This window comes from Rhinichthys klamathensis, unplaced genomic scaffold, assembly GCF_029890125.1.
Source record: "Rhinichthys klamathensis goyatoka isolate OS25496 unplaced genomic scaffold, OSU_Roscu_1.1 h1tg000647l_1, whole genome shotgun sequence".
NCBI classification, from domain to species: Eukaryota; Metazoa; Chordata; class Actinopteri; order Cypriniformes; family Leuciscidae; genus Rhinichthys; species Rhinichthys klamathensis.
In genome coordinates this window covers 69,501-141,589 of record NW_026607093.1, presented here as the reverse complement: position 1 = coordinate 141,589, position 72,089 = coordinate 69,501, and the positions used below count along the sequence as shown (strand labels likewise).

General features: G+C 40.2%; 1 pseudogene; it reads left to right on the top strand.

The window, feature by feature from the left end:
* Positions 1-26,524: 26,524 nt before the first annotated feature.
* LOC130076416 (trichohyalin-like) lies at positions 26,525-62,525 on the top strand (annotated as a pseudogene).
* The last annotated feature ends 9,564 nt before the right edge of the window (positions 62,526-72,089 follow it).

Here is a 72,089-nt window from a genome sequence, read left to right as displayed (position 1 = left end):
GGGTGGGCGCAGTCTGGCTTGGCCCCCCCGACCTGTGACACTAGTGCTTTCTAAATGACCACGTGGTGTAGGCAATGAGAAATGAAGGGATTTGTGTGTAGAGTTTTGCTGTAATAGTTCAACAAATCTGACTAATGTGTCAAAACAGGGAATAGTGTTCATAGTTCAGTGAAATGGGTGTGCTTTTTGATAAATGGCATTATGGTTTTGAAATTTTAGTTCAAAAGCCTGGTTATAGTGTTTAAGCAATCGAGAAAAACTGTAATCACACTCATTGGTGTCAGAAATTAACTTTATTTTCAGGAGCATTTTTGCACATTTATGAGGGCTAACACGCATCAAAAACACAGCATGCTGATTAATTATGTTAAACACTTCCAACCCATACTAACATTTATATATTAAATGCTTAGACAACAGATAAAATAACTTTGGGTGCATTTTAGGCATTTTTGTTACTTTAAAACTGTGAATCTCTAGAGATCATGGGCTTCCAGTGATATTTTAGTATTTATAGTATACAGTATTTAGCAATGTTTTGAATGACCTTTTATTATTATTTTCAGAATTGTGTGCTTTTGTCATTTTTCCCCCTGTTTTTTTTTATTTTATTTCTTTTGAGTTTTATTTTATATTTACTTCAGTTTTAGTAATTTTAGTACTTCAACTTACAAAGTGAAATGTTATTTCAATTAGTTGCCAAGGCAACATTTCTAAGTTCAAGGTTAAAGTTTCTCATCTAATATTTTTATTTTTAGCTTCCTAACACTGTAAACCCTAACACTCAAAATAATCCATTGTTTTGAGTAGGGCCAACTCACATTATACAAATTAGTTCCATCAAATTAACATACGATACTTAATTTTATGAATACGATAATTTTATGAATATTTTAACATTTATTTTTTCTTTTGAGTTCACAAAACTGACACATTTTAAGTAAGTTGAATTGTTTCGTTGTTTTGAGTTCTATGAACTTGTTTCTTTTAATTTTGACAAACTTAAATTTAACTGAAACTGGGCTGGGATTTTTATTTCCCAGCATGCTTTGCAATGACACTCAAAAGGGAGAGTAAATGCTAAAATTAAGTGTCATATAATGGTTTTTGTGCCAGATTAATGTTAAGTGGGAGATTTAGTAGTGTTTAATGTTTTGTTATGCTAGTTTAGAAGAGTTTCTGTTATGTTGGGTTTTTTGGGGAGTTACCATCATGGCCGGTGACGAGTTTGGTTTGAGAACAGTGTGTGTTAAATGTTTTAAGTTGATGTACTCATTCCGCAAGGGCTATGATATGCTGATACTATAGGTAGCACTTATTGAATTAGCTGGTTAAATCCAGCCAAGTTTCCACTACTAAAAATATTGAAGTTGAGATTACATGAGAATTTTAAGTTGTGTATGAATTATCTTACTCAAATATTTCAAGTTAAAAGCAATTAAAATATATTATTACAAAACAAAAATCTGCAAGCTCTGCTTACTTACACATTCAATTTCTTAACTTAAACAATTTGATGTAACTGATTACCTCAAATTATTTGAGTTTTGCTAACTTAGTTATTCGGGTGTATTTAATCAACTAGAAACTGCTCTAAGTGTTTGTTTCAAATTCAAACGTGCTTGCAAACCAGTTCCAATCTTTAATTTGTCTGTGAAAGGTATTTTGGGAACATTGACATATCATTTGACATCCACATTCTTACAACTTGCTCATTCATGAATCACATCTAACTGGGAAGGTTATTGAATTAATGGAAGTTCACTGAGTGGGAAGCCTGGAGAAAGTATAATTCTTTCCACTGTCTCAGAACTGGGCTTGTATTTGTCTTTATTTTTGCCTTAGAGAGCGTCAAAGACATAGAGAGACTGTTATACAGCAGTTAGCCGTGCAGAAGCAGGAAAAAATCAGCAATGAGGAAGATATCATCGCAAAAGCAGTCGCTGAACGTGAGGCCAGACGGGCCCGAGTGCAGCGCGAGAAAGAAGAAAAACATGAAGCCATGTTGAAATCTATCTCTGCACACAGAGAATCCAGGGTAAATTACCTATTCCTAATGTTTTTATACATCGTTAGTCTCATAGCATAATAGCTATGAGGCTAACGACATGTAAACATTTTTAAATCTCCGCTCCGCGTCATGCCTAACAACGGCCCTCAGCTGTTCCACTGTAAAACACGGCTTCGCGGGGCTTATTGCTTAATTTTACCGCAGTGATGCTGGGTTTATGAGCATCACACGGTTTATATATAGAATTTGAAATGCATTTATTGAAATAAACATTTTTCTCAACTCTATATCAGAGGCAAGAGCTGGAACAGAAAGCTCTGGAGATGCTGAATGCAAAGAAGGAAGCAGATCAAATCTTCATGGAGAAGCAAAAACTTCAAGCTCAAAAAGCTAAAGAAGAAGGAAAAGCACTCCAATACACATACATACAAAAAATGAAAGAAAGTGCTTCCAGCTTTTAAAAAAAAATACTATTAAGCATCCACCCTAGACAACGCATCTGCGATAATATTGTCTATTCCCCGGACATGCACAATTTGGAGGTTAAAAGGTTGAAGCAATCAGCGCATTAACCTACGATTTGAATTGTACATGCGACTGAGGAATTTGAGTGGCTCATGGTCAGTCGTGTTGCTTTCGTCAACGAAAATTATGACTAAATTTCGTCGTCAACGAACCTTTATCACGTGACGAAAACGAGACGAGACGCAACGTAAATGCTGGTCATGTGACGATGACTATAACTAAATGTATAATGCAATATCGTTGACGAATAAAAACGAGACTAAATGTGGTTTACAAAATAAAAACTATGCTAAAATGTCTCTTCATTTTCGTTGACCAAAACGAGACGAGACGAAATGTTATTTAACGTTATTTCGTCTCGTTTACTTGCATTATTATTATGCAGCATTTCTGTTTCGTGTGTCACTTCAGGGGCTGCATGAGATCGCAGACGCAGGCGACTTCACATCCTCAAGCCCCACTCGCGGCATTATTTAGAAGATGCAGCTGCGCGAGTGTTTGACACATAGGCTACTCCGTGTGTAGTGCGTATGCGGTGCGTGTTGCGGTGTGTATGCAGGAGCTGCACGAGCTATTTTGCTTTCACATGTGCTCCGTTTGCAGTGCGCAACTGATCTACGGCTGTACCACAATCACAACATTCATTCTCTATTTTTTATTTCAAATCAATATTTTTAGCCAACATCCATTATGTCGCGTTGTTGAGGTAGATAGCCTACTGTGTGTAGATCTCTGCTCTGCTGTTATGCACGCACGCTCCTGGAGCGCATTGACGGACCGCATCCGCGTGCGTGTGAGCGCTCTAACCATATAGGCTCTACATGGGTGCGGGAAAAAATACGGAGTTGCCTATGTGTGAAACAGGCATTAGCATAAACGACAACAAACAAAGTTAAGTCTGACACAGAGAAAGGGATTCGTCTTTGGGAGAAAAAGAAGAAATTACATTTGGAAAAACTTTCATTTCATCATGTGTGTAGGCTACTTCTAACATGTTTGGCTGGTAAAATAAATATGTTGTACATTCAAATCAGATTTTTTTCCGTGTCTGGAATGGATGTATTCTTGAGTCTATAAGGAAACAATAATATAATAAGATAACAGAAGATAAGATTGTTTGAAATGGGTTTGGCTAAAAGAAAATTTTGGTTTCGTCTATACAATAGATAGGCCTACGTATAGGCTATATTGACTGACTGGGTTAAATAGAATACTAAAAAGAGTATTGAAAAAAATACAATTTTCATTGACTAAAACTAGACTATGTTTTTCTTCGACTAAAACTAGACTAAAATGTCATCAGTTTTCGTCGACTAAAACTAGACTAGACTAAAAAGAGTATGAATGTGACTAAAACTAATAAAAACTAAAATGACAGCTTGACACAAAGACTAGACTAAAACTAAAATTAAAACAGGCAGCCAAAAACAACACTAATGGTCAGTATAGACCTTAACTGGATGTACCGTAGAACCTAAATACACTTTCGAAGTGTTGAATAGCCAGGACTAAAGCCAAAGTCTCTTGCTTGATAGTGGAGTACTTTCGCTTGGCAGAATTCCATTTCTTAGAGAAGAAACTCACGGGATGGTTTACGTTGTCTACGCCTGATTGCAATAGTACGGCACCGGCGCCTACGCTGCTGGCGTCCACAGCAAGTTGAAGGCGATCGAAGAAGAGGAGAAGAAACGTCTCGACATAGAAGAAGAGAAATACCAGGCCCAGATACGAAAGGAGGCCATTGAGAAAGCAGAAACCAAGCAGTATACCAGACCGACAGAGTGAAAGGCCTCCATGTTCATGTCTTACGTTATTAGACCACAAATCGTCGTGCGAAAAAAGAACTGAAAGACTTTGTGGCAAAGAACACCGCTCTCATTGTTGAGGAGGAAACCCATTTCCAGAAATACGCCAATCAAGTCATCGAAACAGCCGAGAAGGCAGGGAGAAACATCTACCCACTCCTAAAGAACAAGCGGTCAGTCCGTAGATACGGCAAGAGCGTGCAAGCGTTTTTATAATTAATATCCAGTTCTCCTGTTGCTCAGTTTACTATTTGACACAAGGTAAGGCTATTTCGATTCTTTGCATTGAGTGAAATTAAAGTTAAAGACCTCAAAATAAAAATGGAATTCACTTGAACAATATTTTGATGAGAACAAAAAGTGCCACATCAACTGTAGTTTCGTAGGTATAACCGGACAAAATATGAACAATAGCTAGGAAAAAAACAAGTGGCGATGAAAAACAAATTAATTTATTTTTTAACAAGCATGTAAACAGAACACCTTATCTCAAAGTTGAGAGAACTCAGCTTGGCGGAAAGATCTCTTTTTTCTCCACGAAGGCCCGACCAGCTACAAAGTAGGCAACCTTTCCTGCTTTCCGTGCCTCGTCGACTAACGGCCACAACTTCATTCTACCATCTCTGTCGGCCTTGCAAAGATCCTCTCTAAAACGCAGACCATTTTCCCGTAGATAAGCGGAGTTTTTGGCTGCCGCCCGTACTGCTGCTCTGTGTATACGCGAAGAGAACTGGATGATTACACCGCGGGCAGAATTTTCTTCACACCAACACGATGCACTGTGTCGATCACATCCGGAAGATTGTCAGCGTGCTCTGGCAGTAATTTCTGACAAATGCCAACCACTTCTCTCCTTACATTTTTTTCATCGATATTATCTGACAGGCAGTGTAATTTCAAATTCCAACGTCTGGAATACTGCTCCAATTCAGTGATGCGTGACTCCAATGCGCCGATCCGATTGTTCTCTTTCAACAGTGATGACTCGACTTGGGAAACTTTGGTCTTCACCTCATTCACATCATCACACACGGCGTTAAGCTTTTCTCTCAATCCGGCAATATGAGAGGTGTTGACCGCAACCATCGACTCCAGCTTATCAGGAATGGCTTTTATAATAACTTGGAAATTTGTTGTCTAATGCATACAGTTGTGAGTTGGGAGATAGAGAAATACGAAGCAGACCTAGTTTTGTCCAAATCTGATTGGCAGCGCATGCAGGACAGTGTGAACGGAGTGAATCGTCACAGCAGAAGTGTCATAGCAGCGGCTGAACAGCGGGAGGCGCTGCACATGCGCTCTAAAGAGCTCGTCAAACCCAACACCATAGCTGTGAGTGACAGCATCGCACTGGAGTTACTGCATTTGTAGCTCTCTTATTGTGCGGGGCTCCGTATTTCTTATGCCGGGCGTACACCAAAGGATTTTCACAGTCCCAGACTAAAGACCGGCAGTCTTTAGGAATCTTACTGGAGTCTCGGCGCGCTCCCGTCGTCTCGATCGTTAATTGTGAGGTGATAATCTGCAGTCGGCGACCCGATTTATGCCAGTCTTTCTCTAGTCTTTCATATTTAACATGTTTGATATTATCGCAAGTCCTAGCGTAGTCATAGTGACGTAAAACAATCAACAACCAATAAAATCGTTCTCAGAAAACCGGAAACAGGAAGCCATCAGTCACAACAAAGAAACACTTATATCCATAATTTCAACACAGCATTTAAAATTATACCCTTTCAAGACATTTAATTCAAACTATTGTTCTCATCATATAATGATATAGATTCATAACCCCCGGTCATGTGAAAAAGTTAGGTCATCCCATTAAATAGTCAACTCTTTATTAACTCTTTCCCCGCCAGCATTTTAAAAAAAAAAGTTGCCAGCCACCGCCAGGGTTTTTGACGATTTTCACTAAACTTTAATGGCCCGCAGAATATTTTCTTCTATGAATATTGTCAGGGTCTTGCTTTGGCAGCTTTGTCTGTGTTGTCTTTGTTTCATGTCTCTATGTTTGTGTTGTGCTTTAACATATGGTTTTGTTTGTGTTGGCCATGTGCTCCTCTGTTCCTGCCTCCTTGTTTCCCTGTACCACACCCTCTTGTCTAGTTGAGTCCTCTTTTGTCTGAGTGTTGTCACCTGTTCCTCATGTTCTCTGCTCCCTTGTTTGAGTCCTCGTTTACCTGAGTGTGGTCACCTGTTCCTTGTCTGAGTGTGCTCACCTGTTCCTCTTGTTCTTAGCTCCCTTGTAGCCACATCGAGATGTGCCTTAATTAGCTCAAATTATGCATAGGGAATTTTAATAATTAATCATGAATATGATTAATATATTGCATATTACAGTTAAATTATCAAAATTGAAAATGGATCGATTGTATATATGAATGGTAAATCATAACGAATTATAATTCCTCATTCATATATCAATGGTCTCATTACAGATCGATTATATGAGACAACTTTAAGGGAATTAATTTAGTTTATCAAACAATCGGTTTGTCCAGCAAACAGCCGTAAGATTAACTTACCAACTTCTCAACAAAGTTATCCCTTTTTATAAACTCCAAGAAATCTCAATGTTCCGGCCGTGAACATTAATTTTTCTCGTGTTTATAAAATTTACGTTACTGATATAGTAGCAACTTGTAAAGCTTTGTAGCTATGAGATATTCATTTCATTGACTTGTAAATGAGCACTTCAGGATCAATCAAGAATATGGTTTTAATAATTGAAACTACGGATACAGAATTCTACATTTGAAATGTAGAATGGTCCCAGGAGCCTTTTATAGCGCAAGTAGGCTTCGCTCAGGTGTGGCTCATCTGTAATTTGGGAAGAGACATTGCGCTCAAACACATGTATAGGAACAAAGACCAGAGCTGGGGGACGTAATACCCCCACCCCGAAATGGTGACCTGTCGCCATACCTGGAACAAGAGAACACTCATTTTTACTCACGAATTCTGTGTTTCAGCTCAATGTTTGAGCCAACCCAGACAATAGAGTTCCAGCTATAAATAATCACTACCTCGTTCAAGGCGTATCTGCATGCGAAAAGAAGTTAGAATTACACAGGAATGTATTATTTTGGCGTATATGGTTAAGTCACAGGCAAATCGCAACTATGCGCGACGCAATACCTAGTATTGCTACAGACTTACATTAGGTTAGCAAGCCCAATAAATTAAAATAAATCCCAAAACAATCTATATATATATATATATATACATATAGTGTTGTTTTATTATTATTAACTATAACCTAAATGTATAGACCATATTCAGTAAATAAGGACACATGCAAGTTCATTTTCACAATAAACAAAACGTTTTTGTTTTTTTCCAAGTAAATTTTTTTTTTTATACTATTAAGCATCCACCCTAGACAACGCATCTGCGATAATATTGTCTATTCCCCGGATATGCACAATTTGGAGGTTAAAAGGTTGAAGCAATAGACTCCAGCGCATTAACCTACGATTTGAATTGTACATGCGACTGAGGAATTTGAGTGGCTCATGGTCAGTATAGACCTTAACTGGATGTACCGTAGAGCCTAAATACACTTCGAAGTGTTGAATAGCCAGGACTAAAGCCAAAGTCTCTTGCTTGATAGTGGAGTACTTTCGCTTGGCAGAATTACATTTCTTAGAGAAGAAACTCACGGGATGGTTTACGTTGTCTACGCCTGATTGCAAAAGTACGGCACCGGCGCCTACGCTGCTGGCGTCCACAGCAAGCTGAAGGCGATCGAAGAAGAGGAGAAGAAACGTCTCGACATAGAAGAAGAGAAATACCAGGCCCAGATACGAAAGGAGGCCATTGAGAAAGCAGAAACCAAGCAGTATACCAGACCGACAGAGTGAAAGGCCTCCATGTTCGTGTCTTACGTTATTAGACCACAAATCGTCGTGCGAAAAAAGAACTGAAAGACTTTGTGGCAAAGAACACCGCTCTCATTGTTGAGGAGGTTCCAGATTGCAGTTCCAGAAATACGCCAATCAAGTCATCGAAACAGCCGAGAAGGCAGGGAGAAACATCTACCCACTCCTAAAGAACAAGCGGTCAGTCCGTAGATACGGCAAGAGCGTGCAAGCGTTTTTATAATTAATATCCAGTTCTCCTGTTGCTCAGTTTACTATTTGACACAAGGTAAGGCTATTTCGATTCTTTGCATTGAGTGAAATTAAAGTTAAAGACATCAAAATAAAAATGGAATTCACTTGAACAATATTTTGATGAGAACAAAAAGTGCCACATCAACTGTAGTTTCGTAGGTATAACCGGACAAAATATGAACAATAGCTAGGAAAAAAACAAGTGGCGATGAAAAACAAATTTATTTATTTTTTAACAAGCATGTAAACAGAACACCTTATCTCAAAGTTGAGAGAACTCAGCTTGGCGGAAAGATCTCTTTTTTTCTCCACGAAGGCCCGACCAGCTACAAAGTAGGCAACCTTTCCTGCTTTCCGTGCCTCGTCGACTAACGGCCACAACTTCATTCTACCATCTCTGTCGGCCTTGCAAAGATCCTCTCTAAAACGCAGACCATTTTCCCGTAGATAAGCGGAGTTTTTGGCTGCCGCCCGTACTGCTGCTCTGTGTATACGCGAAGAGAACTGGATGATTACACCGCGGGCAGATTTTTCTTCACACCAACACGATGCACTGTGTCGATCACATCCGGAAGATGGTCAGCGTGCTCTGGCAGTAATTTCTGACAAATGCCAACCACTTCTCTCCTTACATTTTTTTCATCGATATTATCTGACAGGCAGTGTAATTTCAAATTCCAACGTCTGGAATACCGCTCCAATTCAGTGATGCGTCACTCCAATGCGCCGATCCGATTGTTCTCTTTCAACAGTGGTGACTCGACTTGGGAAACTTTGGTCTTCACCTCATTCACATCATCACACACGGCGTTAAGCTTTTCTCTCAATCCGGCAATATGAGAGGTGTTGACCGCAACCATCGACTCCAGCTTATCAGGAATGGCTTTTATAATAACTTGGAAATTTGTTGTCTAATGCATACAGTTGTGAGTTGGGAGATAGAGAAATACGAAGCAGACCTAGTTTTGTCCAAATCTGATTGGCAGCGCATGCAGGACAGTGTGAACGGAGTGAATCGTCACAGCAGAAGTGTCATAGCAGCGGCTGAACAGCGGGAGGCGCTGCACATGCGCTCTAAAGAGCTCGTCAAACCCAACACCATAGCTGTGAGTGACAGCATCGCACTGGAGTTACTGCATTTGTAGCTCTCTTATTGTGCGGGGCTCCGTACTTCTTATGCCGGGCGTACACCAAAGGATTTTCACAGTCCCAGACTAAAGTCTTTAGGTCGGCAGTCTTTAGGAATCTTACTGGAGTCTCGGCGCGCTCCCGTCGTCTCGATCGTTAATTCTGAGGTGATAATCTGCAGTCGGCGACCCGATTTATGCCAGTCTTTCTCTAGTCTTTCATATTAAACATGTTTGATATTATCGCAAGTCCTAGCGTAGTCATAGTGACGTAAAACAATCAACAACCAATAAAATCGTTCTCAGAAAACCGGAAACAGGAAGCCATCAGTCACAACAAAGAAACACTTATATCCATAATTTCAACACAGCATTTAAAATTATACCCTTTCAAGACATTTAGTTCAAACTATTGTTCTCATCATATAATGATATAGATTCATAACCCCCGGTCATGTGAAAAAGTTAGGTCATCCCATTAAATAGTCAACTCTTTATTAACTCTTTCCCCGCCAGCATTTTTAAAAAAAAGTTGCCAGCCACCGCCAGGGTTTTTGACGATTTTCACTAAACTTTAATGGCCCGCAGAATATTTTCTTCTATGAATATTGTCAGGGTCTTGCTCTGGCAGCTTTGTCTGTGTTGTCTTTGTTTCATGTCTCAATGTTTGTGTTGTGCTTTAACATATGGTTTTGTTTGTGTTGGCCATGTGCTCCTCTGTTCCTGCCTCCTTGTTTCCCTGTACCACACCCTCTTGTCTAGTTGAGTCCTCTTTTGTCTGAGTGTTGTCACCTGTTCCTCATGTTCTCTGCTCCCTTGTTTGAGTCCTCGTTTACCTGAGTGTGGTCACCTGTTCCTTGTCTGAGTGTGCTCACCTGTTCCTCTTGTTCTTAGCTCCCTTGTAGCCACATCGAGATGTGCCTTAATTAGCTCAAATTATGCATAGGGAATTTTAATAATTAATCATGAATATGATTAATATATTGCATATTACAGTTAAATTATCGAAATTGAAAATGGATCGATTGTATATATGAATGGTAAATCATAACGAATTATAATTCCTCATTCATATATCAATGGTCTCATTACAGATCGATTATATGAGACAACTTTAAGGGAATTAATTTAGTTTATCAAACAATCGGTTTGTCCAGCAAACAGCCGTAAGATTAACTTACCAACTTCTCAACAAAGTTATCCCTTTTTATAAACTCCAAGAAATCTCAATGTTCCGGCCGTGAACATTAATTTTTCTCGTGTTTATAAAATTTACGTTACTGATATAGTAACAACTTGTAAAGCTTTGTAGCTATGAGATATTCATTTCATTGACTTGTAAATGAGCACTTCAGGATCAATCAAGAATATGGTTTTAATAATTGAAACTACGGATACAGAATTCTACATTTGAACACAGGATACATGTATGTACAGTTAAACAGTAAAACTAACGATACAGACGAGTAACAAACAGGAGTGAGAGAGAGAGAGAGATTGCGAGGGAGAAAGATGGGGAGGGAGAGAGAGAGAAAGAAGATGAGAGATCTTCTGGTTTGGCAAAATTCATCACAGACACAGAACCTCTGAGTTAGAACAAGACTCAACAGATCTTAAACCTTGAAAGAATGGTAAACGGTTACTTGCACAGGTAACGCTCTCTGGCGTGATGTGAAGAAAGCATGTGTCTGTGTCTCTGTCCTTGCGTCACGCGTTCACGTGGTCTTTCAGAGCGGGCAAAGCGCGTTAGTTTGAAGGAAGGCTTAAAGGTCTTTGGTTCTCCTGGTGTTGCTGAGGAAAACTGTGTCTTGCGTGTGTGTCCTTAGGAGCGGGTGCGTGCTTTCTCAGCCTTTCCGGGCGAGCGTGGTCACTGCAGATTCAAAGAGTCTCCTTCAGGTTGAAGTTGCCGATTACGTTCATTTCACTGAAACTAAACGTAAGAAAAGTCCGAAGACGAAAATAAAGAAAGATTAAAGAAAACGGAGAAAGCCCCCCCTAAGGGGGCCATGGATCCAGAAACCTCTCACAGGAAAAAGCTCTCGTGTTCTCCGAAAGAAACTTCTGTGTCTCTTATGGAGAGGAGGGTTCACGCCTCTGTTTGCGCGAACCACACATGACCGTCCGCGGATCTGAAGCGGACACAGTTCTCTTTGTCCTGTGGGGGATGCCCACTTCATGAGGAGATTGTATTTGAGCCGTTTGGCTCCTGAAATATGAAATGTGTAAAATAATGCACCTTACTTCATCATGCTATCGGAATTCGGCTCCGTTAGATTGAGCGAATTACAGACATATCAGACACGTCACATGAAGATTATCGGAATATAGAGTTACATTCATATGCAGAATTACAAGCATCTTTAAAGTTTGCTTAACACACAATAAAATTGTCAGTACTTCCAGTATGGCATGTGACGACATCTAAGCACAAAAATGAATACATTTAAAACATGTAGAGGTACTTTTCTCTGAAAAGTTCCATGGCTGGTGTTTGTGTGTTGGAACATTCTTTTGATGAACTCTTAGACTTCAGAGCTATACACTAGCAAACCACACTTCTATTATAAAGCAAAGCTAATAAGATATGCATGCGTACAGGAAGGTTGGATACAATTTCTGTGTTATATACATTTATAGGACATTCTTATCCTAAGTTATGCACAAAGACGTCTGTGTTCGTGCATCTGTATGTGTGGCGTGCATCTGTCCATCCGTGGTGTGTGTGTGTGTGTGGAATGGGCAATTGTCTGTCAGCACTCAGGCAGCATTGTGAATTGACTTACTCATTGCACAATGCTCTGTTGTGAGGTGGTCAAACCAAGGAGACCCTAAGGGGTCGCATGGTCTTCGGCCGGACTCGTGATCTCATCTCGAGTCACATGTCCAGAGCTGACTCAACTCGTAAGCAAAGCATTCCGTTGTTCATTCATTAGAGAAAGATGCTGCATGTGCGAGTCAGAGTCAATGATTTAATCAATTCAAAACACTATCCCCTTTGTTTCACGAATGGAAGTTAAGGGGAACTTAACTAAATTAGAATCTAGTTAATTCACTCCCCCTACCAGAGCTGGCTCGATTACCTATCTGATTATCACTACACCCTTTATATGTGTTCTCTTGCCCTCATGTGTTGCCAGTTCGTTAGATGTTGTTCTTCTGTATAGACGTTGTGCTACATTGTTTGTTTGACAGTCTAGTAATTTCTAGTCAGAGCTAACTTAAATCTCCTCGTCTAGTCTCGTCGTTTCTTGTGCTTTCTGTGTCTTTTGTCTTCCCTAGTTTGTCCTCCAAGCTGAGCTTCCCTGGCCGCTTATACCATCAGCCAAGCAGCAAGACAGTCTCTTGCTGGCCTTCTGTGTCTACCCTCCCTAGTGATGGCAAAATGAGGCTTCCTGAACCACTGAGACCTCGCAGCCCATTGCTTCACCCAAAGGTTCATTACTCGAAGCTTCATTCAGCATTGCTCACTAGTGACACCTAGCTACTGTGCAAAGAAATAGCAGGCAAATTAATTCATTCTGAACCAATGACCCGCCCCCCTCCCGCTCTGTTTTATTTATTTATCTTCTTCTCACTGTTAATTTCTCTGTAACCTTTCATTTGCAATAATAAAGAGATCTGTGCAGACATTTGTCCATTGCCTGGGTATGAAATAAAATGTGTATCTTTCTCTGTCTTTATTTACTTGTACAGAGACAACTGTCACACACACAGTTAATTAATTTATTCAAAAAAAAAATTTGGATAGTGACAGTATGAACAACAAAAGGGACTGTGTTGAGTGCAGTGCTTATGGTGGAGGGACTCGAGGGAGTGTAATAAAGTAAACTGCTGTAAACACCACAGTTTGGGGTGGATGAAGGAAGGATTGCAATAGATTTTTATTGAGAAAATGAATTTTTTTGAAGTGTGTTGGGGTTTAGACAATTCCTCTTCTTGGACAAAACCTCTCCAGCCTTGGAAAAATATCCTTTCACAAGGAACAGAGGATGCAGGGGAACATAAAATGTCAGTGCCAGCGGGTATAAATGAAGATACTGATGCTTCTGTTGAGCCCAGACAGGGGAGGATCTCCTCTTTCTTGCTGGCTCCATTACCAGGATAAAGGAAGATGTCATAAAAAGCAAACAAATCCAAAAGGGCAATCCAAATGAAAAAGCAGTCCAGATCCAAAAATCTAAGCTACCAAAAATACAAAGCAATCCAAATAATCTTATCTAATTAATATAACAAGACTATAATATAGCTACTATAATTAATAATAACAATTATTATTAATAATAACTATTCTAACCTGATATAATGTCATAATATACAGCCCTAACACATATATGACACAATAACGACAATGAGAGATCTCTGACTCTCTGACACTACAACTGCTTCTAGCTTCTACTACTCCTGACAACACCCACAAGGTGGCGCGAGTTTCGAACCCCTTTATCCGGAAGCGACACTCAGACCGAACCGATGACGTATCCACGCAAACCGAGGCCTCGTTTGTCATCAGTCACGTGATTTTCACGTTAACAACACAAGCCTCGAATCGCGGCTTCATCTGGCACGCCCATTTTTTCTCGACACAAGCTCCGATGCCTCGGTTCAAATGTCACATCACTAACCCTCCCTCCTACTATCATCCTGGGTTGGATTCAGCGCTCTCTCAGCCTGCCTGTCTTTGTGCCTCATCCCTGCCTACTGTTTGGACTATTCACCTCCTCACCCACCACCATCTCTCGTCTTGTCTACTGTCTTTCAATAAAACCAGTTAACACATTTCTGCATTTGAGTCCTCCATCATAGACTCGTGACAAATATATGAAGATGCTATATATCAAAATAAAGATCTGAGCCTCTGCTTTTAAACAAAAAAACGATTTTATTTTATCTTCATTTGTTCTTTTTTTATTGCCACTTGAACAGAGGTAGGTTTTGTCATGGGCGTCGGAACCATTGTATATGGGTGGGACAAGACCCACCCACTTTTTAAGACCAATGATATTGGACCCACTCACTTTTACATTCAGTGCATATGTCTGTTCGCTTTCTAGAGCGCTGTCAGTGAAATCCATTACACTTGAGGAATGCCCTAATGAATTAAACTCCATTTCCGCTGAATCGCTACATTATATTTCTCAACGAGCCGCAACTCACGAAAATAACCGCCCGTTGTACCCGTCCAGTCAAATATTGCGCTGCAAACATCAATAACAGCTTTAAGTTGTCAATGCTGGCAAATGACCATGGTATCAGCAGCGGGATAATCCACGGATAGCTGTGCATTTAATGCACGACGTGGAGGCGAGTTTAGTTTACTTGTTTAATTAAAAGGCATCAGAATACATGAAATGGCATTAGTACATTTTTTCTGGGGGAGGACCCACCCACTTTTTTTTTGCTTACTACGCCCATGGGTTTTGTCAAAAACACAACATTTTTGACAAAAAGCTGAGAAAAAGGCATTTTTATCAAACAAGTGCATTTTCAAGCAGAATACATTCAGATGTCGTTTCCTTCATATATAAAACCTTCCAAAATAAATTAAATTTATAAATAAATGTAAAATATATCAAATTTAGGCAGTGTAATTTGCTTTTGAGTGGTACACGGAGTAACATTTCCCAGGATGTAAGGGGACACCACAACTTTTGCAGTAGAACGAGGTCTCCTTCCGCAACCCCTTACGTACACAAACTCTGCATCCTCTGGTTGGGTGTTGCTTTTTGGGAGTGGGCAGGATTGGAACAAGTTCATGAACAGCAAAACTGACATTCAGCCGGTTGGTTGGGTCAGTGTTGTATGGTGCTCTTGGAGTGTTTTCAGTTGGGGGCTCAACACTTTCCTCCCCACCACCAGCATACTGTTGGCTGGTCCATGATTTTATAACACTCTGGATGAATGAGAGAAGAGTGTTACAATTATCCTGTGGGTTTTTCGCTTTGTAAATGACAAAAGCGTTGAACAAACTGATCTGAAACAGATACATGACAAATTTCTTCGTCCACTTGTGTGACTTCCTGATAAAAGGGTAGTACACAATGTTTTATCTGTTTGTAACCCATTAGTAGGATCTAACACCCCGGAAAAAAAAAAAAAAATAAAGAAAAGGAGGAAAAATATCTACTGGGTCTGAGCTCACCAAATACCTATAAATCTCAACCTATAGAAGTATCTGGAGTCCCGGGTTCGGGGTCTCACACCTTGCTTTAATCAAAAGAAAAGAACATATGATTAATCATTTTAAATGTGTGTCTGCACTTGTTTAAGTTAATGTCTGTAGTACTAACTGGACAAATAAATAAATGAAAATAATATTAAGTAAACCAATTAATAAAATTAAGTATGAAATAGAATGAATTAATAAATGATAATGAAATGAATTAACAGATAAACCAATCAGATCACTGAACAGTAACTGTTTACTGGAATTTCATTCCCTTCAATGTGCACGGATCACTTTTCACACATCACATGAGAATCCTCTTTGACAAATCACCATTTGAAAACAAAATCATTGACAATCAAAGAAAATAAAATATAATAAGAAAAATGAAAAAAAAAAAATCAGTTTGTGCACACTGCAGTATGAGTGCTATGCAAATGATTCAGTTCCGTTAATGTGAATGTAATGGACTCAGTTCATGTGAATATGGCTCAGTTCAATTCGTTTGAATGTGACTCAGTTCGCGTGAAAATGAAGATGACTCAGTTCAGTTCGTTTGCATGTGAATGCCTACTAAACTCTTTGCCGTGATGAAAACTGAACGTGAAGACAGTCCCCGATGACGCAACTCCTCCACAGTGGAAATCCAGCGCGCTCTCCCTCACGGCGCGACTCGACCAGGATCACAGAGCGTTTAAACAATCCCAACTAATGTAACAAAACAGTTCAAACACCCTTTTAGAAAGATATTGACAACGATGATTCAGATTATCGACAGCCACACATGTGGTTCACGATCTCTCTCTTCACTGAGCTGGCGCGCATATGACGTCAGCTCTCATCGACAATACTTTTAACATTTATAACCTTTAAACATTATTTCCATTACATAAATGTGCAAACAAGTTCTAACAAGTATACTTACACAGCATAAATGCTTTACATGTGTTATATTGCACACGCTATACTCAATTATGAACAGCATTCACCATCCACATTTTCGTATATTAACAAACACAAACTTAAACAATATTTATGAAAATACAAAACAATTGTGACTTACCTAATGTAACAAAACAGTTCAAACACCCTTTTAGAAAGATATTGACAACGATGATTCAGATTATCGACAGCCACACATGTGGTTCACGATCTCTCTCTTCACTGAGCTGGCGCGCATATGACGTCAGCTCTCATCGACGCAATACTCTTAACAATTTTGTTGCTCAGCGAATACAAAATAATTACAAAAAAAAAAAAAAAAAACATGTCTGAACATTTCATGCATTAGGAAAGAAAAAAATATATATATAATCAAGACAAAAAAAAATCATACATGAAAAATATATAACACAGCCTCAATTAATTGGGTGGGTTACATCCTCCCCTGCTGAAACTCTGATGTCCTCATCAGATACTTAACTTGGTACATGACCTACAAGACTAAATAACAATTCACTTTGAGTTTGTTGCACTCTCATCTGTTGTTGCATCATTTCAAGTACTTGACTAAAATAATTAGGTTTGGGTTCTACATGTACACTCTGCATCCCACATTGTGCTTTCCAAACAAAGTCTTTCAATTTACTTGGGGGTCTCTTCTCTCTTTGGGACCTCCTTAACTCAACATTAGAATCAAGTTTCTCTTCAGCACTCAACTCATCGGGATGTACTGACACCTCATTAACATCATCCACTAAGGATGAGGCATCCTGTTGGATAACAGTCTCATTAACATCATCCAATAAGGACGAGACATCTTGCTGGATTACAGTCTCATTAACATCATCCACATTGTCCTCAACAGATTCAGTGCCTTGCCAATCACCTTTCTGTATTTCAACTTCATGCTCATTCAACAAACTGTGAGACACAAAAGGTTCAGAGACTTCTTGCAAGGCTGTCCCCAACTGGAACTCTGGGGCATAAGGATTCAGAGACACATTGTGACCTTCAGTTTCCACATTCTCATCACAACATTCAGCCTCCATATCCCCTTCCAACTCAAGTTTACGCCTCCTGCGTGTAACCGCTCCTTCGACAGCCGGAGCCTCATCAATCTCATCATGACTAGTTGGAAGAAACCCACATGGAAGTAATAGATCTCTGTGCAGGACACGCTCAGGGCCTTCGCAATTCTCAGGCTGAATAACATACACGGGGATCTCTGCATTAGGCTGCTTTACCACCACATAGATGGTGGATTCCCAACGATCTGCAATCTTGTGCTTTCTCCGGATGTTAACATTTCTTACAAGAACACGATCACCAACTTCTACTGTAGCAGCCGTCACTTTCTTATCCCATCTAGCTTTATTCATCAATTGCCTCTTTTCCGCATTTTGAACGGCCAATTGATAAGCGTACCTCAGCCTTCGTTTCAACTCACTGACATAATGAGTATGAGTTTTGGAATTATGCCCCTTTGGGTTAATCCCGAAGCAAAGGTCGATTGGGAGACGAGGTTGGCGTCCGAACATCAGAAAGAAAGGAGTCTCACCAGTCGCATCATTCCTAGTACAATTGTACGCATGCACTACAGGACGGACATATTTTCTCCAATGTTCTTTCTTTTTATCACTCAGGGTTCCCAGTAAATCCAGTAGGGTTCGATTAAATCTTTCTACTGGGTTTCCCCGCGGGTGATAAGGTGTAGTGCGGGACTTAACTCCAGCTAGTGTGCACAACTCCTTCACAAGCTCAGACTCAAAATTGGCCCCCTGATCACTATGTATTCTCTTAGGAAAACCAAAACTGCAAATCAGATTTTCCCACAACACCGAAGCCACCGTTTTGGCTGTTTGGTCTTTAGTTGGAAACGCCCAAGAAAACTTAGTGAAAAAATCAGTAATGACTAATATGTTGCGGGTGTCATTTGAATCCGGCTCTAATGAAAGATAGTCAATACAAACTAATTCCAAGGGAGAATAAGCTTTGATGTTCACTAGTTCTGCAGCTCTTTGTACACGTGCCTTTCTCTTGACGCATCTCTCACAAGTCCTGCACTTTTTCTCCACATATTCTGCCATTTTAGGCCAATAAAATCTGCCTCTTGCGAGCTCCAGTGTCCTTTCATACCCCATGTGCCCCGTCTCGTCATGAACTCCTTCAAGAGCCCTGTCTCTGAAACTCGGGGGAACCACCAGCTGCCTGTATTTTTGCCCATACTGATCAGATACCGTACGATACAGAACGCCATCTACTAAGGTGAGTCTGGGCCTTTCCCTCAGCATCAGACTCACTTCTTTAGATTCTTTGAGTCTATCTGCATGAGCTAAAGTTTCCTCAGACACCACAAGGTCAATTACCCTTCTGATAGCTATATCCTCTCTCTGTAACTTGTACCAATCTGTTGGAGACATACTGGGTAAAGCAGTTTGTCCAGGCCAGTGCTCAGGTTCTATCAAATCATCAGGAACCACATCATCATCGCAAAGAAGCATCTCGACAGCGGGATTTGAGATGACTCTGCTTTCCAGCAGGTCTCCCTCCTCACACGGCTGTACGACATGCGTCTCGCAACACACTAAATGTCGCAAACACACAGTTTTGATTGCTTGATGCTCAATGTTTTCAAACTCAGTTGCTGCACATTCTGCTCTACTTATCAAGTTTGCTACTCGTTCATCGATCTGTATGGCCTCCTCATCATCCATAAGTGGTTCTTGAGGACGACGTGACAGCCCGTCCGCGTCGACATTAGTTTTGCCCGCTCTGTACTTAATATCAAAATCATACATAGACAGAGCCGCGAGCCACCTATGGCCAGCCGCATCCAATTTAGCCGTAGTGAGCACATACACTAATGGATTGTTGTCTGTTAACACGGTAAACTTTGTGCCATACAAGAAATCGTGAAATTTTTCACACACAGCCCATTTGAGTGCCAAGTACTCTAGCTTGTGGACTGGGTAGTTTTTCTCACTCTTAGAAAGACCACGACTGGCATAGGCGATCACTCTTGTCTTTCCATCTTGAACTTGATATAAAGCAGCGCCTATGCCAGTGACACTGGCGTCAGTGTGTAGAATGTATGGTAACTTCCAGTCCGCAAAACCTAGAACAGGCGCAGTTGTAAGCTTTTGAATGATAGTGTCAAAAGCAACTTGACACTCATTATCCCATTTCCCAGCTAGAGATTGCGCTTTACTCCTAACACGGTAAGATGATGTTGACCGCCCTCTAGTAGAGAATTCACCCTGTAATAACGCATTCAGAGGCTTAACTATCTGGGAGTAGCTTTCAACAAATCGCCGGTAATACCCAGCAAAGCCTAGGAATGACCTCAAATCTCTGACAGTCTTTGGGATGGGCCATTCTGTTAAAGCAGAAATCTTGTCTGGGTCAGGGTGTATACCTTGAGCAGAAATAACATGCCCTAGATATTTGACGGAAGTTTGAAAGAACTTACACTTGGAAGGTGCTAACTTCAGCCCAAAAGCGGAGATACGTTGGAGAACCTTCATGAGCCTAGCCTCATGTTCTTCAAGGGTGTCAGAGAAAATGATCAAGTCATCAAGAAAAGCTATAACTTCCTGCAAATTTAAACCAGCCATGACTTTCTCCATAGTTCTCTGAAAAGTTGCTGGAGAATTCGTCAGCCCTTGTGGTAAACGCCGAAATTGCCAGTTTCCAAACGGCGTAGTGAATGCAGTTTTGGGACGATCACTCTCTTCCACCTCCAACTGGTAATATCCACTTTTTAAATCTAGGACCGTGAACCACTTTGAACCTGACAGCAATGTAAAGGTCTCCTCGATCCTGGGAAGAGGATATGCATCTCCCTTTGTCAACTTATTTAGTTTGCGATAATCAACCACCATTCTCAAGTCACCGTTTTTCTTCCTCACCAGTACTACTGGTGAAGCGTAAGGACTATTCGATTCTTCTATAATCTCACTAGCAAGCAAATCTAACAAGTGTTTCCTCAAGTCTTCAAAGTCAGCTGGAGAGACACGACGAGTACGCTCTTTGAACGGAACATGCTCAATTAGCTCTATCCTATGTGCCACGCCTGACACTCGTCCCACATCTAGATCATGCTTGGCAAATGCACTTGATGCCTCACAGTTTATTCTTCCCACTATGCGAGCTTTGAGCTCCTCAGAAATGGGGGAACCATCAAAATCTAGAACCACAGGATCGTCTGCCTTTACCATAAGACTTGCTATAAGGGAAGTGGTAGTTTGAGAAGTACTTACATTATCCAAGATAGGCACAGACTTAATCCAATCCACCACTGAACACTCAGCGAGCACTCCCTTTGGCTGCAAGGTTACACTGTGGTCTGAAACATTTCGAAGGACTACTTTGACTTTATTTCGAGCTCTAGCCTCAGCTTGTATCAACTTGCATTCCACGACTAAGCCACCTGGAATGTGATGCATCAGTGGTTCATCAATGATCATCATTTTACTCTGGCCACAATCTTTAGCTCGATACACCCCGGTCACTTCACACTTTTCCCCTTTACTGATCGTTACAGATTTCTTGCCCGACAGTCTGACTGGGGCAAGGCACTGTGCCCCTTTACAAGGTGTCGAAGTAGCGTCACAAGTACTATAGGCAGCCATCCAGTTACTGCTAATGGGCATTTGCAGTAGGTGTTCCTTTCCCCGCAGCATATTACTATCTTGTACAAGATGACGGAGGACATTTGTACCCACTAACAAGGGTAAACGAGCATTGTAGGATTGATCTGGACAGACTAGCGCTAGTACGGAAACCACTGCATCGGTCCCACAAGCAGACTCAGGAAACTGCACATCTATTTCAATGTATCCAAGATAAGGGACTAATTGCCCTGCAGCCCCCTCAACCCGGAGTAGTTCTACCATGGGGGTAATACCCCTATGCTGTAAATACTGCTTGTAGAAAGATTCAGCTACACAAGTCACCTGGGACCCAGTGTCGATTAGACAACAACACTCAACGTCGTCCACCCAAGCCTTACTTTCCCAAGGTTCTCCAACTAAGCCTCTAGGAACCTGGTTTATCTTTGCTATGGAACCTTTTACAACTCCAGCCTCTGTTCGTTCCACAACAGAGGCTACTCCATGTTTAAATGAGCAGTGGGAGTTGTCACTTTGTTTTGAAAACTCCTTTGCTCATGTCTCTGCACCAACTTTTTCTGCACCAAGGCTGCATTCACTGGATTAGTACACTGCTGCAGATAATGAGAATCCTCACCACAGCGATAACAAAACCCACTCATGGGCAGTGACTTAGCTTGAGTTTGAGGCACAGGGCGTGATGGTTTCCCTTCTTTGCCCATTTTTTTGTTAGGCACATTTGACTGGTGTTGATCATATGGCAGTTTCTTCACTGAAGCTGGCTTCTGTGCCTTTGCTTTAGCCACCTCAGCTTCAAGCTCTTTAATGCGTTCTGTCAAGGCCAGATTGGCTTGTGCTTCCCCGGAGTTTACTACAAATCCCTGATCGGCAGTAACATGCACTTGGCTCTGCGCTCTTACAGGAGGCATGCATAAATGGACATTCATACGTTTCTCTTTAAGCTGCTTCTCATGCTCGAAAGACCTCAGTTTGAAGAGCAAGCTGGAATAGCTCAAGTCAGGCTGTAAAGAGTCTGATAGCAAATCTTTAAGACGCAACTGCGTTATCAGGACTTCATCCCAGCACCCTCTGATGAACTGCTTGAGAAGCAAAGTGTCAGAATGTTTGCCAACCACTCCCTTCTTTTCAACCACCTCCTGCATCAAGGAATGAAGACGCCTCAAATAATCAGAGGGCTTTTCACCTCGGTTTTGGTGCGTCTCTATAAACTGAATGTACAGCTCATCTCCCCCAGTGACACTACCATAAGCTTTATCTAGCTCCCTTGCGTACATTTCTGGTGGCGCATTTGTACCTACTCCTAGGGCAACATTAAGAGCAGGGGGAAGGAGACTATCCAAAATGTGCCTTCTCTTATGCCTCTCCATCAGAGAAGTGTCTGAAAGTAACTGCCTAGCGTACAATTGCCACGTGATGAAATCAACTTCCCCACTAGGCTTGGGGCAATGTCCGGAAAACATTCTTAACTTGGGGGGTAAGGGAACATGTCCCTGGTAATCAGAGTCATGTTTCACCACATGTTCCACCACTACACGCTGTACGTCCTGTGGTATAGTGAAAGTGATAGGAGTTTCATGAGTTGCGTTCCTCTCCACAGGAGGTGAATCAGTTCGAATTGCAAAAGACACTTTTGATGCCGAATTGGCGACTATAGTAGGCGTTGCTGCTGGCATTACATTACCAAACTTTCTTGGAGCAGGGGTTGAAGTGGAGGGGCCCCTATCAACACCATCAGCTTTGTGTGCAAGCTTAGTCGCAACCTGCTGGCTTAGTTCATTTACATTTACGCAGTGAAGTTGTGCCAAACTCTCTATTTGCACCAACAGCTGATCAGCCATATCATCCAAGGTTTGACCTGAATGTTCACTCTGTATTGGTGTTGGGGAGCTAGATTGAGGTTGCACATCTTCGATCTGTCTACCCTCTAGTGGCACAACACCCCATACATTTTGGCCATCTGCATTCAAATATTCTTCCTCAGCTATTAACTGGGTAGTAACTTCCTGAAATTCACAAAGCAGCTCTCCAGAGAATCTGTCACCTAACCACTCCACTTTCTTCACCTCATCAAGATGATCAAAACATCTTCTCACTTCCATAAGAGTGGTATTTGGATCTACTTTTGTAAGTATTACAGATCGTTCAGGATCAAAATTATGCTGCATGCACAAGTCCATTGTGAGCGAAAGAAGAAAGAAAAAAAAAAGAAAGAAAAAAAAACTTATATAGATATAAAAATAGTCGGAAAAATTAGGATCAAAATTTTGTCAAACAAGCGCAGCCCCACGTTGGGCGCCAAATTTTTCTCCCTCTATTCTTGGATGTAACCCATTAGTAGGATCTAACACCCCGGAAAAAAAAAAAAAAATAAAGAAAAGGAGGAAAAATATCTACTGGGTCTGAGCTCACCAAATACCTATAAATCTCAACCTATAGAAGTATCTGGAGTCCCGGGTTCGGGGTCTCACACCTTGCTTTAATCAAAAGAAAAGAACATATGATTAATCATTTTAAATGTGTGTCTGCACTTGTTTAAGTTAATGTCTGTAGTACTAACTGGACAAATAAATAAATGAAAATAATATTAAGTAAACCAATTAATAAAATTAAATATGAAATAGAATGAATTAATAAATGATAATGAAATGAATTAACAGATAAACCAATCAGATCACTGAACAGTAACTGTTTACTGGAATTTCATTCCCTTCAATGTGCACGGATCACTTTTCACACATCACATGAGAATCCTCTTTGACAAATCACCATTTGAAAACAAAATCATTGACAATCAAAGAAAATAAAATATAATAAGAAAAATGAAAAAAAAAAAATCAGTTTGTGCACACTGCAGTATGAGTGCTATGCAAATGATTCAGTTCCGTTAATGTGAATGTAATGGACTCAGTTCATGTGAATATGGCTCAGTTCAATTCGTTTGAATGTGACTCAGTTCGCGTGAAAATGAAGATGACTCAGTTCAGTTCGTTTGCATGTGAATGCCTACTAAACTCTTTGCCGTGATGAAAACTGAACGTGAAGACAGTCCCCGATGACGCAACTCCTCCACAGTGGAAATCCAGCGCGCTCTCCCTCACGGCGCGACTCGACCAGGATCACAGAGCGTTGAAACAATCCCAACTAATGTAACAAAACAGTTCAAACACCCTTTTAGAAAGATATTGACAACGATGATTCAGATTATCGACAGCCACACATGTGGTTCACGATCTCTCTCTTCACTGAGCTGGCGCGCATATGACGTCAGCTCTCATCGACAATACTTTTAACATTTATAACCTTTAAACATTATTTCCATTACATAAATGTGCAAACAAGTTCTAACAAGTATACTTACACAGCATAAATGCTTTACATGTGTTATATTGCACACTCTATACTCAATTATGAACAGCATTCACCATCCACATTTTCGTATATTAACAAACACAAACTTAAACAATATTTATGAAAATACAAAACAATTGTGACTTACCTAATGTAACAAAACAGTTCAAACACCCTTTTAGAAAGATATTGACAACGATGATTCAGATTATCGACAGCCACACATGTGGTTCACGATCTCTCTCTTCACTGAGCTGGCGCGCATATGACGTCAGCTCTCATCGACGCAATACTCTTAACAATTTTGTTGCTCAGCGAATACAAAATAATTACAACAAAAAAAAAAAAAAACATGTCTGAACATTTCATGCATTAGGAAAGAAAAAAAAATATATATAATCAAGACAAAAAAAAATCATACATGAAAAATATATAACACAGCCTCAATTAATTGGGTGGGTTACATGTTCACCTCTGTTTTTCCTAATTGTACCACGTACACAGGTTTTCATATCAAGTAGGCGCTTACACAGTCGTACAGAGTTGTATAAGTTGTCCATAAACAATCTGTAGCCGTGACCTACTAGGCGATCAAGAAGAGAGACAACCGTGTCTCCCAGGGCAGCGCTTTCCCCACAATAGGGCTTCATGTTAAAACAGTACCCTGTATCAGAATCTGATTTTACTCCATATTTGATGGGTTTATGGGGATTGTACACCCTGAAAGCTAGGCGCCCACGCCACAGAAACATCCCCTCATCAATGCAAATGTTTGACTTGGGCTGATACATTTCGCGGAATTTGGACACAAGGTGATCCAAGACAGGGCGGATTTTGTACAGCCTGTCAGTACAATTGTCTGGCCTTGTTGTATTATCATTGAAGTGAAGAAATCTCCATATGATTTCAAACCTGTTGCGAGGCATGACCTTGTTGAAGTAGGGGGTAGCTAACATGTCATCTGTACACCAATACATATCAAGTTCAGGCTTATGAATGATACCAGTGAGAAAAAGGAGCCCCATGAAAGTTTTCATTTCTGAAACTGTGACAGGCTTCCATGCATGATATCTAGCATGTTGTGAAGTGTCATCCATAGCCTGAATACACTGATCTGCATACAGGTTGGTCTGATCAACAATGTTCTGAATCAGTACATTAGAAATGAACAACTCAGTAAAGTCTACAGGTTGTTCTGACTCAAGAGCAGCAGCATCACCGATAGGCCCAGGATTCTCAGTGAAGGGAATGTTTTTTGGCTGCCAGTTAATTTCATGCCACTCAGGATCATCAGGTTCATCATCTTCAGCTGGATCAGGATGGTTCACAGTGGCCCTTGTTTGGTCACCAGCAGCACCGTGTTGATGTACTTGACGCATCCGGCCTCTGCCTCGCTGTGTTCTACCTGTAAATAATTATATGAGTAATTGGAATTACTTTCAATAAACAGACCTAGATACACACACATATATAAATACATATTACAATGTGGTAAATGTGCACAAAGAGAGATACAATTTGGCCATTATACGCTCATATTTACAGACACAGCCACACATAAATGCATGCACACTTACACACAAATATTATAGTGTTTATATATATATATATATATATATATTTATCCCATAAAGATATAACACTTTCTCAGATATTTTGTTTTCTTACCTCTATGTATATTTATATTTTAGTTTTTCTTCATTAAAAATAAATAAATAAAAGAATACCTGGGTCTCTGAGGGTTATAATATGAGACTTGATGTTTACAGTAACAAAGTACAACAAACTAATCTGATTTTGTCCTTACAGGGAAAACGATGGAAAAAACTGGAGGCGAAATCCATTCGAGAGGCGATGAAAGAGGAGGAGAAGAAACGTATCTACTTGGAAGAAGCAAGATATCAGGCCCAGATACGAAAGGAGATAATTGAGGAAACTAAAACCCAGCAGTACCACCAGACGGACAGAGTCAAAGGCCTCCATGTGTGTGTCTTACGTTATTAGACCACAAGTGTTTTTCTGTGGTGAAATGTTAGTAGAAACGATCCTCTTGTTGTTCTAGAGCGCTCTGAGGCTGGCGGAGGTCCTGAAGGAAAGAGAGGCTCAGATCGAGCTCAAGCGCATGAGGCAGAACGCCAGCAGAGCCGTGGACAGAGAGATCTTGGCCCGAATGGCTTTCAGAGAAGAGCAGGCGGTCCAGCAGGAGCGACAGAAAGCACTGCAGAGAAAACGAGACCAACTGGCCATTTCTGAGTGCTTGAAACTACAGTAAGGAGAAATTAAAGTGCATTTATGCTTCAGTGCATACACAGCTAACACAAATATGCTCTAAGGACTTTTTGATAACGTTCCAATTAAGATATACACTCACCGGCCACTTTATTAGGTACCCCATGCTAGTAACGGGTTGGACCCCCTTTTGCCTTCAGAACTGCCTCAATTCTTCGTGGCATAGATTCAACAAGGTGCTGGAAGCATTCCTCAGGGAGTTTGGTCCATATTGACATGATGGCATCACACAGTTGCCGCAGATTTGTCGGCTGCACATCCATGATGCGAATCTCCCGTTCCACCACATCCCAAAGATGCTCTATTGGGTTGAGATCTGGTGACTGTGGAGGCCATTTTAGTACAGTGAACTCATTGTCATGTTCAAGAAACCAATTTGAAATGATTAGAGCTTTGTGACATGGTGGAAGTAGCCATCAGAGGATGGGTACATGGTGGCCATAAAGGGATGGACATGGTCAGAAACAATGCTCAGGTAGGCCGTGGCATTTAAACGATGCCCAATTGGCACTAAGGGGCCTAAAGTGTGCCAAGAAAACATCCCCCACACCATTACACCACCACCACCAGCCTGCACAGTGGTAACAAGGCATGATGGTTCCATGTTCTCATTCTGTTTACGCCAAATTCTGACTCTAACATCTGAATGTCTCAACAGAAATCGAGACTCATCAGACCAGGCAACATTTTTCCAGTCTTCAACTGTTCAATTTTGGTGAGCTCTTGCAAATTGTAGCCTCTTTTTCCTATTTGTAGTGGAGATGAGTGGTACCCGGTGGAGTCTTCTGCTGTTGTAGCCCATCCGCCTCAAGGTTGTGCGTGTTGTGGCTTCACAAATGCTTTGCTGCATACCTCGGTTGTAACGAGTGGTTATTTCAGTCACTGTTGCCCTTCTATCAGCTCGAACCAGTCTGGCCATTCTCCTCTGACCTCTGGCATCAACAAGGCATTTCCGCCCACAGAACTGCCGCTCACTGGATGTTTTTTCTTTTTCGGACCATTCTCTGTAAACCCTAGAGATGGTTGTGCGTGAAAATCCCAGTAGATTAGCAGTTTCTGAAATACTCAGACCAGCCCTTCTGGCACCAACAATCATGCCACGTTCAAAGTCACTCAAATCAACTTTCTTCCCCATACTGATGCTCGGTTTGAACTAGGGCTGCAACTAACGATTATTTTGATAATCGATTAATCGGACGATTATTTCTTCGATTAATCGATTAATCGGATACCAAATTTCAATTTGATTTTTTTGTTTATTGACTAAATAAAACCCGGTTACACTTTGTTTTAAGGTGTCCTTGTTACAGTGTAATTATATATTTAAGTACAGAGTAATATTAAGTAACTACATGTACTTACTATAGGAATAGGGTATGATTTAGGATTTCGTTGAGGGTTAGTTGCATGTAATTATGCATAATTTACTGTTATTACTACAGTGAGTACATGTAACATATGTAACAAGGACACCGTAAAATAAAGTGTTACCTAAAACCCTAAGTTAGGATATTTATGTGTAAAAATGTATTTTAAAAAGTGCAAAAGCCACACATTTGAGTTTTAGTAATATCAATATTTGCATTGTTTTTAATGATAATTGCTGATGGCAAGTTGACAACCATGATTAATGTAAAAAAAAAAAAAAAAAAACATTTATATCCAACATATTGTTTTAACACAATTTTTGTTAAAACAAATTTACACAGACATGTTGTTCAGATGTGAAGATATAAACTAAAAACATCTAAAATATATAATTCATTTAATTTTTATTTAAAATTAATTGAATTATAAGGATACATTGATAAAATAAATATAGAAAGACTGAAAACAAGCGTGTGAACGTAGAGCCGCAGTAGATCGCGTTTGAAAAACAATTAAAACTTAATAGACAAATGCTGTAAATAGAGAAAGGAATGGAGTTACGCAGCAAGCTAACAGGCTTGATTAAAAAGACAGGAAAAATGATGCATTAGTGCACAAGCATTTGCTGAAAACCACTGAGTACAGTGACTAAAAAACAATCTTTTACTGCTGCTGTTATTAACTGCCTTTATATTTAGTGCTTCGCTTTGTAAAGACCGTTTTAATTTAACCTATTTCTGCGGTAGCGCTATTTTAATCCCTCACTTATGTTGCGAGCGAACTGATTGCGCAACCTGATGCTCGAGACAAAATACAGACATCCCAAGTCTCCCGGAAGTTCTGGGAGTCCCCCGCATATTGATAGCGGCTTATGCGGCTCCCTGATGCCCGCAAATTAGTTCAAACTCCCGGGATTTGAGCGCGCAAGCAAGAGCGCGCATGCGAGACAGAAGAGACTGTGCTCCAAACCGTGTAGCGCGAGCGCGCGGCAGAGCAGCGGAGGGAGAGAGACCTTGCGTGTGTGCCTCATGAAGCGCGTGTAAGACAGAGAGCATCCTGATTGGCCTGTTTCAACCAATCACCAGTAAACGCTCCCCGTGACGTAAGCAGACCAACTAATCGATAATGACATTCGTTGACAACGATTTTCATAATCGATTATTATCGATTTTATCGATTAGTTGTTGCAGCACTAGTTTGAACTGCAGGAGATTGTCTTGACCATGTCTACATGCCTAAATGCACTGAGTTGCCGCCATGTGATTGGCTGCTTAGAAATTAAGTGTTAACGAGCAGTTGGACAGGTGTACCTAATAAAGTGGCCGGTGAGTGTAAATGTTATTTCTGAATGTTCCCTAAACGTTCAAAGTGTCAACAACATTTAAAGGTGCCCTAGAATGTGAAATTGAATTTATGTTAGCATAGTTAAATAACAAGAGTTCAGTACATGGACATGACATACAGTGAGTCTCAAACACCATTGTTTTCTCCTTCTTAGTTAAATCTCGTTTTTTAAAAACACCCCTGAAAAACCGAAGCATGGCAGTTGCTCAGTGTTTGGATGTACACATGAACACAAAAGTATTTTTTAGTTCCTTCATCTGAGCCTCTGAAGAAACAATGGGTTAATTTTATTTTCTCTGGAAATTTCCAAACATTTCACCGACTGTTTCCTCAACTTGGGCCAATACAGAGCTGGCCTCGGATCGAGCTACCAAGCAACACTTTCTGATGTGTAATTGTTCAAGTTCAGACAGGTAATCTTTCTCTCAAAATTGTTCAATACTGTTTATGCATCAGTAAGTCAAGCCAGTGACTAAAATATCAACTTCACATCGTTTCTTTTAGGGACTGTTCGTTTTTTATTTAAGGGGCCACCGGCGGAAATTTGAGATCTGTAGTCAAAAAAGACTTGACCCTCCCTTAGCCAGTAATAAATGTTTCTATGACCCTCCAAAATGATTGTGAAAAAAGGCATGACCCTCCCCGCTAATGTATTGATTACGTAGCCGGTTTGCGCTTGGCAAAGATGTTCAGATGGCCATTGTTTTTTTACAACCACGACAAACGACTAAACTCCTGCTTTCTCATCTTACTAAGGCTTAACGATCGATAAAGCAAACCTACAATTCGGTTCGTATCACGATTTTTGATTTTAGATTTGAAAAAAAAAAAATCATGTTTTCGGTGCTGATGCGGTGACGCGTTCATGTTGTAAGTAGCCTATCTAAAAGCTGCCACAAAGAACCGGTAAAAGTAATGATTATGAATATGTAAAATATAGCAAGGAGACATTTTAATTGTTTATTAATAAAGTGTTTTCAGCCAGTGTGTCGGCTGGAAAGATGAAGTTGACGATGCTGACTCGCGATCTTCGCAGTAGTGAACGCGCCAGAGAGAAATGCAGATTTCACGGATGACTAAGCAGAGAGCAATCCGCTTTCTTTCGTTTTTAAATGTTCTGTTTAAAAGTTAAAATGCTAACACGAAAGATAAAATAAAATGAATATTTTATGTTCTGTGGAGGCCGACCCTTCTTCATCCGGTTAGTATTACAGTCTATGGTATTAGCCTACTTTTGTTTTGCGCAGTAATTCGTAGAATTACAAAAAAAAAATATTTTGCCATCTAAAAGTTAAAGATTTTTTGTGTCACGTCACATGTGTATTTCGCTCATATTAAATATAAAACACATGTGTAGACTGATATTTGTCTAATGTCTTGACTCCTTTATTAAGGGAATATGGATAGGCCTATATAAACAGACGTTTCAGTATTAAATGCATTTTCTGATAATTTATATTTCAGGTTTTGACTGCAAATGTCACTTCCATAACGCTGGAATTGCCCAATTTGAAATAATTTTATCCTCAACTAGTTTTTTGGTGTAGGTCTACGTATTTTATTATGTTAACTTCAAATAATACTAATAGTAATTTAAAAATGTGGTAGCCCTACGTGTTACACATATCCACTGTTATGGTGGCAATTTCAGTAGATTTACTCACTAAACATTGTTGTGGAAACAATAAGAATGAAAACTAGAATAGTATCGTGCTACAGCGCACATCAGCTGCAGTTCTGGCGCCTCAGTCCCAATACTGTAAAACTTGACGTACATTCACATCACATGTTAATGCAGCGGTAGAGTAGCACTCACAGGATACTGACCTTGTTATTCGCAATCACAAAAGTTCATTATTTGCTCGTGCTTTAAAGCTTTGCCGGGTAAACATTTCATTGGCGTTCAGTTCTGACATGATGCAATTTTTCTGAGCGCGCACTGTCAGACAGCGCCAAACTGGATTTTTGTTGGGTCAGACCAATCTGATAGCGACGGGGGGCAGAGACTGAGAGAGCTACATGGAGATACATGGAAAAAAATATGCACCAAACAAGCCACTTTGAAATTTTGCTGTTTTCATGAATAGAAAAGTTGGGTGACCCTCCCCCCTAGACTAAAAAAAATTGAATGACCCTCCCCTCAACAAAGAATAAAAAGACACGACCCTCCCCTATTTTCCTCCGGTGGACCTTTCCATAAATACCGAACCTTAGTCCTTAGTAGGATGAAAATAATCGTATTTAAATTGTGAACAAATTATATACAGAAAGCGATCAAAGAACAATCTTTCCACACAGCGCGAGTTTATCTGGACACTTGCCAAACTCGTTATAAAATCAATGACGCACGTTACTGCACAACGAAGCTCTTACTGTATTTACATCATCGTGTTTGCATTGGTGAAAGCATTAGAGAGAGTGCAGAAACTGCTTTGCAATGATAATATCTTCATTCTCGCGATCAACACACTGTCATCTGCTCAATGCTCATCACGGCAACATTTTATGTGATGGGAATAGATCTAAATACTTTAAAAACATCTCACGATTCGTTAATCTCGATAGCTGTTATAGTAAAAATGTATAATAGCAGTAGTAAAAGTATTCGAGAGAGTTTCACATGTAATGCGTAGCTATTTCATATGCAAGCATGTCAGCCAATCACAGCAGTGGCCGCGGTTACACTGAATCCCACAGCAGACACGCCCCTTCAAACAGAGTGTTCAAATCAGAGGCTAAAAGCAGGCTAGGAAAAATGCCATTTATTTCTAAATTATGATTATTTTTGATCTAAAAAACATACTAACATTATAAGGGCAACCCAGGAAACATTATAAAATAATTAAAAAAAACATTCTAGGGCACCTTTAAAATGTTTTTATTCTTCAAACACTGGGAATGTTACTTTTGAACAGTGTTGGGGAAAGTTATTTTTAAAAGTAATACATTACAATATTGTGTTACGTTAAAATTAACTAATTGTATTACTCAGTTAGTTTAATGGAAAGTAGTGTTATGTTAATGTTGTTACTTTTTCTGTAAAAAAAAACACTCCACGAATTATGTATAAGTTCTGTTTTGTGTTAATGTTTTGAGAACATGATTAAAGACCAGATAACTTTGAACAAACATAATGTTACTAGAAGAACGTTTGTTCGTAACTTTGAGAGAACCGTATCTAAAGTTCTGAGAACATTCCCTGTTAGCTGGGAATCACCTTAATGTGTCAATGTGTCTGACGTTTCCTCCTTTATTAGGGTTAAGGAGCATGACATGAAGAAGGAGCAGGAGAGGAGAAGGGAGGCTGAAGAGATGAAGCAACTCCGAGATCTTCATCTGAGGGAACAGGCCATCAAAGAGCGCCAGAATCGAGAAGTGAAGAGAAAAAGAATGAATGCTTTTCGTGTAAGCCGGTTGTTGGACAACATTCACACTGTAAAAGCAGATCGAATCAGATGCGGTTTTGAAATCCCTTCTTCTGTCTTCCATCAGGACCATTTGACCAACAGAGAGCTGACAAAAGCAGCGGAGGCTCGGAGGCAAGAGGAAGAGGAGGAGAAGAGAAAGCAGATCGCCAGCCAGAGCGAAAAAGTGACGAGAATGAGGAGAGAAAAACAGGAGGAAACATTTAGGTATTGTACATTTAGGTATTGTACATTTAGGTATTGTACATAAGACAAGGATACAAGGTATTTAAAGAAAATACTGCACAACAAAATATCTGTGTAACCATTACATGAATGTACCATTTGCTTATTGTAACTTTTCAAAATGAAACTTTATTTTTTATATTTTTCAACACTGAATCTAATACTATGCATATTTAACTATTCAAAATGTGTATTGTTGTTCAATCTCAGGCAACTTTATTTAATTTTTACAAGGTTTCTAAGCAAAAGATGGACGCATGTTTTCTCAGTCCTGTTACCGAAACTCATTTATTTCTGTTGTGTTGTGGCTTATTTCTGTTGTGTTGTGGCTTATTTCTGTTGTGTTGTGGCTTATTTCTGTTGTGTTGTGTTGTGGCTTATTTCTGTTGTGTTGTGGCTTTATTTCGTTTTATTGTGAACTTATGTTTGCTTTTTAAATTTCGGTTTAAAACAGGACTGAGTGAAAACCCGGGGACACGACTAAAATATGTATTTTATCTAAAATATTAGATCAAATATTTAAAAACATAGATTGGATATAAAGTCAAACAACAATGCAAAAAAAATCTGATTTCTGATAGATTTTAATCATTATATTTCATGGTAAAGTTTAGAGATAGAGAGTGGGGACATGCAGAAAATGCTATTTTTTAGTGTTCTATGTAGTTTTTATTTATGTTTTTAATTATACATTTTAAATTTGTAGTTAGCTTAGTGTGCAGGACATTTTGCTTAATAATAAAATGTATTTTAGAGTTAATTTTCATGCAATTTTATACATATAATGACCTGGGGACAGAAATGTCACCCTTTCGGTGGAATGTTTTTATAATAACTTGGAAATATGTTGTCTAATGCATACAGTTGTGAGTTGGGAGATGGAAAAACCCGAAGCAGACCTAGTGTTGTCCAGATCTGAATGGCAGCGCGTCCAGGACCGTGTGAACGGAGTGAATCGTCACAGCAGAAGTGTAATAGCAGCGGCTGAACAGCGGGAGGCGCTGCACATGCGCTCTAAAGAGCTCGTCAAACACTGGCCCAACACCATAGCTGTGAGTGACAGCATCGCACTGGAGTTACTGCATTTGTAGCTCTCTTATTGTGCGGGGCTCCGTACTTCCTAAAACTATATATGCGTAAACATCATGCTTTTTAATGACCTAATCACTTTTAAGGAAGAAAATAGGCCTTTTTATGAGTCTTTATTAAGAAATAAGAATAATTTATTTAAATTATAAATTATTATGATTATTAAAGTAAAGACGTCTGTCTATAGAAACATTGTCAGACACTTTTATTGTTTTTATATAGCCTTATTTAGACTTCTCGCTGTCTAATTTTCTTTTTGTGTCTGTGCCCCTATTATAATACTAAGTTTGTTACAATTTGGTATAATGTTAAATTGTAATTTGAATGTCATCTTGATGTGATATTTTAGTTTTCTTCATTAAAAATAAATAAATAAAAAAGAATACCTGGGTCTCTGAGGGTTATAATATGAGACTTGATGTTTACAGTAACAAAGTACAACAAACAAATCTGATTTTGTCCTTACAGGGAGAACGACGGAAAAAACTGGAGGCGAAAACAATTCGAGAGGCGATGGAAGAGGAGGAGAAGAAACGTATCGACTTGGAAGAAGCAAGATATCAGGCCCAGATACGAAAGGAGATAATTGAGGAAACTAAAACCCAGCAGTACCACCAGACGGACAGAGTCAAAGGCCTCCATGTGTGTGTCTTACGTTATTAGACCACAAGTGTTTTTCTGTGGTGAAATGTTAGTAGAAACGATCCTCTTGTTGTTCTAGAGCGCTCTGAGGCTGGCGGAGGTCCTGAAGGAAAGAGAGGCTCAGATCGAGCTCAAGCGCATGAGGCAGAACGCCAGCAGAGCCGTGGACAGAGAGATCTTGGCCCGAATGGCTTGCAGAGAAGAGCAGGCGGTCCAGCAGGAGCGACAGAAAGCACTGCAGAGAAAACGAGACCAACTGGCCATTTCTGAGTGCTTGAAACTACAGTAAGGAGAAATTAAAGTGCATTTATGCTTCAGTGCATACACAGCTAACACAAATATGCTCTAAGGACTTTTTGATAACGTTCCAATTAAGATATACACTCACCGGCCACTTTATTAGGTACCCCATGCTAGTAACGGGTTGGACCCCCTTTTGCCTTCAGAACTGCCTCAATTCTTCGTGGCATAGATTCAACAAGGTGCTGGAAGCATTCCTCAGGGAGTTTGGTCCATATTGACATGATGGCATCACACAGTTGCCGCAGATTTGTCGGCTGCACATCCATGATGCGAATCTCCCGTTCCACCACATCCCAAAGATGCTCTATTGGGTTGAGATCTGGTGACTGTGGAGGCCATTTTAGTACAGTGAACTCATTGTCATGTTCAAGAAACCAATTTGAAATGATTAGAGCTTTGTGACATGGTGGAAGTAGCCATCAGAGGATGGGTACATGGTGGCCATAAAGGGATGGACATGGTCAGAAACAATGCTCAGGTAGGCCGTGGCATTTAAACGATGCCCAATTGGCACTAAGGGGCCTAAAGTGTGCCAGGAAAACATCCCCCACACCATTACACCACCACCACCAGCCTGCACAGTGGTAACAAGGCATGATGGTTCCATGTTCTCATTCTGTTTAGGCCAAATTCTGACTCTACCATCTGAATGTCTCAACAGAAATCGAGACTCATCAGACCAGGCAACATTTTTCCAGTCTTCAACTGTTCAATTTTGGTGAGCTCTTGCAAATTGTAGCCTCTTTTTCCTATTTGTAGTGGAGATGAGTGGTACCCGGTGGGGTCTTCTGCTGTTGTAGCCCATCCGCCTCAAGGTTGTGCGTGTTGTGGCTTCACAAATGCTTTGCTGCATACCTCGGTTGTAACGAGTGGTTATTTCAGTCACTGTTGCCCTTCTATCAGCTCGAACCAGTCTGGCCATTCTCCTCTGACCTCTGGCATCAACAAGGCATTTCCGCCCACAGAACTGCCGCTCACTGGATGTTTTTTCTTTTTCGGACCATTCTCTGTAAACCCTAGAGATGGTTGTGCGTGAAAATCCCAGTAGATTAGCAGTTTCTGAAATACTCAGACCAGCCCTTCTGGCACCAACAATCATGCCACGTTCAAAGTCACTCAAATCAACTTTCTTCCCCATACTGATGCTCGGTTTGAACTGCAGGAGATTGTCTTGACCATGTCTACATGCCTAAATGCACTGAGTTGCCGCCATGTGATTGGCTGCTTAGAAATTAAGTGTTAACGAGCAGTTGGACAGGTGTACCTAATAAAGTGGCCGGTGAGTGTAAATGTTATTTCTGAATGTTCCCTAAACGTTCAAAGTGTCAACAACATTTAAAGGTGCCCTAGAATGTGAAATTGAATTTATGTTAGCATAGTTAAATAACAAGAGTTCAGTACATGGACATGACATACAGTGAGTCTCAAACACCATTGTTTTCTCCTTCTTAGTTAAATCTCGTTTTTTAAAAACACCCCTGAAAAACCGAAGCATGGCAGTTGCTCAGTGTTTGGATGTACACATGAACACAAAAGTATTTTTTAGTTCCTTCATCTGAGCCTCTGAAGAAACAATGGGTTAATTTTATTTTCTCTGGAAATTTCCAAACATTTCACCGACTGTTTCCTCAACTTGGGCCAATACAGAGCTGGCCTCGGATCGAGCTACCAAGCAACACTTTCTGATGTGTAATTGTTCAAGTTCAGACAGGTAATCTTTCTCTCAAAATCGTTCAATACTGTTTATGCATCAGTAAGTCAAGCCAGTGACTAAAATATCAACTTCACATCGTTTCTTTTAGGGACTGTTCGTTTTTTATTTAAGGGGCCACCGGCGGAAATTTGAGATCTGTAGTCAAAAAAGACTTGACCCTCCCTTAGCCAGTAATAAATGTTTCTATGACCCTCCAAAATGATTGTGAAAAAAGGCATGACCCTCCCCGCTAATGTATTGATTACGTAGCCGGTTTGCGCTTGGCAAAGATGTTCAGATAGCCATTGTTTTTTTACAACCACGACAAACGACTAAACTCCTGCTTTCTCATCTTACTAAGGCTTAACGATCGATAAAGCAAACCTACAATTCGGTTCGTATCACGATTTTTGATTTTAGATTTGAAAAAAAAAAAAATCATGTTTTCGGTGCTGATGCGGTGACGCGTTCATGTTGTAAGTAGCCTATCTAAAAGCTGCCACAAAGAACCGGTAAAAGTAATGATTATGAATATGTAAAATATAGCAAGGAGACATTTTAATTGTTTATTAATAAATGACATACAGTGGAGGCCGACCCTTCTTCATCCGGTTAGTATTACAGTCTATGGTATTAGCCTACTTTTGTTTTGCGCAGTAATTCGTAGAATTACTAAAAAAAATATTTTGCCATCTAAAAGTTAAAGGTTTTTTGTGTCACGTCACATGTGTATTTCGCTCATATTAAATATAAAACACATGTGTAGACTGATATTTGTCTAATGTCTTGACTCCTTTATTAAGGGAATATGGATAGGCCTATATAAACAGACGTTTCAGTATTAAATGCATTTTCTGATAATTTATATTTCAGGTTTTGACTGCAAATGTCACTTCCATAACGCTGGAATTGCCCAATTTGAAATAATTTTATCCTCAACTAGTTTTTTGGTGTAGGTCTACGTATTTTATTATGTTAACTTCAAATAATACTAATAGTAATTTAAAAATGTGGTAGCCCTACGTGTTACACATATCCACTGTTATGGTGGCAATTTCAGTAGATTTACTCACTAAACATTGTTGTGGAAACAATAAGAATGAAAACTAGAATAGTATCGTGCTACAGCGCACATCAGCTGCAGTTCTGGCGCCTCAGTCCCAATACTGTAAAACTTGACGTACATTCACATCACATGTTAATGCAGCGGTAGAGTAGCACTCACAGGATACTGACCTTGTTATTCGCAATCACAAAAGTTCATTATTTGCTCGTGCTTTAAAGCTTTGCCGGGTAAACATTTCATTGGCGTTCAGTTCTGACATGATGCAATTTTTCTGAGCGCGCACTGTCAGACAGCGCCAAACTGGATTTTTGTTGGGTCAGACCAATCTGATAGCGACGGGGGGCAGAGACTGAGAGAGCTACATGGAGATACATGGAAAAAAATATGCACCAAACAAGCCACTTTGAAATTTTGCTGTTTACATGAATAGAAAAGTTGGGTGACCCTCCCCCCTAGACTAAAAAAAATTGAATGACCCTCCCCTCAACAAAGAATAAAAAGACACGACCCTCCCCTATTTTCCTCCGGTGGACCTTTCCATAAATACCGAACGGTCCCTTAGTAGGATGAAAATAATCGTATTTAAATTGTGAACAAATTATATACAGAAAGCGATCAAAGAACAATCTTTCCACACAGCGCGAGTTTATCTGGACACTTGCCAAACTCGTTATGAAATCAATGACGCACGTTACTGCACAACGAAGCTCTTACTGTATTTACATCATCGTGTTTGCATTGGTGAAAGCATTAGAGAGAGTGCAGAAACTGCTTTGCAATGATAATATCTTCATTCTCGCGATCAACACACTGTCATCTGCTCAATGCTCATCACGGCAACATTTTATGTGATGGGAATAGATCTAAATACTTTAAAAACATCTCACGATTCGTTAATCTCGATAGCTGTTATAGTAAAAACGTATAATAGCAGTAGTAAAAGTATTCGAGAGAGTTTCACATGTAATGCGTAGCTATTTCATATGCAAGCATGTCAGCCAATCACAGCAGTGGCCGCGGTTACACTGAATCCCACAGCAGACACGCCCCTTCAAACAGAGTGTTCAAATCAGAGGCTAAAAGCAGGCTAGGAAAAATGCCATTTATTTCTAAATTATGATTATTTTTGATCTAAAAAACATACTAACATTATAAGGGCAACCCAGGAAACATTATAAAATAATAAAAAAAAACATTCTTGGGCACCTTTAAAATGTTTTTATTCTTCAAACACTGGGAATGTTACTTTTGAACAGTGTTGGGGAAAGTTACTTTTAAAAGTAATACATTACAATATTGTGTTACGTTAAAATTAACTAATTGTATTACTCAGTTAGTTTAATGGAAAGTAGTGTTATGTTAATGTTGTTACTTTTTCTGTAAAAAAAACCACTCCACGAATTATGTATAAGTTCTGTTCTGTGTTAATGTTTTGAGAACATGATTAAAGACCAGATAACTTTGAACAAACATAATGTTACTAGAAGAACGTTTGTTCGTAACTTTGAGAGAACCGTATCTAAAGTTCTGAGAACATTCCCTGTTAGCTGGGAATCACCTTAATGTGTCAATGTGTCTGACGTTTCCTCCTTTATTAGGGTTAAGGAGCATGACATGAAGAAGGAGCAGGAGAGGAGAAGGGAGGCTGAAGAGATGAAGCAACTCCGAGATCTTCATCTGAGGGAACAGGCCATCAAAGAGCGCCAGAATCGAGAAGTGAAGAGAAAAAGAATGAATGCTTTTCGTGTAAGCCGGTTGTTGGACAACATTCACACTGTAAAAGCAGATCGAATCAGATGCGGTTTTGAAATCCCTTCTTCTGTCTTCCATCAGGACCATTTGACCAACAGAGAGCTGACAAAAGCAGCGGAGGCTCGGAGGCAAGAGGAAGAGGAGGAGAAGAGAAAGCAGATCGCCAGCCAGAGCGAAAAAGTGACGAGAATGAGGAGAGAAAAACAGGAGGAAACATTTAGGTATTGTACATTTAGGTATTGTACATTTAGGTATTGTACATTTAGGTATTGTACATTTAGGTATTGTACATTTAGGTATTGTACATAAGACAAGGATACAAGGTATTTAAAGAAAATACTGCACAACAAAATATCTGTGTAACCATTACATGAATGTACCATTTGCTTATTGTAACTTTTCAAAATGAAACTTTATTTTTTATATTTTTCAACACTGAATCTAATACTATGCATATTTAACTATTCAAAATGTGTATTGTTGTTCAATCTCTGGCAACTTTATTTAATTTTTACAAGGTTTCTAAGCAAAAGATGGACGCATGTTTTCTCAGTCCTGTTACCGAAACTCATTTATTTCTGTTGTGTTGTGGCTTATTTCTGTTGTGTTGTGTTGTGGCTTATTTCTGTTGTGTTGTGGCTTATTTCTGTTGTGTTGTGGCTTATTTCTGTTGTGTTGTGTTGTGGCTTATTTCTGTTGTGTTGTGTTGTGGCTTATTTCTGTTGTGTTGTGGCTTATTTCTGTTGTGTTGTGGCTTATTTCTGTTGTGTTGTGGCTTATTTCTGTTGTGTTGTGTTGTGGCTTATTTCTGTTGTGTTGTGGCTTATTTCTGTTGTGTTGTGGCTTATTTCTGTTGTGTTGTGGCTTATTTCTGTTGTGTTGTGTTGTGGCTTATTTCTGTTGTGTTGTGGCTTATTTCTGTTGTGTTGTGGCTTTATTTCGTTTTATTGTGAACTTATGTTTGCTTTTTAAATTTCGGTTTAAAACAGGACTGAGTGAAAACCCGGGGACACGACTAAAATATGTATTTTATCTAAAATATTAGATCAAATATTTAAAAACATAGATTGGATATAAAGTCAAACAACAATGCAAAAAAAATCTGATTTCTGATAGATTTTAATCATTATATTTCATGGTAAAGTTTAGAGATAGAGAGTGGGGACATGCAGAAAATGCTATTTTTTAGTGTTCTATGTAGTTTTTATTTATGTTTTTAATTATACATTTTAAATTTGTAGTTAGCTTAGTGTGCAGGACATTTTGCTTAATAATAAAATGTATTTTAGAGTTAATTTTCATGCAATTTTATACATATAATGACCTGGGGACAGAAATGTCACCCTTTCGGTTAGAATGGCTTTTATAATAACTTGGAAATTTGTTGTCTAATGCATACAGTTGTGAGTTGGGAGATGGAAAAACCCGAAGCAGACCTAGTGTTGTCCAGATCTGAATGGCAGCGCGTCCAGGACCGTGTGAACGGAGTGAATCGTCACAGCAGAAGTGTAATAGCAGCGGCTGAACAGCGGGAGGCGCTGCACATGCGCTCTAAAGAGCTCGTCAAACACTGGCCCAACACCATAGCTGTGAGTGACAGCATCGCACTGGAGTTACTGCATTTGTAGCTCTCTTATTGTGCGGGGCTCCGTACTTCCTAAAACTATATATGCGTAAACATCATGCTTTTTAATGACCTAATCACTTTTAAGGAAGAAAATAGGCCTTTTTATGAGTCTTTATTAAGAAATAAGAATAATTTATTTAAATTATAAATTATTATGATTATTAAAGTAAAGACGTCTGTCTATAGAAACATTGTCAGACACTTTTATTGTTTTTATATAGCCTTATTTAGACTTCTCGCTGTCTAATTTTCTTTTTGTGTCTGTGCCCCTATTATAATACTAAGTTTGTTACAATTTGGTATAATGTTAAATTGTAATTTGAATGTCATCTTGATGTGATATTTTAGTTTTTCTTCATTAAAAATAAATAAATAAAAGAATACCTGGGTCTCTGAGGGTTATAATATGAGACTTGATGTTTACAGTAACAAAGTACAACAAACAAATCTGATTTTGTCCTTACAGTGAGAACGACGGAAAAAACTGGAGGCGAAAACAATTCGAGAGGCGATGGAAGAGGAGGAGAAGAAACGTATCGACTTGGAAGCAGCAAGATATCAGGCCCAGATACGAAAGGAGATAATTGAGGAAACTAAAACCCAGCAGTACCACCAGACGGACAGAGTCAAAGGCCTCCATGTGTGTGTCTTACGTTATTAGACCACAAGTGTTTTTCTGTGGTGAAATGTTAGTAGAAACGATCCTCTTGTTGTTCTAGAGCGCTCTGAGGCTGGCGGAGGTCCTGAAGGAAAGAGAGGCTCAGATCGAGCTCAAGCGCATGAGGCAGAACGCCAGCAGAGCCGTGGACAGAGAGATCTTGGCCCGAATGGCTTTCAGAGAAGAGCAGGCGGTCCAGCAGGAGCGACAGAAAGCACTGCAGAGAAAACGAGACCAACTGGCCATTTCTGAGTGCTTGAAACTACAGTAAGGAGAAATTAAAGTGCATTTATGCTTCAGTGCATACACAGCTAACACAAATATGCTCTAAGGACTTTTTGATAACGTTCCAATTAAGATATACACTCACCGGCCACTTTATTAGGTACCCCATGCTAGTAACGGGTTGGACCCCCTTTTGCCTTCAGAACTGCCTCAATTCTTCGTGACATAGATTCAACAAGGTGCTGGAAGCATTCCTCAGGGAGTTTGGTCCATATTGACATGATGGCATCACACAGTTGCCGCAGATTTGTCGGCTGCACATCCATGATGCGAATCTCCCGTTCCACCACATCCCAAAGATGCTCTATTGGGTTGAGATCTGGTGACTGTGGAGGCCATTTTAGTACAGTGAACTCATTGTCATGTTCAAGAAACCAATTTGAAATGATTAGAGCTTTGTGACATGGTGGAAGTAGCCATCAGAGGATGGGTACATGGTGGCCATAAAGGGATGGACATGGTCAGAAACAATGCTCAGGTAGGCCGTGGCATTTAAACGATGCCCAATTGGCACTAAGGGGCCTAAAGTGTGCCAAGAAAACATCCCCCACACCATTACACCACCACCACCAGCCTGCACAGTGGTAACAAGGCATGATGGTTCCATGTTCTCATTCTGTTTACGCCAAATTCTGACTCTAACATCTGAATGTCTCAACAGAAATCGAGACTCATCAGACCAGGCAACATTTTTCCAGTCTTCAACTGTTCAATTTTGGTGAGCTCTTGCAAATTGTAGCCTCTTTTTCCTATTTGTAGTGGAGATGAGTGGTACCCGGTGGGGTCTTCTGCTGTTGTAGCCCATCCGCCTCAAGGTTGTGCGTGTTGTGGCTTCACAAATGCTTTGCTGCATACCTCGGTTGTAACGAGTGGTTATTTCAGTCACTGTTGCCCTTCTATCAGCTCGAACCAGTCTGGCCATTCTCCTCTGACCTCTGGCATCAACAAGGCATTTCCGCCCACAGAACTGCCGCTCACTGGATGTTTTTTCTTTTTCGGACCATTCTCTGTAAACCCTAGAGATGGTTGTGCGTGAAAATCCCAGTAGATTAGCAGTTTCTGAAATACTCAGACCAGCCCTTCTGGCACCAACAATCATGCCACGTTCAAAGTCACTCAAATCAACTTTCTTCCCCATACTGATGCTCGGTTTGAACTGCAGGAGATTGTCTTGACCATGTCTACATGCCTAAATGCACTGAGTTGCCGCCATATGATTGGCTGCTTAGAAATTAAGTGTTAACGAGCAGTTGGACAGGTGTACCTAATAAAGTGGCCGGTGAGTGTAAATGTTATTTCTGAATGTTCCCTAAACGTTCAAAGTGTCAACAACATTTAAAGGTGCCCTAGAATGTGAAATTGAATTTATGTTAGCATAGTTAAATAACAAGAGTTCAGTACATGGACATGACATACAGTGAGTCTCAAACACCATTGTTTTCTCCTTCTTAGTTAAATCTCGTTTTTTAAAAACACCCCTGAAAAACCGAAGCATGGCAGTTGCTCAGTGTTTGGATGTACACATGAACACAAAAGTATTTTTTAGTTCCTTCATCTGAGCCTCTGAAGAAACAATGGGTTAATTTTATTTTCTCTGGAAATTTCCAAACATTTCACCGACTGTTTCCTCAACTTGGGCCAATACAGAGCTGGCCTCGGATCGAGCTACCAAGCAACACTTTCTGATGTGTAATTGTTCAAGTTCAGACAGGTAATCTTTCTCTCAAAATCGTTCAATACTGTTTATGCATCAGTAAGTCAAGCCAGTGACTAAAATATCAACTTCACATCATTTCTTTTAGGGACTGTTCGTTTTTTATTTAAGGGGCCACCGGCGGAAATTTGAGATCTGTAGTCAAAAAAGACTTGACCCTCCCTTAGCCAGTAATAAATGTTTCTATGACCCTCCAAAATGATTGTGAAAAAAGGCATGACCCTCCCCGCTAATGTATTGATTACGTAGCCGGTTTGCGCTTGGCAAAGATGTTCAGATAGCCATTGTTTTTTTACAACCACGACAAACGACTAAACTCCTGCTTTCTCATCTTACTAAGGCTTAACGATCGATAAAGCAAACCTACAATTCGGTTCGTATCACGATTTTTGATTTTAGATTTGAAAGAAAAAAAAATCATGTTTTCGGTGCTGATGCGGTGACGCGTTCATGTTGTAAGTAGCCTATCTAAAAGCTGCCACAAAGAACCGGTAAAAGTAATGATTATGAATATGTAAAATATAGCAAGGAGACATTTTAATTGTTTATTAATAAAGTGTTTTCAGCCAGTGTGTCGGCTGGAAAGATGAAGTTGACGATGCTGACTCGCGATCTTCGCAGTAGTGAACGCGCCAGAGAGAAATGCAGATTTCACGGATGACTAAGCAGAGAGCAATCCGCTTTCTTTCGTTTTTAAATGTTCTGTTTAAAAGTTAAAATGCTAACACGAAAGATAAAATAAAATGAATATTTTATGTTCTGTGGAGGCCGACCCTTCTTCATCCGGTTAGTATTACAGTCTATGGTATTAGCCTACTTTTGTTTTGCGCAGTAATTCGTAGAATTACTAAAAAAAATATTTTGCCATCTAAAAGTTAAAGGTTTTTTGTGTCACGTCACATGTGTATTTCGCTCATATTAAATATAAAACACATGTGTCGACTGATATTTGTCTAATGTCTTGACTCCTTTATTAAGGGAATATGGATAGGCCTATATAAACAGACGTTTCAGTATTAAATGCATTTTCTGATAATTTATATTTCAGGTTTTGACTGCAAATGTCACTTCCATAACGCTGGAATTGCCCAATTTGAAATAATTTTATCCTCAACTAGTTTTTTGGTGTAGGTCTACGTATTTTATTATGTTAACTTCAAATAATACTAATAGTAATTTAAAAATGTGGTAGCCCTACGTGTTACACATATCCACTGTTATGGTGGCAATTTCAGTAGATTTACTCACTAAACATTGTTGTGGAAACAATAAGAATGAAAACTAGAATAGTATCGTGCTACAGCGCACATCAGCTGCAGTTCTGGCGCCTCAGTCCCAATACTGTAAAACTTGACGTACATTCACATCACATGTTAATGCAGCGGTAGAGTAGCACTCACAGGATACTGACCTTGTTATTCGCAATCACAAAAGTTCATTATTTGCTCGTGCTTTAAAGCTTTGCCGGGTAAACATTTCATTGGCGTTCAGTTCTGACATGATGCAATTTTTCTGAGCGCGCACTGTCAGACAGCGCCAAACTGGATTTTTGTTGGGTCAGACCAATCTGATAGCGACGGGGGGCCGAGACTGAGAGAGCTACATGGAGATACATGGAAAAAAATATGCACCAAACAAGCCACTTTGAAATTTTGCTGTTTACATGAATAGAAAAGTTGGGTGACCCTCCCCCCTAGACTAAAAAAAATTGAATGACCCTCCCCTCAACAAAGAATAAAAAGACACGACCCTCCCCTATTTTCCTCCGGTGGACCTTTCCATAAATACCGAACCTTAGTCCTTAGTAGGATGAAAATATTCGTATTTAAATTGTGAACAAATTATATACAGAAAGCGATCAAAGAACAATCTTTCCACACAGCGCGAGTTTATCTGGACACTTGCCAAACTCGTTATGAAATCAATGACGCACGTTACTGCACAACGAAGCTCTTACTGTATTTACATCATCGTGTTTGCATTGGTGAAAGCATTAGAGAGAGTGCAGAAACTGCTTTGCAATGATAATATCTTCATTCTCGCGATCAACACACTGTCATCTGCTCAATGCTCATCACGGCAACATTTTATGTGATGGGAATAGATCTAAATACTTTAAAAACATCTCACGATTCGTTAATCTCGATAGCTGTTATAGTAAAAATGTATAATAGCAGTAGTAAAAGTATTCGAGAGAGTTTCACATGTAATGCGTAGCTATTTCATATGCAAGCATGTCAGCCAATCACAGCAGTGGCCGCGGTTACACTGAATCCCACAGCAGACACGCCCCTTCAAACAGAGTGTTCAAATCAGAGGCTAAAAGCAGGCTAGGAAAAATGCCATTTATTTCTAAATTATGATTATTTTTGATCTAAAAAACATACTAACATTATAAGGGCAACCCAGGAAACATTATAAAATAATAAAAAAAAACAGCACCTTTAAAATGTTTTTATTCTTCAAACACTGGGAATGTTACTTTTGAAAAGTGTTGGGGAAAGTTACTTTTAAAAGTAATACATTACAATATTGTGTTACGTTAAAATTAACTAATTGTATTACTTAGTTAGTTTAATGGAAAGTAGTGTTATGTTAATGTTGTTACTTTTTCTGTAAAAAAAACCACTCCACGAATTATGTATAAGTTCTGTTTTGTGTTAATGTTTTGAGAACATGATTAAAGACCAGATAACTTTGAACAAACATAATGTTACTAGAAGAACGTTTGTTCGTAACTTTGAGAGAACCGTATCTAAAGTTCTGAGAACATTCCCTGTTAGCTGGGAATCACCTTAATGTGTCAATGTGTCTGACGTTTCCTCCTTTATTAGGGTTAAGGAGCATGACATGAAGAAGGAGCAGGAGAGGAGAAGGGAGGCTGAAGAGATGAAGCAACTCCGAGATCTTCATCTGAGGGAACAGGCCATCAAAGAGCGCCAGAATCGAGAAGTGAAGAGAAAAAGAATGAATGCTTTTCGTGTAAGCCGGTTGTTGGACAACATTCACACTGTAAAAGCAGATCGAATCAGATGCGGTTTTGAAATCCCTTCTTCTGTCTTCCATCAGGACCATTTGACCAACAGAGAGCTGACAAAAGCAGCGGAGGCTCGGAGGCAAGAGGAAGAGGAGGAGAAGAGAAAGCAGATCGCCAGCCAGAGCGAAAAAGTGACGAGAATGAGGAGAGAAAAACAGGAGGAAACATTTAGGTATTGTACATTTAGGTATTGTACATAAGACAATGGAAATGCGTCCTGTGGTGGATATTACAGTTTTTCTCGATTGCTTAAACACATTTCTTGAAACTATGCCTCGTATTCTCAAAACAGTAAACACAAATCCATAACGTCTCACCCAATTCCCCAAACATCCTATTTTCAGGTCAAAATGAAGCTCTACACTCAAAACCATTCACTCTTGCTGAAAAACCAAACTTTGCCCTCAGACAGGACACACAAGCCCTCAAAAATACACACACTACAACATAGTCTTACACACTGGTGCTATAAATTCAAAACAACATTTCCAAAACTGGTAATTCATGTTGCTTGTGGTTCCCCCCCCCCCCCCCACATCTTTTTTTTACTCTCTCCTACTCTTACGTAAGATGTGTGTGAGCATCATATGACAGTAAAAGAGCACACACAAACCTTATTCAAATATGGAATTGTATTGGAATGGTAAAGAGTGTTGGTACATGCCTCCACTCAAGGATACAATATGATGAACAAGTCTAAGAATGTTCCACATATGGATAAAATACCATCATTGGCCTAGAAAGATAACATTCTGTGAGTTACAGTAAGACTATAAAGGAGAAAGGATGCCCTCCCTTCATTGTCACACTCTGCAGCCACTCTGTGTGACTGTACGACTGCTGGCCTTTTCTTACAAGAACATAAACCTCATCAAAGACAATTGGAATTGTTTGTCTCTTATTCAGTGATAGAAATTTGTTTGCCACCACACCTCCCTGAAGGTTCTGATGATGGAGGCGACGGTGAAGCGACTCAAATTTGGCTGTACTCATTACCCAGCCTCCCTCATAGTCATACCATGGACAAGGACATGGCCAACTAAAGTGGCTTGAATTTCATCCGAGACTGCTTGTCTTCTTGCCCTTGCCCTTCCTCCTCCTCCTTCTCCTCCTCCTCTTCCTCCTCCTTTTCCTGCTCCTCCTCTTCCTCCTCCTCTTCCTCCTCCTCCTCCTCCTTTTCCTGCTCCTCCTCCTCCTCTTCCTCTCCCTCCTCGACCTATTGCTTAATTTATCTGTGGACCCATTGTTCCAAAACTCAGTAAACTGATTTTTATCTTTTATAAAAGATTGTATAACCTTTTATCTGTATTGAAGGATCTGACTGATGTGTGTTCAATTTTGACTCTTAGTGTTTTCACCTGGGTAATTGTGTGCTAACTGAGCTGAAGCTGTGCTGACTTGAGTGAACAATTTTGAATGCTAGTGTCACAAGGTGACAAATCTAGCGGAACTAATTTCCGCTAGGAGTGTGTTTCCCCCCGGGACGATTTCACCGGCACACCGTGCTGGTTTGCTTGTTGTCAGTTGCCATGACAGCGGCAGCTGATTAGCTAAGCAGGACCAGGTGCGGGTGTTTGCTGTGGGGATTTGTGATTGGGAAACACGACCAAAAGAAGTAGTTAAAAGGAAAAGGAAAAGGCATTCGAGTGTGGTACTCCCCTGGGAGCAATCGATTCCTTTGGCAGTGGCTTGGGTTTGCTGGGATCTGTGGAGCGGCTGTGAGGAGCTGACTGGAAAGGGGTGCAACGGTGATTGAGGGAGTGCAAGCTGGAACGTGAATTGGATGTGAAGTGAGTGAATTGTGGAGATTGAGTCAAGATTGGAGAATGCCATCACTCGAGGGAGAAAGATAAGTAATGAAACACCGGATCCGTGTGAATGCATGTCTTGCACTGAATTGGATAAGGAATTGTGAAGTGTATTGACCACAAATATAATTACCACTAAGAGTGTGGACTGATTCATCTTTGAAACCCTGATATCTTCTTCTGAGTGTTGAAGACGCTGTGTTCCATGCGGTGCGAAATCCTCTGCATCTCATCAGCTTCTGAGTGTTGAATCAGCGCAACAGTGGAGGGATTGAACATTGGGTGAGGGCTGGCCTTATTGCACTAAGATTTGAGAGTGGATTGCGGTGCCTGAATTGAAGTGTCACACAGTATTGGACTTGACGTGAAGTTGCAGTGTGTGGATGTACATGTTTATTTAACCGCCAGTGTTCTCCAGTTCACATTCTCGCCAGTGTTTGCGGAACGAAGCCCTCAGGTTGGATGTGTATGTTCCACTTCGGCCACCAGGTCCTGTGATATGGGAGAGGAGTGTGATTGTCCTGTTTAACTTGTCCTGTCTATCTAAATAGAACGTTCCTCTGCCACCGCCTTCCTGTGTGCTGCCTGTTCGGAGGAAAGACACACCCCAGCCTTCGTGTCGCCGTGGGAACCACCCAGCCCAGCCGTAAGCCTGATTCCCCATTATACGAAAGGATCATGTTTGTTCTTGTATCAAAGGCTTCGCCTATTTAAATAGAAGATTCTTCTGCCTCGGCCTTCTTGTGTGCTGCCTGTTCAGAGGAGACACACCCCAGCAGCGCTGCTTGTCCCGAACCACCCGCTCCAGCCGTAAGTCCATACTTCACCGAAATAGAATTGAACCTGCACACTTGTCTCTGTCCTGGATTATACAGGGTACCCTTGTCTCTGGCTGGAGCCGTCAAGGGCGGAGAGGCACTCGGGGGACCTCACACCTGCTGCTCAGTGACGCCACGGGGGAGAGCACCCTACACGGAGGAGACCTGCCTACCCGACTACCTACCTGACTGGCAGCGAGTCCTCCTCCTGGACTCCATCGCCCCCTGTGCCGATCACCTGCCGAATAGCTGACGCTTGGGAAAAACTTACCTGCTACCCACCTGTCCTGTGGAGAGAGTCCCCTCCTGGCCCATGGTCCTGGCCCTGGTCTGCCCGGACCGTTGTCCGCCTGTATTACGCCGAAAAGAGCCTTCTTACCACGTTACTTACCTGGATGCCAGACGGGCGTTCGGCTCCCTCCTCCTCTGTGGCTGCCAGTAATCCGGGCCCTCGCAGTACACCCCTCGGTCTCCTCCTCCCTGGAAAGAGAGACGAAGCCCGCATTAAGACTTTTAATTCTTGCTTTTATTCAATAAAGACTTTCGTTTTTAGAAAATCTTCTTGTCTGTCTGGTCTCTGGTACGCTCCTCGAGGTGGTCCTGGGTTTTGAGGGGTGGGCGCAGTCTGGCTTGGCCCCCCCGACCTGTGACACTAGTGCTTTCTAAATGACCACGTGGTGTAGGCAATGAGAAATGAAGGGATTTGTGTGTAGAGTTTTGCTGTAATAGTTCAACAAATCTGACTAATGTGTCAAAACAGGGAATAGTGTTCATAGTTCAGTGAAATGGGTGTGCTTTTTGATAAATGGCATTATGGTTTTGAAATTTTAGTTCAAAAGCCTGGTTATAGTGTTTAAGCAATCGAGAAAAACTGTAATCACACTCATTGGTGTCAGAAATTAACTTTATTTTCAGGAGCATTTTTGCACATTTATGAGGGCTAACACGCATCAAAAACACAGCATGCTGATTAATTATGTTAAACACTTCCAACCCATGCTAACATTTATATATTAAATGCTTAGACAACAGATAAAATAACTTTGGGTGCATTTTAGGCATTTTTGTTACTTTAAAACTGTGAATCTCTAGAGATCATGGGCTTCCAGTGATATTTTAGTATTTATAGTATACAGTATTTAGCAATGTTTTGAATGACCTTTTATTATTATTTTCAGAATTGTGTGCTTTTGTCATTTTTCCCCCTGTTTTTTTTTATTTTATTTCTTTTGAGTTTTATTTTATATTTACTTCAGTTTTAGTAATTTTAGTACTTCAACTTACAAAGTGAAATGTTATTTCAATTAGTTGCCAAGGCAACATTTCTAAGTTCAAGGTTAAAGTTTCTCATCTAATATTTTTATTTTTAGCTTCCTAACACTGTAAACCCTAACACTCAAAATAATCCATTGTTTTGAGTAGGGCCAACTCACATTATACAAATTAGTTCCATCAAATTAACATACGATACTTACAATTTTATGAATATTTTAACATTTATTTTTTCTTTTGAGTTCACAAAACTGACACATTTTAAGTAAGTTGAATTGTTTCGTTGTTTTGAGTTCTATGAACTTGTTTCTTTTAATTTTGACAAACTTAAATTTAACTGAAACTGGGCTGGGATTTTTATTTCCCAGCATGCTTTGCAATGACACTCAAAAGGGAGAGTAAATGCTAAAATTAAGTGTCATATAATGGTTTTTGTGCCAGATTAATGTTAAGTGGGAGATTTAGTAGTGTTTAATGTTTTGTTATGCTAGTTTAGAAGAGTTTCTGTTATGTTGGGTTTTTTGGGGAGTTACCATCATGGCCGGTGACGAGTTTGGTTTGAGAACAGTGTGTGTTAAATGTTTTAAGTTGATGTACTCATTCCGCAAGGGCTATGATATGCTGATACTATAGGTAGCACTTATTGAATTAGCTGGTTAAATCCAGCCAAGTTTCCACTACTAAAAATATTGAAGTTGAGATTACATGAGAATTTTAAGTTGTGTATGAATTATCTTACTCAAATATTTCAAGTTAAAAGCAATTAAAATATATTATTACAAAACAAAAATCTGCAAGCTCTGCTTACTTACACATTCAATTTCTTAACTTAAACAATTTGATGTAACTGATTACCTCAAATTATTTGAGTTTTGCTAACTTAGTTATTCGGGTGTATTTAATCAACTAGAAACTGCTCTAAGTGTTTGTTTCAAATTCAAACGTGCTTGCAAACCAGTTCCAATCTTTAATTTGTCTGTGAAAGGTATTTTGGGAACATTGACATACCATTTGACATCCACATTCTTACAACTTGCTCATTCATGAATCACATCTAACTGGGAAGGTTATTGAATTAATGGAAGTTCACTGAGTGGGAAGCCTGGAGAAAGTATAATTCTTTCCACTGTCTCAGAACTGGGCTTGTATTTGTCTTTATTTTTGCCTTAGAGAGCGTCAAAGACATAGAGAGACTGTTATACAGCAGTTAGCCGTGCAGAAGCAGGAAAAAATCAGCAATGAGGAAGATATCATCGCAAAAGCAGTCGCTGAACGTGAGGCCAGACGGGCCCGAGTGCAGCGCGAGAAAGAAGAAAAACATGAAGCCATGTTGAAATCTATCTCTGCACACAGAGAATCCAGGGTAAATTACCTATTCCTAATGTTTTTACACATCGTTAGTCTCATAGCATAATAGCTATGAGGCTAACGACATGTAAACATTTTTAAATCTCCGCTCCGCGTCATGCCTAACAACGTCCCTCAGCTGTTCCACTGTAAAACATGGCTTCGCGGGGCTTATTGCTTAATTTTACCGCAGTGATGCTGGGTTTATGAGCATCACACGGTTTATATATAGAATTTGAAATGCATTTATTGAAATAAACATTTTTCTCAACTCTATATCAGAGGCAAGAGCTGGAACGAAAGGCAGAGGAAGAAAAACAGAAAGCTCTGGAGATGCTGAATGCAAAGAAGGAAGCAGATCAAATCTTCATGGAGAAGCAAAAACTTCAAGCTCAAAAAGCTAAAGAAGAAGGAAAAGCACTCCAATACACATACATACAACAAATGAAAGAAAGTGCTTCCAGCTTTTAAAAAAAAAATACTATTAAGCATCCACCCTAGACAACGCATCTGCGATAATATTGTCTATTCCCCGGACATGCACAATTTGGAGGTTAAAAGGTTGAAGCAATCAGCGCATTAACCTACGATTTGAATTGTACATGCGACTGAGGAATTTGAGTGGCTCATGGTCAGTCGTGTTGCTTTCGTCAACGAAAATTATGACTAAATTTCGTCGTCAACGAACCTTTATCACGTGACGAAAACGAGACGAGACGCAACGTAAATGCTGGTCATGTGACGATGACTATAACTAAATGTATAATGCAATATCGTTGACGAATAAAAACGAGACTAAATGTGGTTTACAAAATAAAAACTATGCTAAAATGTCTCTTCATTTTCGTTGACCAAAACGAGACGAGACGAAATGTTATTTAACGTTATTTCGTCTCGTTTACTTGCATTATTATTATGCAGCATTTCTGTTTCGTGTGTCACTTCAGGGGCTGCATGAGATCGCAGACGCAGGCGACTTCACATCCTCAAGCCCCACTCGCGGCATTATTTAGAAGATGCAGCTGCGCGAGTGTTTGACACATAGGCTACTCCGTGTGTAGTGCGTATGCGGTGCGTGTTGCGGTGTGTATGCAGGAGCTGCACGAGCTATTTTGCTTTCACATGTGCTCCGTTTGCAGTGCGCAACTGATCTACGGCTGTACCACAATCACAACATTCATTCTCTATTTTTTATTTCAAATCAATATTTTTAGCCAACATCCATTATGTCGCGTTGTTGAGGTAGATAGCCTACTGTGTGTAGATCTCTGCTCTGCTGTTATGCACGCACGCTCCTGGAGCGCATTGACGGACCGCATCCGCGTGCGTGTGAGCGCTCTAACCATATAGGCTCTACATGGGTGCGGGAAAAAATACGGAGTTGCCTATGTGTGAAACAGGCATTAGCATAAACGACAACAAACAAAGTTAAGTCTGACACAGAGAAAGGGATTCGTCTTTGGGAGAAAAAGAAGAAATTACATTTGGAAAAACTTTCATTTCATCATGTGTGTAGGCTACTTCTAACATGTTTGGCTGGTAAAATAAATATGTTGTACATTCAAATCAGAGCATTTTCCGTGTCTGGAATGGATGTATTCTTGAGTCTATAAGGAAACAATAATATAATAAGATAACAGAAGATAAGATTGTTTGAAATGGGTTTGGCTAAAAGAAAATTTTGGTTTCGTCTATACAATAGATAGGCCTACGTATAGGCTATATTGACTGACTGGGTTAAATAGAATACTAAAAAGAGTATTGAAAAAAATACAATTTTCATTGACTAAAACTAGACTATGTTTTTCTTCGACTAAAACTAGACTAAAATGTCATCAGTTTTCGTCGACTAAAACTAGACTAGACTAAAAAGAGTATGAATGTGACTAAAACTAATAAAAACTAAAATGACAGCTTGACACAAAGACTAGACTAAAACTAAAATTAAAACAGGCAGCCAAAAACAACACTAATGGTCAGTATAGACCTTAACTGGATGTACCGTAGAACCTAAATACACTTTCGAAGTGTTGAATAGCCAGGACTAAAGCCAAAGTCTCTTGCTTGATAGTGGAGTACTTTCGCTTGGCAGAATTACATTTCTTAGAGAAGAAACTCACGGGATGGTTTACGTTGTCTACGCCTGATTGCAAAAGTACGGCACCGGCGCCTACGCTGCTGGCGTCCACAGCAAGTTGAAGGCGATCGAAGAAGAGGAGAAGAAACGTCTCGACATAGAAGAAGAGAAATACCAGGCCCAGATACGAAAGGAGGCCATTGAGAAAGCAGAAACCAAGCAGTATACCAGACCGACAGAGTGAAAGGCCTCCATGTTCGTGTCTTACGTTATTAGACCACAAATTGTCGTGCGAAAAAATAACAGAAAGACTTTGTGGCAAAGAACACCGCTCTCATTGTTGAGGAGGAAACCCAGTTCCAGAAATACGCCAATCAAGTCATCGAAACAGCCGAGAAGGCAGGGAGAAACATCTACCCACTCCTAAAGAACAAGCGGTCAGTCCGTAGATACGGCAAGAGCGTGCAAGCGTTTTTATAATTAATATCCAGTTCTCCTGTTGCTCAGTTTACTATTTGACACAAGGTAAGGCTATTTCGATTCTTTGCATTGAGTGAAATTAAAGTTAAAGACCTCAAAATAAAAATGGAATTCACTTGAACAATATTTTGATGAGAACAAAAAGTGCCACATCAACTGTAGTTTCGTAGGTATAACCGGACAAAATATGAACAATAGCTAGGAAAAAAACAAGTGGCGATGAAAAACAAATTAATTTATTTTTTAACAAGCATGTAAACAGAACACCTTATCTCAAAGTTGAGAAAACTCAGCTTGGCGGAAAGATCTCTTTTTTCTCCACGAAGGCCCGACCAGCTACAAAGTAGGCAACCTTTCCTGCTTTCCGTGCCTCGTCGACTAACGGCCACAACTTAATTCTACCATCTCTGTCGGCCTTGCAAAGATCCTCTCTAAAACGCAGACCATTTTCCCGTAGATAAGCGGAGTTTTTGGCTGCCGCCCGTACTGCTGCTCTGTGTATACGCGAAGAGAACTGGATGATTACACCGCGGGCAGAATTTTCTTCACACCAACACGATGCACTGTGTCGATCACATCCGGAAGATGGTCAGCGTGCTCTGGCAGTAATTTCTGACAAATGCCAACCACTTCTCTCCTTACATTTTTTTCATCGATATTATCTGACAGGCAGTGTAATTTCAAATTCCAACGTCTGGAATACCGCTCCAATTCAGTGATGCGTGACTCCAATGCGCCGATCCGATTGTTCTCTTTCAACAGTGATGACTCGACTTGGGAAACTTTGGTCTTCACCTCATTCACATCATCACACACGGCGTTAAGCTTTTCTCTCAATCCGGCAATATGAGAGGTGTTGACCGCAACCATCGACTCCAGCTTATCAGGAATGGCTTTTATAATAACTTGGAAATTTGTTGTCTAATGCATACAGTTGTGAGTTGGGAGATAGAGAAATACGAAGCAGACCTAGTTTTGTCCAAATCTGATTGGCAGCGCATGCAGGACAGTGTGAACGGAGTGAATCGTCACAGCAGAAGTGTCATAGCAGCGGCTGAACAGCGGGAGGCGCTGCACATGCGCTCTAAAGAGCTCGTCAAACCCAACACCATAGCTGTGAGTGACAGCATCGCACTGGAGTTACTGCAATTGTAGCTCTCTTATTGTGCGGGGCTCCGTACTTCTTATGCCGGGCGTACACCAAAGGATTTTCACAGTCCCAGACTAAAGACCGGCAGTCTTTAGGAATCTTACTGGAGTCTCGGCGCGCTCCCGTCGTCTCGATCGTTAATTGTGAGGTGATAATCTGGAGCCGGCGACCCGATTTATGCCAGTCTTTCTCTAGTCTTTCATATTAAACATGTTTGATATTATCGCAAGTCCTAGCGTAGTCATAGTGACGTAAAACAATCAACAACCAATAAAATCGTTCTCAGAAAACCGGAAACAGGAAGCCATCAGTCACAACAAAGAAACACTTATATCCATAATTTCAACACAGCATTTAAAATTATACCCTTTCAAGACATTTAGTTCAAACTATTGTTCTCATCATATAATGATATAGATTCATAACCCCGGTCATGTGAAAAAGTTAGGTCATCCCATTAAATAGTCAACTCTTTATTAACTCTTTCCCCGCCAGCATTTTTAAAAAAAAAGTTGCCAGCCACCGCCAGGGTTTTTGACGATTTTCACTAAACTTTAATGGCCCGCAGAATATTTTCTTCTATGAATATTGTCAGGGTCTTGCTCTGGCAGCTTTGTCTGTGTTGTCTTTGTTTCATGTCTCTATGTTTGTGTTGTGCTTTAACATATGGTTTTGTTTGTGTTGGCCATGTGCTCCTCTGTTCCTACCTCCTTGTTTCCCTGTACCACACCCTCTTGTCTAGTTGAGTCCTCTTTTGTCTGAGTGTTGTCACCTGTTCCTCATGTTCTCTGCTCCCTTGTTTGAGTCCTCGTTTACCTGAGTGTGGTCACCTGTTCCTTGTCTGAGTGTGCTCACCTGTTCCTCTTGTTCTTAGCTCCCTTGTAGCCACATCGAGATGTGCCTTAATTAGCTCAAATTATGCATAGGGAATTTTAATAATTAATCATGAATATGATTAATATATTGCATATTACAGTTAAATTATCGAAATTGAAAATGGATCGATTGTATATATGAATGGTAAATCATAACGAATTATAATTCCTCATTCATATATCAATGGTCTCATTACAGATCGATTATATGAGACAACTTTAAGGGAATTAATTTAGTTTATCAAACAATCGGTTTGTCCAGCAAACAGCCGTAAGATTAACTTACCAACTTCTCAACAAAGTTATCCCTTTTTATAAACTCCAAGAAATCTCAATGTTCCGGCCGTGAACATTAATTTTTCTCGTGTTTATAAAATTTACGTTACTGATATAGTAACAACTTGTAAAGCTTTGTAGCTATGAGATATTCATTTCATTGACTTGTAAATGAGCACTTCAGGATCAATCAAGAATATGGTTTTAATAATTGAAACTACGGATACAGAATTGTACATTTGAAATGTAGAATGGTCCCAGGAGCCTTTTATAGCGCAAGTAGGCTTCGCTCAGGTGTGGCTCATCTGTAATTGGGGAAGAGACATTGCGCTCAAACACATGTATAGGAACAAACACCAGAGCTGGGGGACGTAATACCCCCACCCCGAAATGGTGACCTGTCGCCATACCTGGAACATGAGAACACTCATTTTTACTCACGAATTCTGTGTTTCAGCTCAATGTTTGAGCCAACCCAGACAATAGAGTTCCAGCTATAAATAATCACTACCTCGTTCAAGGCGTATCTCCATGCGAAAAGAAGTTAGAATTACACAGGAATGTATTATTTTGGCGTATATGGTTAAGTCACAGGCAAATCGCAACTATGCGCGACGCAATACCTAATATTGCTACAGACTTACATTAGGTTAGCAAGCCCAATAAATTAAAATAAATCCCAAAACAATCTATATATATATATATATATATACATATAGTGTTGTTTTATTATTATTAACTATAACCTAAATGTATAGACCATATTCAGTAAATAAGGACACATGCAAGTTCATTTTCACAATAAACAAAACGTTTTTGTTTTTTTCCAAGTAAATTTTTTTTTTAATACTATTAAGCATCCACCCTAGACAACGCATCTGCGATAATATTGTCTATTCCCCGGATATGCACAATTTGGAGGTTAAAAGGTTGAAGCAATAGACTCCAGCGCATTAACCTACGATTTGAATTGTACATGCGACTGAGGAATTTGAGTGGCTCATGGTCAGTATAGACCTTAACTGGATGTACCGTAGAGCCTAAATACACTTCGAAGTGTTGAATAGCCAGGACTAAAGCCAAAGTCTCTTGCTTGATAGTGGAGTACTTTCGCTTGGCAGAATTACATTTCTTAGAGAAGAAACTCACGGGATGGTTTACGTTGTCTACGCCTGATTGCAAAAGTACGGCACCGGCGCCTACGCTGCTGGCGTCCACAGCAAGCTGAAGGCGATCGAAGAAGAGGAGAAGAAACGTCTCGACATAGAAGAAGAGAAATACCAGGCCCAGATACGAAAGGAGGCCATTGAGAAAGCAGAAACCAAGCAGTATACCAGACCGACAGAGTGAAAGGCCTCCATGTTCGTGTCTTACGTTATTAGACCACAAATCGTCGTGCGAAAAAAGAACTGAAAGACTTTGTGGCAAAGAACACCGCTCTCATTGTTGAGGAGGAAACCCAGTTCCAGAAATACGCCAATCAAGTCATCGAAACAGCCGAGAAGGCAGGGAGAAACATCTACCCACTCCTAAAGAACAAGCGGTCAGTCCGTAGATACGGCAAGAGCGTGCAAGCGTTTTTATAATTAATATCCAGTTCTCCTGTTGCTCAGTTTACTATTTGACACAAGGTAAGGCTATTTCGATTCTTTGCATTGAGTGAAATTAAAGTTAAAGACCTCAAAATAAAAATTGAATTCACTTGAACAATATTTTGATGAGAACAAAAAGTGCCACATCAACTGTAGTTTCGTAGGTATAACCGGACAAAATATGAACAATAGCTAGGAAAAAAACAAGTGGCGATGAAAAACAAATTAATTTATTTTTTAACAAGCATGTAAACAGAACACCTTATCTCAAAGTTGAGAGAACTCAGCTTGGCGGAAAGATCTCTTTTTTCTCCACGAAGGCCCGACCAGCTACAAAGTAGGCAACCTTTCCTGCTTTCCGTGCCTCGTCGACTAACGGCCACAACTTCATTCTACCATCTCTGTCGGCCTTGCAAAGATCCTCTCTAAAACGCAGACCATTTTCCCGTAGATAAGCGGAGTTTTTGGCTGCCGCCCGTACTGCTGCTCTGTGTATACGCAAAGAGAACTGGATGATTACACCGCGGGCAGAATTTTCTTCACACCAACACGATGCACTGTGTCGATCACATCCGGAAGATGGTCAGCGTGCTCTGGCAGTAATTTCTGACAAATGCCAACCACTTCTCTCCTTACATTTTTTTCATCGATATTATCTGACAGGCAGTGTAATTTCAAATTCCAACGTCTGGAATACCGCTCCAATTCAGTGATGCGTGACTCCAATGCGCCGATCCGATTGTTCTCTTTCAACAGTGATGACTCGACTTGGGAAACTTTGGTCTTCACCTCATTCACATCATCACACACGGCGTTAAGCTTTTCTCTCAATCCGGCAATATGAGAGGTGTTGACCGCAACCATCGACTCCAGCTTATCAGGAATGGCTTTTATAATAACTTGGAAATTTGTTGTCTAATGCATACAGTTGTGAGTTGGGAGATAGAGAAATACGAAGCAGACCTAGTTTTGTCCAAATCTGATTGGCAGCGCATGCAGGACAGTGTGAACGGAGTGAATCGTCACAGCAGAAGTGTCATAGCAGCGGCTGAACAGCGGGAGGCGCTGCACATGCGCTCTAAAGAGCTCGTCAAACCCAACACCATAGCTGTGAGTGACAGCATCGCACTGGAGTTACTGCAATTGTAGCTCTCTTATTGTGCGGGGCTCCGTACTTCTTATGCCGGGCGTACACCAAAGGATTTTCACAGTCCCAGACTAAAGACCGGCAGTCTTTAGGAATCTTACTGGAGTCTCGGCGCGCTCCCGTCGTCTCGATCGTTAATTGTGAGGTGATAATCTGGAGCCGGCGACCCGATTTATGCCAGTCTTTCTCTAGTCTTTCATATTAAACATGTTTGATATTATCGCAAGTCCTAGCGTAGTCATAGTGACGTAAAACAATCAACAACCAATAAAATCGTTCTCAGAAAACCGGAAACAGGAAGCCATCAGTCACAACAAAGAAACACTTATATCCATAATTTCAACACAGCATTTAAAATTATACCCTTTCAAGACATTTAGTTCAAACTATTGTTCTCATCATATAATGATATAGATTCATAACCCCGGTCATGTGAAAAAGTTAGGTCATCCCATTAAATAGTCAACTCTTTATTAACTCTTTCCCCGCCAGCATTTTTTAAAAAAAAGTTGCCAGCCACCGCCAGGGTTTTTGACGATTTTCACTAAACTTTAATGGCCCGCAGAATATTTTCTTCTATGAATATTGTCAGGGTCTTGCTCTGGCAGCTTTGTCTGTGTTGTCTTTGTTTCATGTCTCTATGTTTGTGTTGTGCTTTAACATATGGTTTTGTTTGTGTTGGCCATGTGCTCCTCTGTTCCTGCCTCCTTGTTTCCCTGTACCACACCCTCTTGTCTAGTTGAGTCCTCTTTTGTCTGAGTGTTGTCACCTGTTCCTCATGTTCTCTGCTCCCTTGTTTGAGTCCTCGTTTACCTGAGTGTGGTCACCTGTTCCTTGTCTGAGTGTGCTCACCTGTTCCTCTTGTTCTTAGCTCCCTTGTAGCCACATCGAGATGTGCCTTAATTAGCTCAAATTATGCATAGGGAATTTTAATAATTAATCATGAATATGATTAATATATTGCATATTACAGTTAAATTATCGAAATTGAAAATGGATCGATTGTATATATGAATGGTAAATCATAACGAATTATAATTCCTCATTCATATATCAATGGTCTCATTACAGATCGATTATATGAGACAACTTTAAGGGAATTAATTTAGTTTATCAAACAATCGGTTTGTCCAGCAAACAGCCGTAAGATTAACTTACCAACTTCTCAACAAAGTTATCCCTTTTTATAAACTCCAAGAAATCTCAATGTTCCGGCCGTGAACATTAATTTTTCTCGTGTTTATAAAATTTACGTTACTGATATAGTAACAACTTGTAAAGCTTTGTAGCTATGAGATATTCATTTCATTGACTTGTAAATGAGCACTTCAGGATCAATCAAGAATATGGTTTTAATAATTGAAACTACGGATACAGAATTGTACATTTGAAATGTAGAATGGTCCCAGGAGCCTTTTATAGCGCAAGTAGGCTTCGCTCAGGTGTGGCTCATCTGTAATTGGGGAAGAGACATTGCGCTCAAACACATGTATAGGAACAAACACCAGAGCTGGGGGACGTAATACCCCCACCCCGAAATGGTGACCTGTCGCCATACCTGGAACATGAGAACACTCATTTTTACTCACGAATTCTGTGTTTCAGCTCAATGTTTGAGCCAACCCAGACAATAGAGTTCCAGCTATAAATAATCACTACCTCGTTCAAGGCGTATCTCCATGCGAAAAGAAGTTAGAATTACACAGGAATGTATTATTTTGGCGTATATGGTTAAGTCACAGGCAAATCGCAACTATGCGCGACGCAATACCTAATATTGCTACAGACTTACATTAGGTTAGCAAGCCCAATAAATTAAAATAAATCCCAAAACAATCTATATATATATATATATATACATATAGTGTTGTTTTATTATTATTAACTATAACCTAAATGTATAGACCATATTCAGTAAATAAGGACACATGCAAGTTCATTTTCACAATAAACAAAACGTTTTTGTTTTTTTCCAAGTAAATTTTTTTTTTAATACTATTAAGCATCCACCCTAGACAACGCATCTGCGATAATATTGTCTATTCCCCGGATATGCACAATTTGGAGGTTAAAAGGTTGAAGCAATAGACTCCAGCGCATTAACCTACGATTTGAATTGTACATGCGACTGAGGAATTTGAGTGGCTCATGGTCAGTATAGACCTTAACTGGATGTACCGTAGAGCCTAAATACACTTCGAAGTGTTGAATAGCCAGGACTAAAGCCAAAGTCTCTTGCTTGATAGTGGAGTACTTTCGCTTGGCAGAATTACATTTCTTAGAGAAGAAACTCACGGGATGGTTTACGTTGTCTACGCCTGATTGCAAAAGTACGGCACCGGCGCCTACGCTGCTGGCGTCCACAGCAAGCTGAAGGCGATCGAAGAAGAGGAGAAGAAACGTCTCAACATAGAAGAAGAGAAATACCAGGCCCAGATACGAAAGGAGGCCATTGAGAAAGCAGAAACCAAGCAGTATACCAGACCGACAGAGTGAAAGGCCTCCATGTTCGTGTCTTACGTTATTAGACCACAAATCGTTGTGCGAAAAAAGAACTGAAAGACTTTGTGGCAAAGAACACCGCTCTCATTGTTGAGGAGGAAACCCAGTTCCAGAAATACGCCAATCAAGTCATCGAAACAGCCGAGAAGGCAGGGAGAAACATCTACCCACTCCTAAAGAACAAGCGGTCAGTCCGTAGATACGGCAAGAGCGTGCAAGCGTTTTTATAATTAATATCCAGTTCTCCTGTTGCTCAGTTTACTATTTGACACAAGGTAAGGCTATTTCGATTCTTTGCATTGAGTGAAATTAAAGTTAAAGACCTCAAAATAAAAATGGAATTCACTTGAACAATATTTTGATGAGAACAAAAAGTGCCACATCAACTGTAGTTTCGTAGGTATAACCGGACAAAATATGAACAATAGCTAGGAAAAAAACAAGTGGCGATGAAAAACAAATTTATTTATTTTTTAACAAGCATGTAACCAGAACACCTTATCTCAAAGTTGAGAAAACTCAGCTTGGCGGAAAGATCTCTTTTTTCTCCACGAAGGCCCGACCAGCTACAAAGTAGGCAACCTTTCCTGCTTTCCGTGCCTCGTCGACTAACGGCCACAACTTCATTCTACCATCTCTGTCGGCCTTGCAAAGATCCTCTCTAAAACGCAGACCATTTTCCCGTAGATAAGCGGAGTTTTTGGCTGCCGCCCGTACTGCTGCTCTGTGTATACGCAAAGAGAACTGGATGATTACACCGCGGGCAGAATTTTCTTCACACCAACACGATGCACTGTGTCGATCACATCCGGAAGATGGTCAGCGTGCTCTGGCAGTAATTTCTGACAAATGCCAACCACTTCTCTCCTTACATTTTTTTCATCGATATTATCTGACAGGCAGTGTAATTTCAAATTCCAACGTCTGGAATACCGCTCCAATTCAGTGATGCGTGACTCCAATGCGCCGATCCGATTGTTCTCTTTCAACAGTGATGACTCGACTTGGGAAACTTTGGTCTTCACCTCATTCACATCATCACACACGGCGTTAAGCTTTTCTCTCAATCCGGCAATATGAGAGGTGTTGACCGCAACCATTGACTCCAGCTTATCAGGAATGGCTTTTATAATAACTTGGAAATTTGTTGTCTAATGCATACAGTTGTGAGTTGGGAGATAGAGAAATACGAAGCAGACCTAGTTTTGTCCAAATCTGATTGGCAGCGCATGCAGGACAGTGTGAACGGAGTGAATCGTCACAGCAGAAGTGTCATAGCAGCGGCTGAACAGCGGGAGGCGCTGCACATGCGCTCTAAAGAGCTCGTCAAACCCAACACCATAGCTGTGAGTGACAGCATCGCACTGGAGTTACTGCAATTGTAGCTCTCTTATTGTGCGGGGCTCCGTACTTCTTATGCCGGGCGTACACCAAAGGATTTTCACAGTCCCAGACTAAAGACCGGCAGTCTTTAGGAATCTTACTGGAGTCTCGGCGCGCTCCCGTCGTCTCGATCGTTAATTGTGAGGTGATAATCTGGAGCCGGCGACCCGATTTATGCCAGTCTTTCTCTAGTCTTTCATATTAAACATGTTTGATATTATCGCAAGTCCTAGCGTAGTCATAGTGACGTAAAACAATCAACAACCAATAAAATCGTTCTCAGAAAACCGGAAACAGGAAGCCATCAGTCACAACAAAGAAACACTTATATCCATAATTTCAACACAGCATTTAAAATTATACCCTTTCAAGACATTTAGTTCAAACTATTGTTCTCATCATATAATGATATAGATTCATAACCCCGGTCATGTGAAAAAGTTAGGTCATCCCATTAAATAGTCAACTCTTTATTAACTCTTTCCCCGCCAGCATTTTTAAAAAAAAAGTTGCCAGCCACCGCCAGGGTTTTTGACGATTTTCACTAAACTTTAATGGCCCGCAGAATATTTTCTTCTATGAATATTGTCAGGGTCTTGCTCTGGCAGCTTTGTCTGTGTTGTCTTTGTTTCATGTCTCTATGTTTGTGTTGTGCTTTAACATATGGTTTTGTTTGTGTTGGCCATGTGCTCCTCTGTTCCTGCCTCCTTGTTTCCCTGTACCACACCCTCTTGTCTAGTTGAGTCCTCTTTTGTCTGAGTGTTGTCACCTGTTCCTCATGTTCTCTGCTCCCTTGTTTGAGTCCTCGTTTACCTGAGTGTGGTCACCTGTTCCTTGTCTGAGTGTGCTCACCTGTTCCTCTTGTTCTTAGCTCCCTTGTAGCCACATCGAGATGTGCCTTAATTAGCTCAAATTATGCATAGGGAATTTTAATAATTAATCATGAATATGATTAATATATTGCATATTACAGTTAAATTATCGAAATTGAAAATGGATCGATTGTATATATGAATGGTAAATCATAACGAATTATAATTCCTCATTCATATATCAATGGTCTCATTACAGATCGATTATATGAGACAACTTTAAGGGAATTAATTTAGTTTATCAAACAATCGGTTTGTCCAGCAAACAGCCGTAAGATTAACTTACCAACTTCTCAACAAAGTTATCCCTTTTTATAAACTCCAAGAAATCTCAATGTTCCGGCCGTGAACATTAATTTTTCTCGTGTTTATAAAATTTACGTTACTGATATAGTAACAACTTGTAAAGCTTTGTAGCTATGAGATATTCATTTCATTGACTTGTAAATGAGCACTTCAGGATCAATCAAGAATATGGTTTTAATAATTGAAACTACGGATACAGAATTGTACATTTGAAATGTAGAATGGTCCCAGGAGCCTTTTATAGCGCAAGTAGGCTTCGCTCAGGTGTGGCTCATCTGTAATTGGGGAAGAGACATTGCGCTCAAACACATGTATAGGAACAAACACCAGAGCTGGGGGACGTAATACCCCCACCCCGAAATGGTGACCTGTCGCCATACCTGGAACATGAGAACACTCATTTTTACTCACGAATTCTGTGTTTCAGCTCAATGTTTGAGCCAACCCAGACAATAGAGTTCCAGCTATAAATAATCACTACCTCGTTCAAGGCGTATCTCCATGCGAAAAGAAGTTAGAATTACACAGGAATGTATTATTTTGGCGTATATGGTTAAGTCACAGGCAAATCGCAACTATGCGCGACGCAATACCTAATATTGCTACAGACTTACATTAGGTTAGCAAGCCCAATAAATTAAAATAAATCCCAAAACAATCTATATATATATATATATATATACATATAGTGTTGTTTTATTATTATTAACTATAACCTAAATGTATAGACCATATTCAGTAAATAAGGACACATGCAAGTTCATTTTCACAATAAACAAAACGTTTTTGTTTTTTTCCAAGTAAATTTTTTTTTTAATACTATTAAGCATCCACCCTAGACAACGCATCTGCGATAATATTGTCTATTCCCCGGATATGCACAATTTGGAGGTTAAAAGGTTGAAGCAATAGACTCCAGCGCATTAACCTACGATTTGAATTGTACATGCGACTGAGGAATTTGAGTGGCTCATGGTCAGTATAGACCTTAACTGGATGTACCGTAGAGCCTAAATACACTTCGAAGTGTTGAATAGCCAGGACTAAAGCCAAAGTCTCTTGCTTGATAGTGGAGTACTTTCGCTTGGCAGAATTACATTTCTTAGAGAAGAAACTCACGGGATGGTTTACGTTGTCTACGCCTGATTGCAAAAGTACGGCACCGGCGCCTACGCTGCTGGCGTCCACAGCAAGCTGAAGGCGATCGAAGAAGAGGAGAAGAAACGTCTCGACATAGAAGAAGAGAAATACCAGGCCCAGATACGAAAGGAGGCCATTGAGAAAGCAGAAACCAAGCAGTATACCAGACCGACAGAGTGAAAGGCCTCCATGTTCGTGTCTTACGTTATTAGACCACAAATCGTCGTGCGAAAAAAGAACTGAAAGACTTTGTGGCAAAGAACACCGCTCTCATTGTTGAGGAGGAAACCCAGTTCCAGAAATACGCCAATCAAGTCATTGAAACAGCCGAGAAGGCAGGGAGAAACATCTACCCACTCCTAAAGAACAAGCGGTCAGTCCGTAGATACGGCAAGAGCGTGCAAGCGTTTTTATAATTAATATCCAGTTCTCCTGTTGCTCAGTTTACTATTTGACACAAGGTAAGGCTATTTCGATTCTTTGCATTGAGTGAAATTAAAGTTAAAGACCTCAAAATAAAAATTGAATTCACTTGAACAATATTTTGATGAGAACAAAAAGTGCCACATCAACTGTAGTTTCGTAGGTATAACCGGACAAAATATGAACAATAGCTAGGGAAAAAACAAGTGGCGATGAAAAACAAATTAATTTATTTTTTAACAAGCATGTAAACAGAACACCTTATCTCAAAGTTGAGAGAACTCAGCTTGGCGGAAAGATCTCTTTTTTCTCCACGAAGGCCCGACCAGCTACAAAGTAGGCAACCTTTCCTGCTTTCCGTGCCTCGTCGACTAACGGCCACAACTTAATTCTACCATCTCTGTCGGCCTTGCAAAGATCCTCTCTAAAACGCAGACCATTTTCCCGTAGATAAGCGGAGTTTTTGGCTGCCGCCCGTACTGCTGCTCTGTGTATACGCGAAGAGAACTGGATGATTACACCGCGGGCAGAATTTTCTTCACACCAACACGATGCACTGTGTCGATCACATCCGGAAGATGGTCAGCGTGCTCTGGCAGTAATTTCTGACAAATGCCAACCACTTCTCTCCTTACATTTTTTTCATCGATATTATCTGACAGGCAGTGTAATTTCAAATTCCAACGTCTGGAATACCGCTCCAATTCAGTGATGCGTGACTCCAATGCGCCGATCCGATTGTTCTCTTTCAACAGTGATGACTCGACTTGGGAAACTTTGGTCTTCACCTCATTCACATCATCACACACGGCGTTAAGCTTTTCTCTCAATCCGGCAATATGAGAGGTGTTGACCGCAACCATCGACTCCAGCTTATCAGGAATGGCTTTTATAATAACTTGGAAATTTGTTGTCTAATGCATACAGTTGTGAGTTGGGAGATAGAGAAATACGAAGCAGACCTAGTTTTGTCCAAATCTGATTGGCAGCGCATGCAGGACAGTGTGAATGGAGTGAATCGTCACAGCAGAAGTGTCATAGCAGCGGCTGAACAGCGGGAGGCGCTGCACATGCGCTCTAAAGAGCTCGTCAAACCCAACACCATAGCTGTGAGTGACAGCATCGCACTGGAGTTACTGCATTTGTAGCTCTCTTATTGTGCGGGGCTCCGTACTTCTTATGCCGGGCGTACACCAAAGGATTTTCACAGTCCCAGACTAAAGACCGGCAGTCTTTAGGAATCTTACTGGAGTCTCGGCGCGCTCCCGTCGTCTCGATCGTTAATTGTGAGGTGATAATCTGGAGCCGGCGACCCGATTTATGCCAGTCTTTCTCTAGTCTTTCATATTAAACATGTTTGATATTATCGCAAGTCCTAGCGTAGTCATAGTGACGTAAAACAATCAACAACCAATACAATCGTTCTCAGAAAACCGGAAACAGGAAGCCATCAGTCACAACAAAGAAACACTTATATCCATAATTTCAACACAGCATTTAAAATTATACCCTTTCAAGACATTTAGTTCAAACTATTGTTCTCATCATATAATGATATAGATTCATAACCCCCGGTCATGTGAAAAAGTTAGGTCATCTCATTAAATAGTCAACTCTTTATTAACTCTTTCCCCGCCAGCATTTAAAAAAAAAAGTTGCCAGCCACCGCCAGGGTTTTTGACGATTTTCACTAAACTTTAATGGCCCGCAGAATATTTTCTTCTATGAATATTGTCAGGGTCTTGCTCTGGAAGCTTTGTCTGTGTTGTCTTTGTTTCATGTCTCTATGTTTGTGTTGTGCTTTAACATATGGTTTTGTTTGTGTTGGCCATGTGCTCCTCTGTTCCTGCCTCCTTGTTTCCCTGTACCACACCCTCTTGTCTAGTTGAGTCCTCTTTTGTCTGAGTGTTGTCACCTGTTCCTTGTCTGAGTGTGCTCACCTGTTCCTCTTGTTCTTAGCTCCCTTGTAGCCACATCGAGATGTGCCTTAATTAGCTCAAATTATGCATAGGGAATTTTAATAATTAATCATGAATATGATTAATATATTGCATATTACAGTTAAATTATCGAAATTGAAAATAGATCGATTGTATATATGAATGGTAAATCATAACGAATTATAATTCCTCATTCATATATCAATGGTCTCATTACAGATCGATTATATGAGACAACTTTAAGGGAATTAATTTAGTTTATCAAACAATCGGTTTGTCCAGCAAACAGCCGTAAGATTAACTTACCAACTTCTCAACAAAGTTATCCCTTTTTATAAACTCCAAGAAATCTCAATGTTCCGGCCGTGAACATTAATTTTTCTCGTGTTTATAAAATTTACGTTACTGATATAGTAACAACTTGTAAAGCTTTGTAGCTATGAGATATTCATTTCATTGACTTGTAAATGAGCACTTCAGGATCAATCAAGAATATGGTTTTAATAATTGAAACTACGGATACAGAATTCTACATTTGTAATGTAGAATGGTCCCAGGAGCCTTTTATAGCGCAAGTAGGCTTCGCTCAGGTGTGGCTCATCTGTAATTGGGGAAGAGACATTGCGCTCAAACACATGTATAGGAACAAAGACCAGAGCTGGGGGACGTAATACCCCCACCCCGAAATGGTGACCTGTCGCCATACCTGGAACATGAGAACACTCATTTTTACTCACGAATTCTGTGTTTCAGCTCAATGTTTGAGCCAACCCAGACAATAGAGTTCCAGCTATAAATAATCACTACCTCGTTCAAGGCGTATCTGCATGCGAAAAGAAGTTAGAATTACACAGGAATGTATTATTTTGGCGTATATGGTTAAGTCACAGGCAAATCGCAACTATGCGCGACGCAATACCTAGTATTGCTACAGACTTACATTAGGTTAGCAAGCCCAATAAATTAAAATAAATCCCAAAACAATCTGTATATATATATATATATATATATATATATATATATATATATATATATATATACATATAGTGTTGTTTTATTATTATTAACTATAACCTAAATGTATAGACCATATTCAGTAAATAAGGACACATGCAAGTTCATTTTCACAATAAACAAAACGTTTTTGTTTTTTTCCAAGTAAATTTTTTTTTTAATACTATTAAGCATCCACCCTAGACAACGCATCTGCGATAATATTGTCTATTCCCCGGATTTGCACAATTTGGAGGTTAAAAGGTTGAAGCAATAGACTCCAGCGCATTAACCTACGATTTGAATTGTACATGCGACTGAGGAATTTGAGTGGCTCATGGTCAGTATAGACCTTAACTGGATGTACCGTAGAGCCTAAATACACTTCGAAGTGTTGAATAGCCAGGACTAAAGCCAAAGTCTCTTGCTTGATAGTGGAGTACTTTCGCTTGGCAGAATTACATTTCTTAGAGAAGAAACTCACGGGATGGTTTACGTTGTCTACGCCTGATTGCAAAAGTACGGCACCGGCGCCTACGCTGCTGGCGTCCACAGCAAGCTGAAGGCGATCGAAGAAGAGGAGAAGAAACGTCTCGACATAGAAGAAGAGAAATACCAGGCCCAGATACGAAAGGAGGCCATTGAGAAAGCAGAAACCAAGCAGTATACCAGACCGACAGAGTGAAAGGCCTCCATGTTTGTGTCTTACGTTATTAGACCACAAATCGTCGTGCGAAAAAAGAACTGAAAGACTTTGTGGCAAAGAACACCGCTCTCATTGTTGAGGAGGAAACCCAGTTCCAGAAATACGCCAATCAAGTCATTGAAACAGCCGAGAAGGCAGGGAGAAACATCTACCCACTCCTAAAGAACAAGCGGTCAGTCCGTAGATACGGCAAGAGCGTGCAAGCGTTTTTATAATTAATATCCAGTTCTCCTGTTGCTCAGTTTACTATTTGACACAAGGTAAGGCTATTTCGATTCTTTGCATTGAGTGAAATTAAAGTTAAAGACCTCAAAATAAAAATGGAATTCACTTGAACAATATTTTGATGAGAACAAAAAGTGCCACATCAACTGTAGTTTCGTAGGTATAACCGGACAAAATATGAACAATAGCTAGGAAAAAAACAAGTGGCGATGAAAAACAAATTAATTTATTTTTTAACAAGCATGTAAACAGAACACCTTATCTCAAAGTTGAGAGAACTCAGCTTGGCGGAAAGATCTCTTTTTTCTCCACGAAGGCCCGACCAGCTACAAAGTAGGCAACCTTTCCTGCTTTCCGTGCCTCGTCGACTAACGGCCACAACTTCATTCTACCATCTCTGTCGGCCTTGCAAAGATCCTCTCTAAAACGCAGACCATTTTCCCGTAGATAAGCGGAGTTTTTGGCTGCCGCCCGTACTGCTGCTCTGTGTATACGCAAAGAGAACTGGATGATTACACCGCGGGCAGAATTTTCTTCACACCAACACGATGCACTGTGTCGATCACATCCGGAAGATGGTCAGCGTGCTCTGGCAGTAATTTCTGACAAATGCCAACCACTTCTCTCCTTACATTTTTTTCATCGATATTATCTGACAGGCAGTGTAATTTCAAATTCCAACGTCTGGAATACCGCTCCAATTCAGTGATGCGTGACTCCAATGCGCCGATCCGATTGTTCTCTTTCAACAGTGATGACTCGACTTGGGAAACTTTGGTCTTCACCTCATTCACATCATCACACACGGCGTTAAGCTTTTCTCTCAATCCGGCAATATGAGAGGTGTTGACCGCAACCATCGACTCCAGCTTATCAGGAATGGCTTTTATAATAACTTGGAAATTTGTTGTCTAATGCATACAGTTGTGAGTTGGGAGATAGAGAAATACGAAGCAGACCTAGTTTTGTCCAAATCTGATTGGCAGCGCATGCAGGACAGTGTGAACGGAGTGAATCGTCACAGCAGAAGTGTCATAGCAGCGGCTGAACAGCGGGAGGCGCTGCACATGCGCTCTAAAGAGCTCGTCAAACCCAACACCATAGCTGTGAGTGACAGCATCGCACTGGAGTTACTGCATTTGTAGCTCTCTTATTGTGCGGGGCTCCGTACTTCTTATGCCGGGCGTACACCAAAGGATTTTCACAGTCCCAGACTAAAGACCGGCAGTCTTTAGGAATCTTACTGGAGTCTCGGCGCGCTCCCGTCGTCTCGATCGTTAATTGTGAGGTGATAATCTGGAGCCGGCGACCCGATTTATGCCAGTCTTTCTCTAGTCTTTCATATTAAACATGTTTGATATTATCGCAAGTCCTAGCGTAGTCATAGTGACGTAAAACAATCAACAACCAATAAAATCGTTCTCAGAAAACCGGAAACAGGAAGCCATCAGTCACAACAAAGAAACACTTATATCCATAATTTCAACACAGCATTTAAAATTATACCCTTTCAAGACATTTAGTTCAAACTATTGTTCTCATCATATAATGATATAGATTCATAACCCCC